At 41.1% G+C, this 52,867-nt stretch overlaps 2 protein-coding genes across 2 annotated transcripts; one reads left to right on the forward strand and one right to left on the reverse strand.

The window, feature by feature from the left end:
- Window positions 1-304: 304 nt before the first annotated feature.
- On the forward strand, window positions 305-5,102 carry LOC142533504 (uncharacterized). The gene is made up of 6 exons (XM_075640311.1): window positions 305-706; window positions 818-1,927; window positions 2,038-2,092; window positions 2,139-3,309; window positions 3,379-4,012; window positions 4,572-5,102. Exons 1-6 carry the CDS (start codon window positions 305-307, stop codon window positions 5,100-5,102), a joined length of 3,903 nt encoding a protein of 1,300 aa, XP_075496426.1.
- Window positions 5,103-23,063: 17,961 nt separating this feature from the next.
- Window positions 23,064-29,316, reverse strand: LOC142533140 (3-phosphoinositide-dependent protein kinase 2-like). The gene is made up of 11 exons (XM_075639788.1): window positions 28,828-29,316; window positions 27,253-27,433; window positions 27,098-27,150; window positions 26,375-26,476; window positions 26,200-26,308; window positions 26,022-26,100; window positions 25,719-25,884; window positions 25,348-25,482; window positions 25,047-25,207; window positions 24,580-24,802; window positions 23,064-23,409 (listed from the first exon to the last, which is right to left on the reverse strand). The coding sequence occupies exons 1-11, from the start codon at window positions 29,014-29,016 to the stop codon at window positions 23,326-23,328; spliced, it is 1,482 nt and encodes a 493-aa protein (XP_075495903.1). The 5' UTR covers window positions 29,017-29,316; the 3' UTR covers window positions 23,064-23,325.
- Window positions 29,317-52,867: the final 23,551 nt, after the last annotated feature.

Consider the following 52,867-nt stretch of genomic DNA (forward strand, 5'->3'; position numbering starts at 1 on the left):
GGCCTTGTACTTTGAATCACAGTAGTCATTCCATCCCCTCTGTTCCTTTGTCTCCTGATGATGCTTCCTCTACGGTAGAGGAATTGGTTGCTAGGCAGGGTCCTTCTGTCAGTGAGCTGGTCTTCCGGCTGGAATCTGCTGGAGATACTGATCAGGAATTCGATCGGCATTCTGAGTCGGGTGATGGCTGTAGGTCTGAAGGTCGTATTCTGGATGCTGATATGGGGGATATTAAGAAAAGGAAGGAGAATGCTTTTCATAGGTCGCGTAAAAAGCGACAGGGCGGTTCTGGTGCCCATTCTCCATGAATTTTCTCATATGGAATGTCAGGGGGCTCCGGAGCTCGAAGTCTCAACAAAGGCTACATGCCCATGTTAAAGAAAAGAGAGTCAAGATCTTGGCTATTTTGGAACCCATGATTGATCTGGATGTTCGTTTTATGACTCGTCGTTTTGGTTTTTCTCGAGTTATATCGAACTCCTCGGGTCATATCTGGGTTTTCTTTGCTGAGGATGTGATGGTTGAGTGTCTCCTTGATCACACTCAATTCCTTCACTTCCGGGTTTCTGCTACTTTTTTGCCGACCACTGTCTTTTGCTCCTTTGTTTATGCTAAGTGTGACTACATTGAGCGCAGACAGCTTTGGACTTCTTTGCTTCAGGTTAAGCCTGCTCAGGGTCCTTGGCTTGTTGGTGGCGACCTTAACGTAGTTAGAAATTTGTCGGAGTGTTTGGGTTCTTCTGGTGGGCGGTTGCTTCCCATGGAAGAATTTAATCACTTTATTTTGGATTCTGGGTTAGTGGATGCTGGTTTTGAGGGGTCTTCGTTCACGTGGACGAACAAGACCATTTGGAAGCGTCTTGATCGAGTTTTTGTGTCTGTTGATTGGGGTGACCATTTTCATTCTATTCGTGTGGAGCACCTCATTCGTACGGTCTCTGACCATTGTCCTCTTTTTGTGTCAGTCCCGGTCTTTGCTAGTGGGCCGAGTTCTTTTCGCTTTCAGAGCATGTGGTGGCTCAGGCACCATGGTTTTTTACAGACGGTGAGGCTTAATTGGAATTTTCCGTGTCATTTGAACGGCATGCACCGTCTTTTTGTGAAATTGAAGCGCCTCAAAAGCCATCTGAAGTGGTGGAATAAGAGTGTTTTTGGTGATCTTTTTGCCAAACTTGCTGAGGCGGAGCAGGCTGTCCGGATTGCTGAGGCTGATTGCGAGGCTGATCCTTCGGATTTGCATTGGACTAGTTTGTCCAATTGCAATGCGGATCTTGCTAGGGTTACCGCCATGGAGGCGGATTTTTGGCGGCAAAAAGCCGCTTGTAGGTGGTTAGAGGATGGTGAGAGGAACACCAAACTCTTCCACTATATGGTCAAGAAAAAAAGGGTGGCTAATAAAATCTTCCGTATTTGGGATAATGGCTCTTGCCTTACTTTCCCTGAGCTTATTCAGCAGTCTGGGGCTGCCTTTTTTCAAAACCTGCTTACTGGGGATCCTTTTGTGCTTTCTTGTCCAGATTTTTCTGATTTCCCCTTGGTGATCTCGGATTTGGAGAACGCAAATATTGCTGCCCCTCCTTCTTTGGAGGAGGTGCGGGCGACTGTTTTCTCCATTCATCGTGATAGTGTGGCGGGGCCTGATGGATTCTCTTCGACCTTCTTTCAGCATTGCTGGGAGATTTTCCATCAGGATGTTTTGGATGCGGTCCTGGATTTCTTTCGGGGTAGTCCCTTGCCACAGGGGTTTACTGTCACCACGATCACATTGATTCCCAAAGTCATGGGTGCTCAGGCTTGGTCGGACTTTCGTCCTATCAGCTTGTTTAATGTGACTAATAAGATAATTTCCAAACTTTTATATTCTCGGCTGAAGGAGGTGGCGGAGAGGCTGGTTTCGTGGAATCAGAGTGGCTTTGTTCCAGGGCGGGTGATTACGGATAATATCCTCCTTGCTCAAGAGCTCACTCATAGTCTTTCTCTCCCCACCCGTGGTGGCAATGTTATTTTGAAACTGGATATGGCTAAAGCCTATGATAGGGTCCAATGGTCTTTTCTGTTGGATGTTTTGAGGCATTATGGCTTTTCAGAGCAGGTAGTGTCGATGATATCTGCCTGCATTTCTCATTGCCAATTTTCAGTTAATATCAATGGTTCACTCACTGGATTCTTTGGATCCACTAGGGGTCTCCGGCAGGGCGACCCTTTGTCCCCACTTCTTTTCATTTTGGGGGCAGAGTACCTTTCGCGTGGTCTTGATCGTCTTTATCGTCAGTATCCTGCGATTAGGTACCGATCTGGTTGTGATCTCCTTCTTTCCCACCTGGCCTATGCTGATGATATCATTATTTTTGCCAATGGTGGGACTCGTGAGATGAACAGTCTCATGGATTTTTTGCATCACTATGAAAACTGCTCGAGGCAGTTGGTGAATGCAGTTAAGAGTGTCATTATTTTGCCTCCGAGGTGTTCTGGTCGTACTCGTTCCCGTCTCCTTCGTATCACTGGGTTTGGGGAGGGTTGTTTTCCTATCAAATACCTCGGAGTTCCTTTGTTTCGTGGGAATAGAGTTTGCTCTCTTTTTGATCCCCTTGTGCAGATGATGAGTAAGAAGTTGGAGGGTTGGGAGCTTAAAACTCTTTCCCCGGGGAGCCGTATGACTCTCCTTAGGAGTGTCCTCCTTTCAGTTCCCATTTACATGTTCCAGGTAGTCCAGCCACCTCTGGCAGTTATGGAGAGGCTTGAGAATGTTTTCAATTGTTTCCTGTGGGGATCCAGATCCTTGGATAAGAAATGGCATTGGGCGAGGTGGTCTCGTGCATGTCTTCCTGTCTCTGAAGGGGGTCTTGGATTTCACAGGCTCAAAGATATTGTGGAAAGCTTCTCCATTAAATTATGGTTTCGTTTTCGTCAAGGTTCATCCCTATGGGCCAAATTCATGATGAGAAAATATTGCCAGTTGGTGCATCCAGCTTATGTTTCATCTGCTGGGTTCATTTCTCCCACTTGGCGTCGTTTGCTTAAGATTAGGGCTCGTGCTGAATCTGGCATTCGATGGAGAATTGGGATGGGAGATGTTACCTTTTGGGATGACATCTGGTGTGGGGATGTTCCCTTGTCTAGTCAGGTTCTGCTTAGGGGGGATCGGGGTGTCCGTGTTTCTCACTTTCTTTCAGATGGGGCTTGGGATTTTGACCTCCTCTGCTCAGTTGTCCCACCCTCTGTTGCTGAGACTATTACTCTGATCCCTATTGCATCGGGGGAGCACGATTCGGCTATTTGGGTGCATAGTTCTGACGGTGTTTTTTCGCTGTAATCCGCATGGGAGCTTGTCCGCTTGAGAGACCAAGTTTCTGATATCTTCACTCCTTGCTGGGGCAGTTGGCTGAGGCCTACTATATCTTTATTTCTCTGGAGGTTTTGGCATCAATGGCTTCCAGTTGACGATGTGCTCCAGCGTCGTGGTTTCGAGCTGGCGTCTAAATGTCAGTGCTGTGAGATGCCTGAGACATTCACGCACATTTTCATTGATAGCCCTCTTGCCAGGTCTGTATGGCATTACTTTGGGGCTGTTTTTCATGTCCGTATTCCCCTTACCACCGATTTCAGACTCTTCCTCAGTGCTTGGAAGAGGCATCCGGGGTGGACTCTTAGGGGCCACGTGAAGGAGTTTTTGCCTTTTATTGTTTTATGGTTTCTCTGGACGGCTCGTAATGATGCGAAACACCGTCATTTGCACATTTCCGCGGAGACTGTTAAGTCTCAGATTTTGTCTTATTTGCGCCTCGCTCACGCTGCGTCTACTGTTAAGCCCATGCACTTGCGGGGTGTTTTGCAGGCTGCGAGGGCTATGGGGATTTTTGTTCAGTTGCGTAGGGCTCGTAAACTGACGATTGTTCGTTGGTTGCGGCGGCCGTTTGGGTGTTTTAAATTGAATGTAGATGGGAGTTCGAGAGGTAGTCCTGGGGCATCTACTGTTGGTGGTGTTGTTCGTGACTCTTCTGGGCATGTGGGGGTTTCTTTCAGTGAGTTCATTGGAGTTGGGACCAATGTCCGGGCAGAATTATGGGCTATTTGGAGGGGTCTTCTCATTTCTTCTGATCTTCATCTCTTCCCTCTTTGGATTGAGACTGACTCTTGGATTTCCATTCTTTTACTTCGTTCTCGTCGGTGCTGCTGGGATCTTGAACATTTTGTTACACGGATTCTTTTGTTGATGAGGGGGCGATCTGTTCATTTATCGCATATTTACCGGGAAGGGAATTCAGTGGCGAATGCCTTGGCGGCGAGGGCTCATACTTTTAGGCAGTATACCTTAGAGTTAGGTCCTTCCCTACCTCCAGACATCTCCATCCTTGCTAGATCTGATCATTCTGGGCTTCCATACCTCAGAAACAGATCCTCTTAGCCATTTGCAGCCCCTTCTTCTTTTTTGGATCTCTTTCTTTATGATATCTGGCTCTATATCTATTTATATCTATATACATATATATATATATATATATATTTTATTGCAGGTTAGTGTACTTGGAGGTTGTTTTTCACTTCCATATGGTATGTGCAAGTGGGTCCAGACACTTGCACATGATGTGTGTATTCTTGTTTGTTCTGAGTGGGTTTCTGCCCTATTTCTGTTGGTGCTTTCCTTTGGCACATTCATGGTTCCTGGCGGGCGTTTACTGCTGGTTCTCCTTGGCCGCCGTATCAGTTATTGTAGAGGTGTTTGCTGGATGTCATGGTGGATTCATGGGGTGCTTTCTAAAGGATCCTCTGCTTTTTATGACATGTTCGTCAGACTCCTACTTCATGGGATCGAGCTCTCTGCTCTTTTGATTCAGATGCTAGATATCTTTTGTTCTGGCGGGATTGCGATCTATATCTTGCTCTGTGATCGCCATTGTATAGTGACTTCGTGGCCATATTTTCTTTTGACTAGTGGGTTTGGTACAGTTGCCAGCTACCAGATTATATTTATATTGACAGATTGGACTCTCCAGGATGATAGCTCCGGGATGAGAGCTTTTGCATGGACTCTGCGATCATCTCGTCTTTATCATTTTGTCTTCCTCAGTATGTGGTTCATAGCGCTTCTCGTTTTTGATTAGTTGTTGCCGCTTATTTGGTAATCTTCTAGGGTTCGTTTTGCTTTTGTAATTCCTTCCCTAGGTTGCTTTGTATTTATGTTTCTACTGCTTTAGCCTTTTTGAGGAGGTTTTGGTTTTATCCACCTCCTCTTTTAGGTCTTTTTTCTGTATTCTGTGTTTTGTTACTGTTTATTTTGTGGATATATACAGGAAGGGGTCTGCCTAACCCCCCCGCATCCGGCGGTGTTTTCCGGAAAAAAAAAAACCCTAAACCCTAAACCCCAAACCCCAAAAAAATGCTCTCAAAAAACACACACTAAAAGCGTGAGAAAAACACACAAATTTCGTCACTATTCACGCCCAACTGCCACTATGCTACCGCCGCCGGATCCCGGCCGGACACCACCACCACTTGAACCTCCATCGTCCGGCGACACTACCTACAAAATTTCAGAACATTTGGAGTCCGGCAACCCCTTCAATTTCACGCCTGAACATGCGCAATTTCCGTCCATCTTTTCGCATGCGCCGTGTACTACTCCTCCCGGCGCCGGACAGCCATCACTTGAATCGCCTTTGCCAGAAGATTCGATTGGTACCACCCCCGCTCACAATAAGTCAGTCAATCCACCGGAATCGGCGTTCAAAGTGACGCCTTCACTGTTCATCCAATCGCCGGAAATGCTTACTTCGATTCCGGCCGTTTCTTCCAACCTTGGTTCAATTCCATCCCCGATCTGTAATGTCCACCCCCAGACGATCACAATGGCACCGGTTTCAACTCCAACGCCGTTCTCAGTCGCCGGCGATTTTAGATCTACGATTCCAGCGAAGGGCGCGATCTTCACGTCTTCTTCTTCTTCGATTTCCGGCATCTCCCGGGCGTATTTTTTCAATTCCTCTTCACGGATTGATCGTCCAGGCATGGGTAAGAGCCCTGTATCTTCAATTTCTGAAAAATCGATCGTGGCCGGAAACGCCCAAATTTCAATTTCATCTCATTTTTCGGCTACTGTTCCCTCTGATTTGACCCCTCCGCCGATCGATTCTACTCCGGCTGGTACCGGTTCTGTGCTCTGTTCGCCGTCGTCGTTCACCTGTGGTCCTTCGATCGAAAAGTCAACCATAAAGTCAACGGTCAACGGTCAAACCCGAGATCGCGGAAAATCACTTCGGTTAATCCAGGTACTTCTTCGGGTTTTTCTGGCCCTTTTGCTACTGTTACACCACCACTGTCTTTTCGAGATGTTTTGGCCCCGTCGTCCTCTCGGACGACAAAGAACAGTTTCGAGGATTTTCTTGGGTCGATGGATGAGATGCCTGCACCGTCCTTTAAGGACGGTAAGCCGGGCATTCACTTCTCGGATGAGACTATTTCATCTTTATCTGCTCCGTTCAAGTTTGCTTTGGTCGGTAAAATTTCTGGAAACCGATCAATTGTGCCCAATCATGCTATATTTGCGGCTTTTACCACTTTCGGTTTTGGGCGACCGTATAATTTGAAATTCTTGCCAAGGGGTTTTCTTGTGATTGTCCTCTCCTGTGAGGAGGATTATGCACGTCTTTGGACCAAGGGCAGTTTGTTTATCGGTCCACTTGGTATCAGACTCTCCAAGTGGACCCCGGAGTTCAATTTCCAGGCGGAGTCCCCACTTGCTCTGGTTTGGGTCCGACTTCCGGAGTTACCACTCCATCTTTATGACAAGAAGAGCCTTTGTGCTCTTGCGAAGCTTTTGGGCACTCCCATTAAGATTGATGAATACACAGCAGATGGTACTCGGGGAGCCTTTGCTCGCATTTGTGTTGAGATTAATGTCTTGGAGCCCCCTGTCCAGTCCATCTGGGTGTCTTGGGATGATCACGTTCAGGAGATTGAGGTAGTCTATGAGAAGATTTCAGCTTATTGTACTGATTGCAAAATGCTGGGGCATGCGACCACTGTTTGTTATTCGCATGGGAAGAATCCCCGTCCAGTCCGGATCAGGCCTACTGGTCCTGTTCCCCCGACTCAGGATGAGACTGTGGGAAAGTCACACCAGGAGGGTGCTGCCCCTGAGGTTGTTCCGGGACCACAGCCCCAGCTTCATGTCAATGGCCATGGTCCCCGACGTAGACAGAGACGGCGGCCTGTTCGTCAGGCTCTCCCGAGGGATGATCCTCTTGCTTCGAACTCTTTTGGAGTTCTTTCCTATTTACAGGAGACAGAGGTAGGCTCTGAGGAGCTTGGATTAGGTGTTCCTGATCCCTCTGTCGGTTTGAGTTCTCATCAGGAGGCCCCTATCTCTGACCGCCCTGAGGTCACGGTGGCAGACGACGATGAGAGTGCTCCTTATGTGGATTGCGTGGACGACCTTGGGTCTCCACGCCCGGATGTGGTGACTGTGTTTGCCCCCCCGGAGGTTTGTCTTGAAAATCATAGCAGTCACTCTGTCCCATCCTTTCCTGCATCCCCTGCTGATGCCACTTCTATGCTGGACGAGTTGATTGCTCAACAGGAACCCCCTATTCTTGAGATGATTCCCAGTCACATGTCGGCTGATGATCCTGGTTAGGATTTTGATCGACATTCTGTGTCTGGGATTAGCTGTGGGTCTGAGTGTAGTATTTTTGACACTGACATGTCCAATCCAAGAAAAAGACCTCAGGATGATGGTCGGCGATCGCGTAAAAAGCGATCGGATCCTTCTTCCACCCGTTCCCCATGAATTGTTTAATCTGGAATATCCGGGGACTTCGAGGTTCGGAGTCCCAGCAGAGGCTTCATGCCTTTGTGAAGGAGAAACAGATTAAGGTTTTGGCTGTTTTGGAGCCCATGATTGATCTGGATCCGAGATTCATGACTCGTCGTTTGGGGTTTTCTGGAGTCATCTCTAATCTCTCTGGTCATATCTGGGTATTTTTTGCTGCTGATATGAGGGCAGAGTGTGTTTTTGATCATGCTCAGTTCCTTCACATCAAAGTCTCTGCTTCTTTCTTGCCGACAGAGATATTTTGTTCTTTTGTCTATGCTATATGTGATTATGTTCAGCGTAGGGATCTTTGGGCTTTTTTGCTTTTGGTTAAGCCTGTTTTGGGTCCCTGGCTGGTTGGGGGCGACTTTAATGTCGTCAGGGATGCGTCTGAGTGCTTGGGCTCCCGTGGTGGTAGGTTTCTACCAATGGAGGAGTTCAACACTTTTATTCTTGATTCTGGCCTGATCGATGCTGGTTTTGAGGGGTCTTCGTTCACTTGGACGAATAAGACCATTTGGAAGCGGTTGGACAGGGTCTTGGTTTCTGTTGATTGGGGAGATCATTTCAGCTCGATTCGGGTTGAACATCTCGCTCGTACTGTCTCGGATCACTGTCCGACCCTTCTGACGCGAATTGGACTTCTCTGTCCGATCGCAATGAGGATCTGGCCCGTATCACCGCCATGGAGGCGGATTTTTGGAAACAGAAAGCGGCTTGCCATTGGCTTGAGGATGGTGAGCGGAACACCAGACTCTTCCATAATATGGTGAGGAAAAAGTGCGTGGCGAACAAAATTTTCCGCATATGGGAGAATGGGGTCTGTCTGACGTCTCAGTAATTGATTCAGCAGCCGGGAGCCTTGTTTTTCCAGGATCTTCTTACCGGGGAGCCCTCTGCGCTCGCTTGCCCTGATTTTTCTGGTTTTCCCTCGGTTATCTCTGCCGTGGAGATTGATGGTATTGCTGCGATTCCCTCTTTGGAGGAGGTCCGCGCAACTGTCTTCTCCATTCACCCTGATAGCGTTGTTGGCCCTGATGGCTTTTCTTCGGCGTTCTTTCAGCATTGTTGGGAGATTGTCCATCAGGATGTTTTTGGTGTTGTTCTTGATTTTTTCCAGGGTTCTCCTATGCCTCAGGGCTTTACCGCCACCACGATCACTCTGATTCCCAAAGTCGAGGGTGCACGCGCTTGGTCGGACTTCCGTTCGATCAGTCTGTGCAATGTCACAAACAAAATCATCTCGAAGTTGTTGTACTCTCGGTTGAGGGATGTGGTGGAGAGACTTGTTTCACCGAACCAGAGTGGCTTCGTTCCGGGCCGGATAATCTCTGATAATATTCTCCTTGCCCAGGAGCTCACTCACAATCTCACTCTCCCCACTCGTGGTGGTAATGTCATCTTGAAGTTGGATATGGCCAAGGCCTATGATAGGGTCGAGTGGCCTTTCCTAATTGACGTTTTGAGACATTTTGGTTTTTCAGAGAGTGTTGTGGCTTTGGTCTCGGCCTGTATTTCCCATTGTCATTTCTCCGTCAACATCAATGGCTCTCTATCGGGGTTTTTTGGTTCCACCAGAGGCCTCTGGCAGGGCGATCCATTGTCTCCCCTTCTCTTTGTTTTGGGGGCGGAGTATCTTTCTCGTGGCCTTGACCGCCTCTACCTGCAGCATCCTACGTTCAGGTACCGTTCTGATTGTGATATTTTGATTTCCCATCTGGCTTAAGCTGATGATGTCATTATTTTTGCCAGTGGTGGGTCTCGTGGTATGCAACGCCTTGTCGATTTTCTGCATCACTACGCGAACTGTTCGGGGCAGCGTGTGAATGCTGCCAAGAGTTCTTTGATTTTGCCTCCGAGGTGCTCTGGGAGCCTCCGCTCCCGGCTTTTACGCATCACCGGGTTTGCTGAGGGTCATCTGCCCCTCAAGTACCTAGGAGTTCCCCTTTATCGGGGTAATCGCACATGCTCCCTTTTTGAGCCCCTCCTACAGTCTGTGCGTAGGAAATTAGAGGGTTGGGAGATTCGGACCCTATCCCCGGGTAGCCGCATGACCCTGATACATAGCGTCCTCCTCTCCATGCCGATTTATCTGTTTCTGGTGGTTCAGCCACCTCTGGCTGTCATGGAGAAGCTTGAGCGGGTCTTCAATGCCTTCCTCTGGGGGTCGAGACCCTTGGATAGGAAGTGGCATTGGGCCCGGTGGTCCCGGGCTTTCCTTCCCGTGCTTGAGGGGGGCCTTGGATTCCGCAGATTGAAAGATCTTGTGGAATGTTTTTCTATAAAATTATGGTTCAGATTTCGGCAGGACTCCTCTCTATGGGCGAGATTCCTTTTCCGGAAGTATTGCCAGCTGGATGCTCCTGCCTGTGTCCCCGCCCGTGGTTCTATATCCCCCATTTGGCGTCGTCTCCTTAGGATCCGCCCTCGTGCGGAGCCTGGCATTCGCTGGCGCGTTGGTCTTGGAGATGTATCCTTTTGGGATGACATTTGGCTCGGGGACGCTCCCTTGTCCTCCCGGTGTGTGGTCCGCGGGGGCCGTGATGTCCGGATATCTCATTTTTTGTCTGAGGGGTCCTGGGATTTTGATCGCCTTTGTGCGGCAGTTTCTCCTTAGGTTGCCGAGGAGATCGTTTTGATTCCTGTTATTTCGGGAGAGCCCGATCTGGCACGCTGGATCCATAGCTCTGAAGGTGCTTTTACAGTGAGATCTGCTTGGGAACTGATCCGTCAGCGTGCTCCGTCTTCTGATATATTCCGCCCGTGTTGGGGGAGCTGGTTGAGGCCTACCATGTCGTTCTTCCTTTGGAGATTCTGGCATCAGTGGCTCCCAGTTGATGAGGTACTCCAGCGCCGGGGTTTTGCGTTAGCTTCGAGATGTCAGTGTTGTTATATGTCCGAGACATTCACACACATATTCCTTCGCAGCCCGGTAGCTGGGTCTGTTTGGCGTTTTTTTGGCGCCATTTTTCTGGTCCGTATTCCCGACACTGAGGATTTCAGTTTGTTCCTCAGTGCGTGGAAAAGAGATTTGGTCTGGTCCCAAGGGGGCCATGTGCGGGAGTTTCTCCCCTGCATCGTTATGTGGTTCCTCTGGACTGCGCGGAACGATGCTAAGCACCGTCATCTTTCCATCTCTTGGGAGACGGTGAAGTACCAGATTTTGTCTTACCTGCGTCTCGCCCACTCTGCGCATACTGTCAAGCCCAGATATTGGCTGGGTGTGTTTCATGTGGCGAGATCGATGCCTATTTCGGTTGCTCTCCCCAGATTACATAGGACGGCGATTGTCCACTGGCTGAGACCGCCGTCCGGGTGCTTCAAGCTTAATGTGGATGGGAGCTCGCGTGGTATATCTAGGGACTCTGCTGCTGGTGGCATTGTTCGGGATGATTTCGAGAGGGTTGTGCTCTCATTCAGCGAGTTCATTGGAGCTGGGTCTTCTCTCCGGGCTGAGCTTTGGGCGGTTTGGAGGGGTCTTCTCCTTTGTTTCGATCATTCTTTTTTCCCTCTTTGGATCGAGCTTGATTCTCTGACTTCTATTCAGCTCATTCGTTCCCGTCGATGTTGCTGGGGTCTTGATCACATTGTATCCAGGATTCTGGTCCTCTTGAGGGGGCGGTTTGTTCATATTTTGCATATATTCCGGGAGGGTAATTCGGTGGCGGATGCGTTGGCGGCGAGGGCCCATGACCTTAGGCACTTTACCTTAGAGTTAGGTCCTTCCCTCCCTAGGCACATTTCTATACTTGCTCGCTCGGATAGCTCCGGGCTTCATTATCTGAGATATAGATGTTCTTAGCTGTTTGCAGCCCTTCCCTTCTCTTGGATCCATTTCTTTTGTCTCTCTATATGTATATGTATATTTTTTCTTTGCAGGTACTGTTAGTTAGGGGGTTTCTCTTTTCCCCCGTTCTGCCAGACTGGTGTGAGTGGGCTCAGACACTCGCACACTACATGTTTTGTCTCCTCGGGATTGGGTGGGCTCTTGCACTCTACCTATTGGTGCTTTTCTTTGGCCCTCTCATATTCCCTGGAGCGCTATTTCTGTTTGTGCTTCTCTTTGGTCCATTCCTGGACCCCGGCGGGCTTTCTTTGCAGGCTTCTCCTTGCCCGACGACTTCTCTCTTTTACTTGCCGACTGTTGTGATGTCTCTGGATGATCTTTTTCATTGGTTTCTCTGGCCCGGGGTTACCTTCATGTCGGGGCTTCTATGTTATATATTTTTCTGCGACCATTGGTGGCTCTGGATGTTCTCTATTGGTTGTTTCTTATATCCGAGTCACAGTCATGCGATTCATGCTTTCATTTCTGATATTATGAGCTTAGGCCGTCGTCATTCTCTTATTGGGTCTGGGAGCTTCTATGGTTTGAGCTGGATTGCGGTCTTATTTTGGTGCTTCGACTGTTATTATATTGGGACTTTCCAGCTGATTACTCTCTTCACTGCGAGATCCTGCATAGTTGATCGATCTCGGATTAGGCTGTTCTTTTCAGTTTGGTATTACATTGACAGACAGCTCAGATATGGGTACCATCGGTGGTCTTTTGCACCTATTTTTGAGCTGGATCATAACTGTTTACATATGTTTCGATTTGTTTTCATGTTTCTAGCGCTGTTCTTAGGTGTTATGTTTTATTATGCATCTCACTTAGGGATTTGCTTTTAGCTCGTGTATTTGCCTCCCTAAGTCTTTGTTTTTAGGTTCTGTATGACTAGCCTTTAGAGAGCTTTGGTTTCATCCTCCTCTCTTAAGGTGTTATCTTGTATTGCTGTTTTGATGCTATATACAGGTAGGGGTTTGCCTAACCCCCGCTTCCGGCGGTGTTTTTAAAAAAAAACCGCAAACCCTTAACCCTAAACCCTAAACCATTCGTCCCCAAAAAAATTTTCTCAAAAAAACACACACTAAAAGCGTGAGAAAAAACACACTAATTTCGTTACTATTCACTGCCTACCGCCGCCATGCTCCCGCCGCGGGATCCCGGCCGGCCAACCACCCCACCTGAACCGCCTCCTCACGGCGACCTTACTGTCCAGGTTTCAGTCCAAATGGAGTCCGATTTCCCGTCAAACAAGCCAATAGAAATTCTGTCGTCTCCGATGATTTCTTCGCCGCCGGCGTACACGTCCTCTCCCGGTGCCGGATGTGTTTCATCTGAAGCGTCTTTGAGTGCCCTTTCTATTGCACCCCATGCGCGACCGTCTTTCCTCCCTCATCGGCCGCAATCAGCTGTTGAATCTCCGTCGTCACTGTTCATGCCGACTTTGTCTGGTTTTTTGCCGATTCCGGCCGTCTCCGGCCACCTTTTTTCAAGTGAAGCCACGATCTGGAACCCCCCTCCCAGACGAACATTTCGCCTCATGTTCTAGCCCCAATGACGTTCTCAGGCGACGGTAATTTCAGATCTACGTTTCCGAGCCACTGTTCACTCGCTGCGAGTTCGTCTTTGTCCAATTACTCCGCCGTGGTAGCACTGATTTTCAATTCCTCTTCAGCGTACACTCCCCATGTTATGGGTAAGATTGTGGCATCTTCAATTTCTCCAAATTCGCCGGCGATTGTAAACGCCCAAATTCCGATTTCTTCACCTTTTCCGGCGACTGTTTTTCCCGATTTCGCCCCTCCTCCGCCCGGTTCTGCTGGAATGGGTACCGGTTTCATGTTCTCCGCTGCTTCGCCGATCCATGGTGGTACTCCGGCAGGTAACTTGCCAGTCAACTCGGGCGAGTCACACATTCGAGTCACTGAAGTCAACTCAGCAGCCAATCCCAATGTTCCTGCGGCCAGTTCAGGTACGAACGTTGTTGGTTCTATTCCTGTGTCATTTCGTGATGTTTTAGCACCACCGTCCCCTCGAGCGGTGAAGAAAAGTTTTGATGATATGTTCAATTCGATGGAAGAGATACCCGCACCGTCTTTGATAGATGGTAAGCCGGGCATCAGATTCCCAGCTGAGGTCATTTCTTCATTGTCTGAGCCCTTCAAATATGCTTTGGTTGGAAAAATTTCAGGCAACCGGTCACTAGTTCCTAATTCTATGATTTCTATGGCTTTTGGTAAATTGGGACTGGTGCGTTCCTTTGATTTAAAATTCTTGCCCCGAGGTTTTCTTGTTATTTCCCTCTCCTGTGAAGAGGACTATGCTCGTATCTGGACGCGAGGGAACATGATGGTGGGACCACTGGGGATCAGGTTCTCTAAGTGGACCCCTGAATTTCAGTTACAAGAGGAATCCCCCATTGCTCCAATTTGGATTCGTTTTCCAGGTTTACCCCTGCACTTGTTTGACAAACGCATTCTTTTTGCTTTGGCTAAACTCGTGGGTAAACCGGTGAAAATGGACGACTACACTGCTAATGCTTCTCGTGGCTCTTTTGCTCGAGTTTGTGTGGAGATAAATGTCTTAGAGCCTCTCACTAAGCAGGTTTGGGTAGGTTGGGGAGACCATACCCAGGTCCTTGATGTTGTATATGAGAAAATCCCTGCGTATTGCACTGATTGCAAGATGCTGGGACATTCCTCTAGTGTATGTTATTCTCATGGGAAGAACCCTAGGCCTGTAAGGCCTAATCAGGCTTCTTCTAATCCTCAGCAGCCAGTTGCTCCTACAGTCCAGTCACCCCAGGAGGGTGTTACTCCTGCTTTTCCTACGGGACCACAGCCCCAGCTTCAAGAAATAGGCTTCGGTCCCAGATGGAGGAGGAGGAGGCGTACAGTGCGTCGGGGTCCCCCTGCTGGAGTTACCCCTCCCGGCACTGTTGTCCCGCAGCGAGTGGTTTCATCTAATGCTTTTGAAGTCCTGTCCCCCTGGCATAATGAAGCCCAGCATTTTGACGCTGATGATTTGGTTGGACAAAATTCTGGTTCTGGGCCCCATGCTGATGTTCTTGGTGCTGAGCATTTGGAACAGTCCCTTCTCCCAAGGGATGAACCTCTTGATCCCTCTGTCGGTTTGAGTTCTCATCAGGAGGCCCCTATCTCTGACCACCCTGAGGCCACGGTGGCAGAGGACGATGAGAGTGCTCCTTATGTGAATTGCGTGGACGACCTTGGGTCTTCACGCCCGGATGTGGTGACTGTGTTTGCCCCCCCGGAGGTTTGTCTTGAAAATCATAGCAGTCACTCTGTCCCATCCTTTCCTGCATCCCCTGCTGATGCCACTTCTATGCTGGACGAGTTGATTGCTCGACAGGAACCCCCTATTCTTGAGATGATTCCCAGTCACATGTCGGCTGATGATCCTGGTTAGGATTTTGATCGACATTCTGTGTCTGGAGTTAGCTGTGGGTCTTAGTGTAGTATTCTGGACACTGACATGTCCAATCCCAGAAAAAGACCTCAGGATGATGTTCGGCGATTGCGTAAAAAGCGATCAGATCCTTCTTCCACCCGTTCCCCATGAATTGCTTAATCTGGAATATCCGGGGACTTCGAGGTTCGGAGTCCCAGCAGAGGCTTCATGCCTTTGTGAAGGAGAAACATATTAAGGTTTTGGCTGTTTTGGAGCCCATGATTGATCTGGATCCGAGATTCATGACTCGCCATTTGGGGTTTTCTGGAGTCATCTCTAATCTCTCCGGTCATATCTGGGTTTTTTTTTTTGCTGCTGATGTGAGGGCGGAGTGTGTTTTTTATCATGCTCAGTTCCTTCACATCAGAGTCTCTGCCTCTTTCTTGTCGACAGAGATATTTTGTTCTTTTGTCTATGCTAGATGTGATTATGTTCAGCGTAGGGATATTTGGGCTTCTTTGCTTTTGGTTAAGCCTGTTTCGGGTCCCTGGCTGGTTGGGGGCGACTTTAATTTCGTCAGGGATGCGTCTGAGTGTTTTGGCTCCCGTGGTGGTAGGTTGCTACCCATGGAGGAATTCAACACTTTTATTCTTGATTCTGGCCTGATCGATGCTGGTTTTGAGGTGTCTTCGTTCACTTGGACGAATAAGACCATTTGGAAGCGGTTGGACAGGGTCTTGGTTTTTGTTGATTGGGGAGATCATTTCAGCTCGATTCGGGTTGAACATCTCGCTCGTACTGTCTCAGATCACTGTCCGCTTTTGGTTACCGCTCCTGTTTTTGCCCGTGGGCCGAGCTCGTTTTGATTCCAGCGTATGTGGGTTAGGCACCATGGTTTTTTGCAGACTGTGAGGCTTAATTGGAATCTGCCTTGCAGTCTGATCGGCATGCCTTGGCTTTTTGCCAAGATGAAGCGTCTCAAGCATCACCTCCGGTGGTGGAATCGGGATGTTTTTCGTAACATCTTTGATAGACTCACTGAGGCTGAGAGGGCTGTTCGTTCAGCTGAGGATGTCTGTGAGGCCGACCCTTCTGACGTGAATTGGACTTCCCTGTCCGATCGCAATGAGGATCTGGCCCGTATCACCGCCATGGAGGCGGATTTTTGGAAACAGAAAGCGGCTTGCCATTGGATTGAGGATGGTGAGCGGAACACCAGACTCTTCCATAATATGGTGAGGAAAAAACGCGTGGCGAACAAAATTTTCCGCATATGGGAGAATGGGGTCTGCCTGACGTCTCAGGAATTGATTCAGCAGTCGGGAGCCTTCTTTTTCAGGGATCTTCTTGCCGGGGAGCCCTCTGCGCTCGATTGCCCTGATTTTTCGGGTTTTCCCTCGGTTATCTCTGCCGTGGAGAATGATGGTATTGCTGCGATTCCCACTTTGGAGGAGGTCCGCGCGATCGTCTTCTCCATTCACCCTGATAGCGTTGCTGGCCCTGATGGCTTCTCTTCGGCGTTCTTTCAGCATTGCTGGGAGATTGTCCATCAGGATGTTTTCGGTGTTGTTCTTGATTTTTTCCAGGGTTCTCCTATGCCTCAGGGTTTTACCGCCACCACGATCACTCTGATTCCCAAAGTTGAGGGTGCACGTGCATGGTCAGACTTCCGTCCGATCAGTCTGTGCAATGTCACGAACAAAATCATCTCGAAGCTGTTGTACTCTCGGTTGAGGGATGTGGTGGAGAGACTTGTTTCCCCGAATCAGAGTGGCTTTGTTCCGGGTCAAATGATCTCTGATAATATTCTACTTGCCCTGGAGCTCATTCACAGCATTACTCTCTCCACTCGTGGTGGTAATGTCATCTTGAAGTTGGATATGGCCAAGGCCTATGATAGGGTCCAGTGGCATTTCCTATTTGACGTTTTGAGACATTTTGGTTTTTCAGAGCGTGTTGTGGCTATGGTCTCGGCCTGTATTTCCCATTGTCATTTCTCTGTGAACATCAATGGCTCTCTGTCGGGGTTTTTTGGTTCCACAAGAGGCCTCCGGCAGGGCGATCCATTGTCTCCCCTTCTTTTCATTTTGGGGGCGGAGTATCTTTCTCGTGGCCTCGACCGCCTCTACCTGCAGCATCCTGCGCTTAGGTATCGTTCTGATTGTGATATTTTGATTTCCCACCTGGCTTACGCTGATGATGTCATTATTTTTGCCAGTGGTGGGTCTCGTGGTATGCAGCGCCTTGTCGATTTTCTGCATCACTACGAGAACTGTTCGGGGCAGCGTGTGAATGCTGCCAAGAGTTCTTTGATTTTGCCTCCGAGGTGCTCTGGGCGCCTCCGCTCCTGGCTTTTGCGCATCTCCGGGTTCGCCGAGGGTCATCTGCCCCTCAACTATCTCGGAGTTCCCCTTTATCGGGGTGATCGCACATGCTCCCTTTTTGAGCCCCTCCTACAGTCTGTTCGGACCCTCTCCCCGGGTAGCCGCATGACCCTGATACGTAGCGTGCTCCTCTCCATGCCGATTTATCTGTTTCAGGTGGTTCAGCCACCTCTGGCTGTCATGGAGAAGCTTGAGCGGGCCTTCAATGCCTTCCTCTGGGGGTCGAGACCCTTGGAAAGGAAGTGGCACTGGGCCCGGTGGTCCCGGGCTTGCCTCCCCGTGCTTGAGGGGGGCCTTGGATTCCGCAGATTGAAAGATCTCGTGGAATGTTTTTCTATAAAATTATGGTTCAGATTTCGGCAGGGCTCCTCTCTATGGGCGAGATTCCTTTTCCGGAAGTATTGCCGGCTGGATGCTCCTGCCTGTGTCCCCGCCCGTGGTTTTATATCCCCCATTTGGCGTCGTCTCCTTAGGATCTGCCCTCGTGCGGAGCCTGGCATTCGCTGGCGCGTTGGTCTTGGAGATGTATCCTTTTGGGATGACACTTGGCTCGGGGACGCTCCCTTGTCCTCCCGGTGTGTTGTCCGCGGGGGCCGTGATGTCCGGATATCTCATTTTTTGTCTGAGGGGTCCTGGGATTTTGATCGTCTTTGTGCGGTAGTTGCTACTTCGGTTGCCGAGGAGATCGTTTTGATTCCTGTTCTTTCGGGAGAGCCCGATCTGGCCCGCTGGATCCATAGCTCTAATGGTGCTTTTTCAGCGAGATCTGCTTGGGAGCTGATCCGTCAGCATGCTCTGTCTTCTGATATCTTCCGCCCGTGTTGGGGGAGCTGGTTGAGGCCTACTATGTCGTTCTTCCTCTGGAGATTCTGGCATCAGTGGCTCCCAGTCGATGAGGTACTCCAGCGCCGGGGTTTTGCGTTAGCTTCGAGATGTCAGTGTTGTGATATGTACGAGACATTCACACACATATTCCTTCGCAGCCCGGTACCTCGGTCTGTTTGGCATTTCTTTGGCGCCGTTTTTCGGGTCCGTATTCCCGACACTGAGGATTTCAGTTTGTTCCTCAGTGCGTGGAAAAGAGACTTGGTCTGGTCCCAGGTGGGCCATGTGCGGGAGTTTCTCCCCTGCATCGTTCTGTGGTTCCTCTGGACTGCGCAGAACGATGCTAAGCACCGTCATCTTCCCATCTCTGTGGAGACGGTGAAGTACCAGATTTTGTCTTACCTGCGTCTCGCCCACTCTGCGCGTACTGTCAAGCCCAGACATTGGCTGGGTGTGTTTCATGTGGCGAGATCGACGGGTATTTCGGTTGCTCTCCACATTTTACATAGGACGGCGATTGTTCGCTGGCTTCAACCGCCGTCCGGGTGATTCAAGCTTAACGTGGATGGGAGCTCGCGTGGTATAGCTGGGGACTCTGCTGCTGGTGGCGTTGTTCGGGATGATTCCGGGAGGGTTGTGCTCTCATTCAGTGAGTTCATTGGAGCTGGGTCTTCTCTCCGGGCTGAGCTTCGTGATTCTAATTGCCTAACAACCTTCACTTCTCGCTCATGTTCTTTTCAGGATCAGGACTCGGGGATGATGATTGGATGTGCTGAGCTACGTGGTGGCATATATCTACTCAAAAGTAATCAAAAACCACCGGTTCCATGCATTACAGCCAGCCCAACTATGTCGTGCTTTGCTAGTTCTTTTCACTTTCCAGTTAATAAAGATAGTGAGATTATGTTTCATCATTATCGTCTAGGACACCCTAACTTTATGTATCTTGAGCACTTATATCCATCATTGTTCATTAATAAAAAGGCAAAGCATTATTCATGTGATATATGTCAATTTGCAAAGCATACACGAAGTTCATATTATCCTAGACCATACACCCCATCCCATCCTTTTTCTATGATCCATTGCGATGTATGGGGACCATCCCGGGTCTCTAATCTCAATAGAACTTGGTGGTTCCTACTGTTCGTCGATGATCATACTCGTCTTAGCTGGGTGTACCTTATGAACAAGTCTGAAGCCTGCCAATTGTTCAAAAACTTCCATGTTATGATACAAACCCAATTCCAGGCAAATATCAACATCTTTCATACAGATAATGCTGGTGAATTCTTTAATGATCAACTAGGCTGTTATTTTAAAACACATGGCATAGTCCACACTAGTTCATGTACCCAAACCCCTCAACAAAATGGTATTGCGGAACGGAAAAACAGACACCTACTCGAAGTTGCACGCTCACTCATGTTTACCACCAATGTTCCCAAACACTTCTGGGGTGATGCTGTTTTAACTGCCACTTTTCTTATAAATCGCATGCCATCACGAGTCTTAAAATTTCAGTCTTCGTGTCAAACCCTTCTCAAAACATACCCTTCAACTAGACTAATTAATCACCACCATCCCACTCAAGGTATTTGGGTGCGCTGCCTTTGTACATCAATATGGTCAGACTAAACTATACCCAAAATTCATCAAATGTGTCTTCCTACGCTACTCGGCAATTCAAAAAGGGTATAAATGTCTTTCACCCTCTCTCCGCAAATACTATACCACAATGGATGTGACGTTTGTGGAACACAACCCATATTTCACTTCCACTTCGATTCAGGGGGAGAACTCTAGTGAATCTCAGTCTCAGTCGTGGATGTATTTCAATCCAGATCCGACCACACTCAACACCATACACACTTCCTCTAGCTCCACTTCAACCCCACCTCACACTCATGTGCAGCCAACCTCAGATCATCATGCCAATATCCAGGAGAAACCACAGACACACATCCATGAGTCACAGGAACAAAGTCCTGATTCACAGGTGCAAGATGATTCACAAAGTAACTCATCTAATGTTGTCACTCCTGATAATGAGCAAACTGACTTGAATGTGCCTATAGCCCTGAGGAAACCAACCATGTCATGTGGCCCATACCAACTCAGTGACTATATCTATTATGGAAACCTATCATCCAACTTCAGAGCATTCCTATCACAGCTAGACAAGGTAACGATACCTCGCTCAGTTGAAGAAGCCCTAGAGATACCTGAGTGGAAGCAGGCTACACATGAGGATATTAGAGCTCTTGAAAGTAATGGCACCTGGGAGATCACATATTTGCCCCATGGAAAACGAGCCGTTGGTTGTAAGTGGCTGTTCACTATCAAACACCGTCCGGATGGATCAATCGATAAGCTCAAATCCAGACTTGTTGCAAAAGGATATACACAGGCATATGGGGAAGATTATAGTGAAACCTTTGCACCTGTAGCCAAATTCAACACGGTACGTGTACTTCTCTCACTGGCTGCTAACCTAGATTGGCCCCTATTTCAGTTTTACATAAAAAAAACGCCTTCCTCAATGGTGACCTCGAGGAAGAAGTTTATATGCAGATTCCACCAGGTTTTTGCGATGAATCGAACAGGAACAAAGTATGCAGGTTGAAGAAGTCATTGTATGGTCTCAAGCAAACTCCTAGAGCATGGTTTGATAAATTCTCTCGAGCTCTCAAACAGGATGGTTTCACTCAAAGCTATGCCGATCACACGTTATTCACAAAACATACAACAAATGGAAAGTGTACCATTCTCATCGTGTATGTGGATGATATTGTGATCACCGAAGATAACTTGGAAGGCATAAAAGAACTCAAAAACACTCTCAGCTCATTGTTTGAAATGAAGGACCTCAGCCAGATGAAGTACTTCCTTGGCATGGAACTGGGTCGATCAAGTAGAGGAATCACATTTTCACAGAGAAAGTATACTCTAGACCTACTCAAAGAGACAGGTATGACTAATTGTAAGCCGACTGCAACTCCTATGGATCCCAACATCAAATTACAGGTCAGAATTTCATAAGAGTCTGTAGACAGGGGGAGATATCAACATTTAGTTGGGAAGCTAATTTATCTAGCACACACTAGACCAGACATTGGATTCGCAGTTAACATGGTTAGTCGATTCATGAACATCCCTCAACTTCTCACATGGAAGCAGTCATGATGATCCTCAGGTACTTAAAGGGCACACCCGATATTGGTTTATTCTTCAAAAAGTCACAGATGCGAACAATTGATGTTTACACGGACGCAGATTGGGCTGGTTCAGTGAGTGACAGGAGATCAACTTCAGGAATGTGCACGTTTGTATGGGGGAATTTGGTGACTTGGCGGAGTAAGAAGCAAAGTGTCGTAGCACGAAGTAGTGCAGAAGCTGAACTCCGAGCTTTAGCTAGTGGTGTTTGTGAAAGAATTTGGTTAAGGAAACTCCTAGAAGATCTTAAAATTACAATGAATGGTCCGCTACGCTTGTTGCGTGATAACCAGGCATCAATTAGCATATCAATGGACACAGTTCAACATGATCGTACTAAGCACATAGAGATCGACCGTCATTTCATCAGTGAGAAGATTGAAGGAAAGGAAATCTCAATGAACTACGTCTCATCAAAGCTCCAAGTTGCTGACATTCTTACTAAGGCACTTCATCGAGCTAATTTTCAAGAAATGTGTAGCAAGCTTGATTTACTCAACATTTACAATCAACCTTGAGGGGGAGTGTGGATAACCCATTTCTGTTAGCTAGCTTTGTGAAGTTTATTGTAACTTATTTACTAGCCTTCCATGTTTATAGCTTGGTTGCTTAGGTCTGTAGTATTTTCCTTGAATAGTGGTTTATTTGTTATGTTCTCCAGTATATGTAATTGGCTTTCTCGGTGGAATAGAACAATTGTTTTTCTCCAATATCATTTCTTTCTACATTTATATATTTATTTTATTAAATCTCCAAGAATTGACCCATTGTCTACACACAAAGATGATGACAGACGTGGCTTCCTCCATAAACCTCCTCATTGGCATGCTAGAGTGTTTCGAGAGTAGTTTCGATTCCCGAATATCAACTGTTCTTTTTCCGGATTCCATTCTAAATATCATAATTGCATTAAGACTCATATCGTTTTACGCTTAAAATTGACAACACAAGTGGCTTGCAAAAATCTCCTCGTTGGTATGCTAGAGTTTTTTTTAGAGTCGTTTTGATTTCCAAATTCGATTTGTAAATATCACATGTACATTAAGATTCGTGTTGGACAAAACTGAAAACACACGTTTGTCCCTATGAATTGGCTATCTAATGAAATTATCATCACCTCATGTGGACTAATAAATAAGTAAGTAGTTATGCTAGATATAGTAATATCTTGTAGATCCGCTACACTGCAGTCCAACACACATCTCGAACACATTCAAGCCCGAGTCTGTAACTTCGCCAAAATTTTATCACAGCCATTCTCAACAATATGATCAATGTGAAATAATCATATGATTATCGATAATTCAAACATTATTTAAGACAATACAGTGCAAGGTCTTACACGTTTGTTAAAAAAAGCTACTCAAATAAATAATACCGATGAGAACCATTTGATTACAGTTAACATCTCACCCGGAAGATTTCCTCACAAGGTTTAACTTTGTGAAGCACAAATCGGCCAACAGCAAAAAATAAGCAAAAATGTGGAGACACAAGTTTACGACTTTTTTTAAAAATGGTTGAGGTCAGGCGCTCGAGGATGGACGAGAGGAGTATTGAGCGACAATTTCATTTCTAACTAGTCTAATCAAAACAATAAACTACAGATCACAAAGAAATTTAGTCACTAATAAATCAATACAATCACTTGCTTGTCAAAATAAAATATAACAATTAATTAATAAATCAATTGATTTGATTCTTTCTAGCCTTCCGCTCATGTAAATAAGATTGATTGGCGCCAATTCTGTAACTTCGATGACTTAACTTTCCTCAACCTGAGCTTTCCATCCGTTCATGAAATTACGGTGTGTATGTCTGTCATTTTCTTGTATCCAAATCAGACAGAATATTCATCGATTCTGAAGGGCCTCGATTGCCTTTTTCCACTGTAAGGCTCTTTGTTTTGCATCCTCGAATGTAATAACTTTTTTCGGCTATATCAAGACCATATTTATTTAAATAACACATAAGAATCAAAAAAATTGACACATCTACAACAAAACATTATATGTTGCTAAAGTATAATGAGCGATTCATGCCCCAGGTCAGGGAATTTAGTCATTTTTCATATGTTCGAGAGAGAGTTTTTAAACAGCAGTGATAGTGTTCCGTGTTGCCCATAAGAATGTGTCAGTCAACACCAGATAAACCAAAGGATCCTCAACGGTCAGGCATAATTTTTAGTTGGGTGTCACTTTAGAAATCAACCAACTAAATTTTAGCTTGAATGCATCAATGATGCCTTGACCCCTTCCCATGAACCACAGATCATCATAAACATCCCATTTTACATTTCAACAAAGAATCAGTTATAGCTCAACCATTACAAGTTCTCTGTCAACCTTGTTTTCTCGTCTTGGGCAATCTTGATTTATACTAAGATATCCACATTAATGATATGGAGTCCTTCCCACTTCAGCAAGTAATTTTTTTAGTCGACTCGGGCATTGTTTACAATGGTCCGCTACTTCCAATTTATTATTCAGCTCAACTACAATGTTCAAAATAGCCTCACTCCAAATTCATTGATATGTCATTTCAAATTTTAAACACTCGGGATTCAAACACTAAACTTCACTCCTTTATGATTGCTCAATCCAACAAATTAAATAGTGGACTATGTACTTTCACACTAAAACTCAGGCATCTACCCATAAATTTTAAAAAATTTTGTTCTCACTTCTCCATTTTGAAACGCTAAACTTTCTACATTAATAGATATCTATACTTTGTAATTTAACATCCGAAGTTCAGTTTTATTGATTGTCTTATTTCCCTGGTATAAGATACCTTTTTTATAAATCAAGATCTCCGTGTGATTTAGGTTATTTCTTACCTTTTTTTATCAGACTTCATATGATTTTTTCCTTTTTAATGTAGTTAAGGTAATTATTGTTTTTCAATTAGCATAGTCCTATTTGATGTATGAAAAATGCATTGCATATACTTGACATTGAAGTTTCCATCAAAACAAATATAAATGAGTGGTAAATTCCACACTCATTGTAACTTAATAGAAAAAGCTTGGCTCCACGATCAGTGGTGTTAAAAAAATTTATATATGAAGTGAAATAACAAGTTAGATGAGATGGAGCATGACTTACAGTGCATATCTTGAAATTAGAAGGGCTTGTAATCTGAATGCTAAGATCATTGGGATTGTCGGACCATATTATATTTCCTTTAACCACCAATTTTGTAGGGTCTACATAAATTAACTTCGGCTTATTCGTGAGAATAAGCTGGACTTTCTTGTTTGTCAGTTTCTGCAATTTCTTGACCATGGAGATCATAAGAACAGATTCTCCCGGCTCCAAGAATTGCTGCCTGCTCAGAAGTTCAGAAGAAAAGTAAAAAAACAGAGAAAACCGAGGATGCCAGCAGAAAGTCAAACAGGGGACAAAATGATGATGAAAAACTTATTTTGCGAGATGAAAATTTCCCAAACCGTTAATTATATCAACAATATCCATCCAATGTTCCTCAGAAAGCACAAACAAATTTTAAAAGAAAGAAAGCAAAAAGGATAGGAAAACAAAAAGAAAACAAAGAAAAGACTATAGGCAGTTACCATTTCGAATCAAATGAATCAATCGAAGCAAGCCTATTTATGCTACCAGCTTCAGAAACTGACGTGGTGCCAATGTTAACATCATTTATTTTGGCTGAACTATCTCCAACATGTGATGGATTCCATGAAGAATCTTGGTCTTCACCTCCAGTAGTTTGACCCTGCAAGAAGTGAGATGAAGACATTAAATTAGACTCTCTTCACATTGGCTTAAGGATGTGAATTCGATATTTATCATATTTTTTGCATTTCCTAATTCGACGAAAAAATTCAAGGAAAATACAGAAGAAAAATCTCATACCCTCGGCTCCAAAGCAAGTTTAGGAGGAATTCCTGTCCTCAAATTATTCCAATCGATCCCTTTGAAAAAAGGATGCTTTTTCAGTGAAGCATAACCACTGGGTCCTGCACCAGGCCGCTTACTGGGATCTATGTCCTATATGAGATCATACAGAAGAGGCAAAATTAGGCCAATAGTTTATGCACCTGTTACGTGAAATTTAATATTTACAGCTAAAACTCAACCTTCTGAAGTTTCTAGATCAAAACATCGAGAACCACAGTCCAAATTGGAAACAATAAAGCGTATACCCACAAGCAACTCATAAACTTGTAGAAAAGAAAGAAAAAAAACTAAACTTAACTTATATGAAGTAAGCGCAAAGGGCTTACCAACAACTGATCGATGAGATCTCGCGCTTCTGCTGAAATATAATTTGGAAATTTTATATCTCTAGCAATAATTCTTTGGAAAATGAGCCATTCACTAGCATCTTTAAAAGGAGAAGTTCCGGAAAGCATTTGGTACAGCGTACATCCAAGTGCCCAAAGGTCATTCCTGGTTAAATTTGGGTTTTAAGAGATAGATGTCACTTTGAAGCAGAAAATTATATCAGTCAAAAAATATAAAAGAGTATTGCCGAGAGACTTTGAAAAATGGGTAAATTAATGAGTAACAAGTATTAAGTTCATCACCCAAAAGTAGCTGGAGAGGAGTTCAAAACTTCTGGAGGTACATAAGCAGCTGTTCCCACGAATGTACAGGCCTTATCATCTAAGCACATTTATGGACAAAATTAGTTATTTTTAAATATTTTCATAATATTATGGCAACTTAATTTCTATGAAGCATAAAGAATTTGTCAAAGGTTACCTGATGCAGCATTTGGAAGGACTGTGATCCGGCTATCTTGCATCGGCTTTACACTACCAAAATCAGCAATCTTTATATGTCCATCTTCAGTGAGTAGCAGGTTCTCCGGCTGACATTCAAGAAACTATAAGCATATATAATGTGCCCGAGGAAAGGTTTCAAAGTCACAAAATACCTTAATATCTCGATGTATCAATCCCATACTATGTATGTATTCAAGAGCATCAACAACTTCAGCTGCATAGAAACGAGCCTCCTCCTCGGACAAACGGCCTTTCTGCAAAAGCAGAATCAACTACATTAACATTGTACAGAGGTTGGCCAAGTTGGCCAGATATATACTTAACTTTGAACAAGACAGCAAATGAATAAAACACAGCACATAAACCAAGAGTAATAAGCATATTATTCGGGTTCTTTTTTTGTAAGTATGAAATCAGATTTTGGAATTTCCGGAGCAACTGGAACACAAAGCCAGCTACATCTGACAATTTCGAAGGTCTCAAAGATTCATAGAAATAAAAAGTATCAATGGAGAAGTAACACAAAACAATTTCAAGTTCCGTATCAACATAAATGGGCAGCAAACCAAACATATGTTAACTAATGATGCTGAATGTTCAAGGGTCAGTAAAATATATAATTATTGTCTTCTGAGTTTCTTCATTATTGGATCAGAAAACAACACAAGACAGTTAAACACCTACAAATCTCCATGTTCTTGCCTTTGTCATAAACTCTTTCCCATCTCTTATATATTCTCATTACCATATATTTATTAGCAGTTTATTGAAAAAGATCCATTGTAGAATATTATGCTTGCTAATTTTTTATTAAAATTCTGAAAATAACCTGATTTCAAAACACCACAAGCTCATGCTTTTGAAATTTTACTTACCCTCAATATCTGATCAAAAAGCTCTCCACCTTCACATGATTCGAGCGCCATATCTTCAGAATAGAATTGAGCATGAGATCATTAAATTACGCACCAGCCAAGATCAATGATATTGATCAAAGAAAATAATACGAAATGACGAAAATAATACTCACAGAGAGAGAAAGTGTCTTGAAATGTAAAAAACAATCGCACTACACCAGGATGATCTAACTGATCTAATACTATGCGCTCCAATTTTACATAAGCTGTTTTATTTTCTTTCGTAATGAACTTTTTGTCCATGATTTTCATCGCATAAACATTTCCTGTGTCTTTCTTCTTCGCTCTGACAACCTGTTGGCAAAACAGATTAAATAAATAAGTAGAAGCATTGATAGCCTTGATTATGTACAAAATAATAAGTCTAACATCACCGATCGGGAAAATTCTCAGCTGTTGAATACCCTGAAAATTTTGTTAATACGACACACCAATACCACAGCATACTATTAAGAAATTTTGAAGAACAAAATTAAGTACGAAATTAAGTACAAGGTCAAAATAATGAAGCAGGCAAAATTGTTAGGAACTTACTAGAAGAACCTAAGCTAGATGACAGAGGAAAACTTTTGCTGTCATAACAAAAAAAATTCCCTTATACATGGGATACAAAAGTTATGATAAGAAAGGCAAAAGGTAAAACTTGTCGTAGAACGTCACAAGTAAATATATTGAATAATCGTAATTTGCAAGCCCTCTTTACCAGAAGCTAAGTCTCGATTCTATCCTAATACCAAGAATCGCTGAAGTTAGCATGTCCAATGCTTCTAGTGAAGTATAGCTCCAGAGGTAACAACAAACCATGCCGATGGAAAAGATTCGATTCAATATCCATGGGCATGGGTTCAAGTTTCAGTTGATACTTTCAAAGAGTGATTCTTAAAAAGAATTCACCGCTCACTTCATACTTTGTTCGACAATTATGGCACACCTTAGGGGTTTGCCTCACCACCAATTCATACAACTGACTGTTTGATTTATTTGTTAAGCCAACTTCAAATCCTCGAAGTTCAAGTTACGTTATCAGTCAGTAGTGAAATTCATTTTTAAAAAACTCAGCCAACATTCCCTGCTTCCCACAAAAAAGAAGAAGAAGAAAGAACAACAGCAAAAACGATAACACACACACATACTACGTGTCTTACACGGTTATAAGTTCATATATAGAGACATACATATTCAGTACTTGCATGATCCGTCAAGTTCCTCAAAAAGTAAATGCAAACAAAAATATTCTAGAAATGATAAAATCTTGAAGCTAGGTTTTGTCTTTAAATTAAGAAGTTGCTCAAAATTGTATCGAGTCATGGACATGGTATCCCTTATTTGTGGCCACGCATACTTAGCACCAAATAGGAAGTAGAACTTTTCAAAAAGTAATGGCTACAAAAAACTACATGTTTACGTGAGAAGGCTTACACCCCTAATTTGAGTGTCAAGGATATAAACACGGATCCTCTTCTTCTGTTCCACCACATGCCAAAATTCATAAATGGTAAAGAAAATTACGAAAATTAAATCAATTTCATGTTTCTTTCTTTTCGAATCATAATACAAATTGGGGGCATTTTTAACCAGAGTCAGAGGAGGAAAACAATAGAAATTCAGTTAAATTTGTCGGACTAAATAATATAGAGAAATAACGAGATTCCAAATAAATATGGAGGAAATCATAAAAAAGATTGGACCTTGGAATAAGAACCAACACCATAAATCTTGCCCAATTCAAAATCTTGGATGCTGAAATTCTCCTGCGGTGCTCTAAAGGTAAAGCTCTTAGATCTCTGAGGATTGTTGTTGTTGTTAGAAGATGAACTGCTATTCTGAATCCTCATCTTCGCATCGAATTCCTTCTCCATTTTATTCATTGCCAACATTATTTTCCCCGAAAATCTGAAAATCCCACCACCACCACCACCACACCCTCCCTACATGCAAAAAAACGTATGGCCGGGTTTCAGCTTTCTCCAGAAAAATGTTTGATGAATATTTCACACCTCCCAATGAAACGAAGACCGTTGAAACAAGAAACCCAAAATGACACTCAGATCAGATTCTCTTTAAATATTATTCCTTCCCTTTCTCTTTGGACACCCATCTATCTATCTGATAAAGCCTACCACCCATTTCCTTTAAAAGAGACCCAGAAAAACCTAATGATTATTTCTTTCATGAGCTTATTAATTTTTTATTTATTATGTTTTCGTTTTTCAAACAATAATAATAATAATAATAATGTATATATGAACTTCATAACAACCATCAAGAGGCCAGGGAATTAGGAATTATATCGAGAGCAATGTTGTACTCCTCTAATAATTATTAAATATATTTATTGTTTTGTTAACTCAAAAATATATACAAACCAAATTCCAAATAATAATTTAAAAATTATATCAACAGACTATATTTAAATAAAATTATATTATATGTTAAGATTTAATATGTATGCAAGAGTTATGTGCTAAGATATACCCGTAAATATATTTTTAAAAAAAAACAAAATTTTATGAAAAAATTTCCATAGAAAAAAGTACCGAGTTCATGATTTTTGATTCATATATAATATTAATTTAAATCAAAAGCACCAGAAAGGAAGGGAAATGATGCTTTGATTGAGAATTTGTGCCTTTGACCATTTCAAACTTACTAAATCTGTATTTGTTGTCGTTAGTAATTGTTATATGTTAATTCTTAGGGATGGCAATAGGTAGGGTATAGATCGAATTTAATATATTCATCCCCATATCCATTTATTAAATTCATCCCCATACCCATCCCCATACCCATCAGGTATTGAATTTCATCAACATCTCCATACCCATCGGATTATCGGATACGCCATACCCTACCCAAATACCATATTATCGTATACAATTGAATTTTTTCAAATTTAAATTGTTTCAATGAAGTTATGAATATTTAAAAAATTATTTAAATGAACAATAAGAAAAATTATTAATTATAAAAATTTGCAAAATAAACTTTATAAAAAAATAACAAAATATTAAAAATAGTTTTTATTAGTTGAACAAAAGTACGGAATTCAACAAAAATAAAGTATTTTTTAATTTTTAAACTCAAACATGGAATAAACTTTCCAATTGAGAAGATGAGAAATTGAATGAAAAATAAAAGAGTGGTAAAACCTTGAAAAGTGAAAGTGAAAGGGAAGAGAAAAGAAAAAGTATCGATTTACTTAGATTTGAGAAGATGGATTTTTAATATAAATAAATATAATTACTATATATACATATATATACATACATATATATATTTATATATATTAATTTAAACGGGTATTCGGGTCGGGTGTGGGTCGGATTATATCAAACCCGCCTCCATACCCGAATCCGAAAATCCCCATACCCAATTAACCAATTATTTAATCGGGTCTAAAAATCCCTCCATACCCTCTTCTATTTGGGTCGGATGTCGGATCCTCCAATGGGTTCGGAGGAAATTGTCATCCCTACTTCAACCCATACAAAGATATTTGAGTTTTGTGAAATATATATTATATATTATGCGTGTATGACAGCATCTTTGTAATGCCCGAGATTTAATTGCTGTAATCAAACGTTGATTAATTGACAGAATTGAGGTTATAGGAACTCAAATGAAGAAGCAGGGCATCGTTACATATAAGCCAAGATGTTGGACTGAACATCTCGCGCCCGAGCGGTAGAAAAGAACCGCCCGAGCGCCAATGCACCATGAGTTTGGACAGAATGTTTGGCGTCCGAGCGGTAGAATATTACCGCCCGAGCGCCAGGAGATGTTCAGCCGAGTATCTCGACAGAAACTTCCGCGTCGAGCGGTAAAGATTAACCGCCCGAGCGCCGAGCAAGCGCCCGGGCGGGAATTTATAACCGCCCGAGCGCCAACCAGAATTGAGGAAAAGCTAACACGTTGCTTGGACATGCAACGTGTGAATATATATATGTATACAAACCTTCAGAATTCAGTAGAAAAGGAGGAGAGAAATCGAGAAGCCTCCAGAAATTTTGACGCCTTTATATTTCGATCCGTCCGTCTGATTTTGAATCCGACTTCGGTACTGTGTTCCTATCGACGTAGGCTACAACTGGACGTAAGTTTTGCTACGTTTTGATATGACGTGGAATTATGGTATTGTCAGAATCTGATAGGATTCATATATGATGTTCTTGACATGTTAGACATCGTATAATCGAAACCGGACTGAAGAATAGATACCATATGGAATTGTTATGATTTTCAGAGTTGAGATGATTGAGATTTGATATCAAAATTAAATTGTTATCAAATATGAGATGTTAGAATTGATATCTGACTGATATGGTAGCGCTGGATATATTGAAATTATGACATCATATTGTTGAAACAGAATTTGATTGAATTCTGATTATATCCAGTATTGATTGAGTGGTGTATTGATGTCGTACCCTCAATATTGTTATTGTCAGATTGAGTATTGACAGGTTTTGAGTTCGAGACTTCGACAGAGTCAGAGTATCAGAAAGAAAGGTATAAATTAATGTTGAGTTGGGATTGCACAACTCGAGTGAGGTTTGACTCGAGTTTCCCTAAATCACATACTTAGTTTATTGCATTGATATTTGTAATTGATGAGATTGATGTTTGTAGTCTATTGATTTATAGCCACTGCATGTATTGACTACTGATTGTTTAGTCATTGGCTGATTCGCCTAGTCACCGGCTGATTCGTCTGGTTATTGGCTGCTTCGTCTAGTTATCGACTGATTCGTCTAAACTTTGGCTGATTCGCTTAATTACTGGCTGATTCGTCTAGTTATTGGCTGATTCGCTTAATTCTTGACTGATTCATCAATTTTGCGGCTGTTTCGCCCAGACACTGGATATATGAATTATATCGATGTCGTTTAGGTTTGATTCATTCCTATCGACTGAGATTCGATATAATTATCAATATCCAGACATTGGGATCCCTAGGTTAGAGTTGAGTCGAGTCTGAGACGACGCGTTGTTTGAGTCGAGTCTGTGATGACTAGTTGATTTACAGTTTTATATCATTCATGTTTGTTGATTTGCTATATGTTAATGATAACTGTTATATGCTTTTGTATATGTTTCTATATGATTGCATGTTTACATTGTTTATACTGGGATTTATTCTCACCGGAGTTATCCGGCTGTTGTCTTATTTTGTATGCGTGCATGACAACAGGTGGGGCTGGATCAGGGTCAAGAAGAAGATGAGAGAAGACAGTTAGCGTGGAGATCCGGACTTAGGAGTACATCTGTTATATCACCTGAGATGTAGTGAAGAAACAGTAGTTATTATGATTTATGATTGTACAGGACTTGTACTTAGATCTGAATAGTGATCTTGCAAATGAGATAGGACTTATTTCATATGCTGCGTACTCTCGTATTTTAAAAAAAAAATTTAGATCTTGTTTATTTTAATTGATTAATTATTCCCAGAAAGTGATTAAGAACTGAATTAAGTTCGGGTCCCCACAACAGGTGGTATCAGAGCCATAGATCCTTTAGACTGAGATAGAAGCTAGTGAGCGGGGTAGATTGAGTTTTCCTTCCTTGCTTGTGATTGCTAGCATGATTTACTGCTTTATATAATACATGTTACTTGACTTATCTGATTTGATTGTGTAATATGTATTATTGGGAACGAATTTGAACCGATTCTCGATCAGCAGTAAGATGATCGGAGGAGGGAACTGAAGTGAAATAGGTTTATTGGATTGGGGTAATAATCCATTTGATTATCAGATATGCCTCCTCGAAGAATACCAGAACAGGGTAGCACATCGAAACCTCCAATGGATGTGACAGCAACTCCGATGGAAACGTTATTGAAAAGACTTCAGTCGTTCAAACCACCGACTCTGAAGGGTACTTAGACATCAGTTGAATGTGAGAGTTGGTTAGATAACATTGAGATGCTGTTTGATTCACTGGATTACAGTGATGAGCGCCAAATTAAATTGATTGGGCACCAGTTGCTTGATGTTGCAAAGAACTGGTGGATTACGATGAAGAGGGCCTTGGAGCATCGAGGTACGACTATTACTTGGGATGTATTTAAAACTGAGTTTTATCAAAGATTTTTCCCAGTGTCGTACAGGAAAGACAAGGGGGCGGAGTTTGCCAATTTGAGACAGGGTCAGCTGAACATTGAAGAATATGTGACCAAATTCTCTACCTTGTTGAAGTTTGCTCCCCATGTGGCTGGAAATGACGAAGCCGTTGCTGATCAGTTCATCAATGGCTTGAATCCCGATATCTTTACATTGGTGAACACAGGGCGACCGAATAACTTTGCTGATGCCATGAATAGAGCAAAGGGCGCTGAAGCGGGCCTGATAAGGCAGAGAGGAGCTGCATTTGTTCCTCCAGTATCGAGACCACAGCAACCACCTCCCTGATTCGAGAGTGACAGTAGCAATGGTGGAAAGAAAGATTTTCTGAAGGCTAGAGGAAAGCAGTTTAAGAAGTCTGGCGGCAGTTCTTCTAGCTCCAGTAGTTCCAAACAGAGTTATACCGGAGCTTACTGCGGAAATTGTGGAGGAAGACATTCCACTGAGCAATGCCAAGGAGTACTTGGTAGTTGCCACTTCTGCAAACAACAGGGACATTTTGCCAGAGTGTGTCCACAGAAGGGTTCTCAAAGATCCCAGGGAGCCGAATCATCTGGATCAGCGGCACAGTGGAGTAGACGATCAGCTGCTGTTCATTCATTTCAGCCAGCACCATCTCAGTCACAGCAGAGGCCAGAAGGAAGCCAGACAGTTGTCCAGCCTCCTAGACAGCAGGCCAGAGTATTTGCTTTGACTGAGGAGCAGGCTCAGGAAGCACCAGATGATGATGTTGCAGGTAACTGTTCTTGATGTAGTTATCCTGCTTTTATATTGATGAATACGGATGCTTCCCATATGTTTATTTCTGAACGATTTGCATTGAGTCATCCATTGCCTGTTGGGTCTTTATTCTACTGTAGTGTATCTCTTGACTAGTTGGGGAGAGTTTTTATAGCAGTGAATTCTGTAAAATATCGTATACTACAGTAGGATGAGAATGAGATTGAGTTAGATCGTCTGATAGCTGGTATTGTACTAATGTTGTCTGATTTTGGGACTGCATTACTGATATTGATATGCTGATCAAGTACAGAGCTACCCTAGATTAGTTCCAGAAGATGGTGAGAATCGGACCTGAGATGGCCAAAGGATGAATATTGTACGATAAGGATTCTAGACTGAGAATTCCTTTGATAATCCGTACTATCTATGATTTGATTATTACAGAAAGGAGCATAGAGACTCCTTATGTATTCAGTTGATTTACTGAAGTTGAGTCTATCATTGGCTGATTTACCAATGATAAGAAAGTTATTGATGTTTTTCCCCAATAAGACTTCAGATCTGATTTCAGTCAGAGAGATTGATTTTAACCTTGATTTGATATAAGAAACTGTTGAATTGGTGAATCCTGATTGAGACAGATTGCATTCAGGGTGTGTTATATCTGAAAATGATGTATCTGTTGATATTAACATAATTAAACCGTAATTAGTTGGCCGAGGTGGATATCAGTGTCAGATATTTGCGGTTTTATGAGTTTAGCAGATCAGTACCGATGAGTGATGTTTTGAATCTGATTGAATATTGCGGTTGTTCTAATTCCGTGTTTGAATCAGATAGTAGACAGTAGAGAATTTATATTGTACAGTCCGAACCAGAGCTGATTTGGAAATATAAGCAGTTCAAAAGTGGATCAGAATGTCCAGAATTTGGTATCGATAGTCAGAACAGGCTGTCGATCAGAATATCAGGTAAGTAATACTGCATTGTATATGAATAACCGATCTATTATGCCAGATGTTCCAAAATTGAAATGATAAATATTGCCAGAAGTGTGCAATAATTTATTCAGTATGCATTTTGATAGCAGAAAAGTTGTTGATAGAAACCAGGAGATTTGTTATACAGATTATTGATTCTTAAATAGAAATGGAAGTACATTTCTATGGATTGGTGACAAAACTATCGAAATGAAACGACCTCGATTTTTTTTTTATAATCTTAAATCATAAATTCTAAATTACTGAATAAAATAATTTAACATAATCATGAATCCTAATAATTTATCAATTTAAATCTCAAGAGCATGAATTAAAATCCTAAATCGATCTTTGAAAAGATCGGCTAACAATAAAATAAAGCATAAAAATATCTCTAATAAAAATCATTAGCAAAATCTTTAAATCATAATTCTATCTAGTTAGTGCGGAAACATAAAGGCCCTCGGGTGTGTACTGCTGCACTCGATCGACTCAATCGTCACCGCCTCCAAAATCATCAAATCCTGCATCATACAAATCTAGTGAGTCTAAAGACTCAACACGTTCTAAACATGGTTAACAAATAATACATATACATCCACATGCATTTAAAAATCATATTTTTATTTAAAATAATCTTTTGAATATAAATAAACCATTAAAAATAAATCATAAATAGTAAAATCATTTTAAAAATAACTTTGAGCATAAATAAATCTTTTAAAAATAGCTTTAATCATCATCATAAATCATATATCATAAAAATCATTTTTATCATAAAATTTTAATTATATATCATTTTGGGTGAAGTTTGATCCTTGAAAGTAACTAGCTTTTATCCTTTGGTCGACTGCAGTCTTAGCTCCACATGGCCCATGGGGGTGTGCACTAGGCTCAACCATGGAAATACGATCGTCAGGGCTCCCTCGGGGGCCTTCTCTCATAGATAGGCTCCCTCTGGGGCCTTGTCCCATAAATGGGCTTCCTCTGGGGCCTTTTCCCGTAGATGAGCTCTCTTTGGGGCATTTTCCCCTCACGGCATCCCCAAAAAATTGTAAGTTCACCGTCCTCAACATAAACGGATCCCCCACAAATCATATATCATATATCATATCTTTTGTCACAGTCAATTCACATCCCTCAAAACCAGGCCCTAGCTCGCCCAAACAATGCTGCAACTTGACCCCATAATCTGCACATGTGTGTGTGTGAGTTCCTTGGTGCAATAGGACTCCTAACTAGTTTAGGACTCTCCCAACCGAGCCACCACCGAGCCCACACGACCCTCACCATCCCTGGACCACGCCCATACCATACCCATACAAGCCCAATGCCTAGAACCCACCAGCGAGCCACCTGAATCCAACAGACCCAAGCTGCGCGCATGCTGCCTCCTCGCCCAAGGACTCCTAGTTTGCTTAGGACTCCTCCAGCCCTCAAACCCCTGATCACCCACGACCCCTAAGGACCCTAGACCATGCCAAGACCTAGCCTGGACCAACCCAAGCTCTGAACCCAAGAGCCGAAGCACAAAAATCAGAAGACACCTGCTGCGCGCGTTCCTTGCTGCCTGCGCTTCCTCACGTTTCGTTCAACCAGCATCGAGCCTACTACTCCAGCACCTATCCCGACCCTTGCCCATCATCCTAGGGCCCTGATGAACCACCTAGCCCAGCCCCAACCGAGCCCCAGCCCCTGGAATCCCTCGGCCACCAGAAAACTACATCGAGAAGAGCCCCACCCTGCGTAAACTCCTTCCCCAGCCACAAACTCGAACCCTAGCCACCCTAGGACCCAACCCAGACCTAGACCATGAACCTTAGGACCCAACCCCCAGCCCTGGTCGAGCCCCAAGCCCCCATGCAAAGAAACAAGCCCCTTGAATCAATAACATGCACACAAGACTCCAACAAACTCACGGTTCCTATTTCTAAATTTTCCTACGGTTCCAGCATGATTTTCTTGTTAAAATTGACATGTTTTGCTAATATTTTAATCATATTTTAACATGTTTTGGCAGCGTACTCGTTGGAATCAAAATTGTTTTTCAAATAATTGTAAAATCATTAAAACTTTAAAAATACGCAACTTATCGTAAAATAATCGAACCCACATATTTTTCATGCATAAACAATTAAATCAAGCATATTATGATTTGTATGATGTTAAAAGAGTTTAGAAAACGTGCCTTTGCGTTTATAACGCTCGATTATTCGATCTTCGGCGAGGGTGCGACGTTGGACGACCGGACGACGAAGAACACAAGCTTTTCTTTCTTCCTAAATTTTAAAAATCTGAATTGTGTGTGCAATGTGATCCACGGCTGATGGTGCAAGGAATTGTGGTGTTTTCAAAACCTAAATCACTTATTTATAATTAATTTAACATGTTAATGAGCTTTGGTTTGGGTTTGCATGATTAAGGGTAATTGGACCTACTTAAATTAATAAAATTGGGTCCAATAACACTTAATTAATTAAATAATAAAAGTTTATAAAATAAGTTTCCCAAAAATAATATTTTTGATCTTTTAAAACTCTTTGTTTGCCCAAAACCGGCTTCCCGGGAAAAATCGAGCTTGATTCGTAAAATAATAACTCTAATATTTTTAGGAAAAATTAAATCATTTTTAAATCATAATAGGATGCCTTGCCATTATTTAAATAAGAATACGTATCCTTGTCTTGGTCGTCCCCGGTCTCCTTTTCCCTGCCTATTATCGAATATTCGGAAAAATCCTTAATTTAATGCAATCATGTCATATTATCATTTAATCATGCAATTATACATTTAATCGTATAATAAATATCATGCAAGCATTTTTAAAAAAAAATTAAATAAAACAATTAAGCAATTAAAATATTTTTGCATGCATGTGGTTTACGTGGACTGATTTTTCGGACGTTACACGAAATCTTCCTAAGACTGTGCTTCGATGTGATTATGATTGTAATTGACCGAATGCTCGAATCTGCATGTATTATGTTGTACAGGATGATGTACAGATAAGATCAGACGATCAAGAGTTATGTCAGAAAGGTGATTGGACTACACTGAATGCCAAAGTTGATTATATATATCATACCATGATTTTCGGTTGATTTTGTATTTTTGGCAGAATATACCATAAACTCTGGCACTTATCGTCTATAGATTGACGGATAGTCGAAGTGAACTATCCGGATACTGGAGAATATCCAGGAATTGTAGTGCCGAATTTTAGCACTAGTTGACATGATTTATTGTCATTTGTGAATTATCGTACAACAACAGCTATCAGACGAGTATCAAGATGGCTCCTTTAGAAGCGTTGTACGGTAAGAAATACAGATCCCCTCTGTATTGGGATGATATCTCTAAGGTCCCTGAAGTTGGACATGATAGGACCAGAGATATGACTGAAAAAGTGAAGCTGATTCAGAAGAAAACGAAGGCAGCCCATGATAGACAAGCCAAATATGCCAATGTTCGACGTAGACCGTTGGTATTTGAGACATGAGACCGAGTATTCTTGAAGATTTCACCTTTCAGAGGAGTGGTCAGATTTGGCAAGAAAGAGAAATTGTCTCCACGATATATTGGTCCATATGAGATTCTTGAGAAGATAGGAGATCGTGCCTATCGATTCGCATTACCGCATTCTTTATCTGGAATACATGATGTCTTTCATGTATCGTTATTGAGGAAATATCTCTCTGATGCGTTACATGTTATTCAGCCAGACGAAGCCGAACTGGACGAGACACTGAGTTATATCGAGAAGCCGATTCAGATTCTTGATCGGAAGGAAGAACACCTCAGAATGAAGACTATTCCGTTTGTGAAATTTCAATGGAATCGTAATGATACTGCAGAAACTATTTGTAAAACAAAATCCAAGATGAGATAAAGATTCTAGAATTGTTTTATTGAGGTAAGTTTTCTGTTAGCCTTTGTATACATTTCTTCCTGGTTTGATATGATTCCCTATGATATGATCTGATTGCTTGGGATTTCGAGGACGAAATCATATCTAAGGGGGGAGAAATGTAATGCCCGAGATTTAATTGTTGTAATCAAACGTTGATTAATTGACAGAATTGAGGTTATAGGAACTCAAATGAAGAAGCAGTGCATCGTTACATATAAGCCAAGATGTTGGACCGAACATCTCGCGCCCGAGCGGTAGAAAAGAACCGCCCGAGCGCCAATGCACCATGAGTTTGGACAGAATGTTTGGCGCCCGAGCGGTAGAATATTACCGCCCGAGCGCCAGGAGATGTTCAGCCGAGTATCTCGACAGAAACTTCCGCGCCGAGCGGTAAAGATTAACCGCCCGAGCGCCGAGCAAGCGCCCGGGCGGGAATTTATAACCGCCCGAGCGCCAACCAGAATTGAGGAAAAGCTAACACATTGCTTGGACATGCAATGTGTGAATATATATAAGTATACAAACCTTCAGAATTCAGTAGAAAAGGAGGAGAGAAATCGAGAAGCCTCCAGAAATTCTTACGCCTTTATATTTCGATCCGTCCGTCTGATTTTGAATCCGACTTCGATACTGTGTTCCTATCGACGTAGGCTACAACTGGACGTAAGTTTTGCTACGTTTTGATATGACGTGGAATTATGGTATTGTCAGAATCTGATAGGATTCATATATGATATTTTTGACATGTTAGACATCGTATAATCGAAACCGGACTGAAGAATAGATACCATATGGAATTGTTATGATTTTCAGAGTTGAGTTGATTGAGATTTGATATCAGAATTGAATTGTTATCAAATATGAGATGTTAGAATTGATATCTGACTGATATGGTATTGCTGGATATATTGAAATTATGACATCATATTGTTGAAACAGAATTTGATTGAATTCTGATTATATCCAGTATTGATTGAGTGGTGTATTGATGTCATACCCTCAATATTGTTATTGTCAGATTGAGTATTGACAGGCTTTGAGTTCGAGACTTCGACAGAGTCAGAGTATCAGAAAGAAAGGTATAAATTAATGTGGAGTTGGGATTGCACAACTCGAGTGAGGTTTGACTCGAGTTTCCCTAAATCACATACTTAGTTTATTGCATTGATATTTGTAATTGATGAGATTGATGTTTGTAGTCTATTGATTTATAGCCACTGCATGTATTGACTACTGATTGTTTAGTCATTGGCTGATTCGCCTAGTCACCGGCTGATTCGTCTGGTTATTGGCTGATTCGTCTAGTTATCGACTGATTCGTCTAAACTTTGGCTGATTCGCTTAATTACTGGCTGATTCGTCTAGTTATTGGCTGATTCGCTTAATTCTTGACTGATTCGTCAATTCTGCGGCTGTTTCGCCCAAACACTGGATATATGAATTATATCGATGCCGTTTAGGGTTGATTCATTCCTATTGACTGAGATTCGATATAATTATCAATATCCAGACATTGGGATCCCTAGGTTAGAGTTGAGTCGAGTCTGAGACGACGCGTTGTTTGAGTCGAGTCTGTGATGACTAGTTGATTTACAGTTTTATATCATTCATGTTTGTTGATTTGCTATATGTTAATGATAACTGTTATATGCTTTTGTATATGTTTCTATATGATTGCATGTTTACATTGTTTATACTGAGATTTATTCTCACCGGAGTTATCCGGCTGTTGTCTTATTTTGTATGTGTGCATGACAACAGGTGGGGCTAGATCAGGGTCAAGAAGAAGATGAGAGAAGACAGTTAGCGTGGAGATCCGGACTTAGGAGTACATCTGTTATATCACCTGAGATGTAGTGAAGAAACAGTAGTTATTATGATTTATGATTGTACAGGACTTGTACTTAGATCTGAATAGTGATCTTGCAAATGAGATAGGACTTATTTCATATGCTGCGTACTCTCGTATTTTAAAAAAAAAAATTTAGACCCTGTTTATTTTAATTGATTAATTATTCCCAAAAAGTGATTAAGAACTGAATTAAGTTCGGGTCCCCACAATCTTTGTTTCTTAGGCCGCTAAGGATGGAGATCCATGTTTCAATCCTCAATTTTCTCCCGCTTTGAGACCATTAGACCATCTCCAATCATGGCACCACATTGGTGCCACACCGTTGTGGTGCCATGATTTTTCACTCCAATCCAGCACCAAAACTGGCGCTGGATTGGAGCAGCTCACTGCTCCACATGTGGCGCATCAATTTTGCTGCGCCACAATTTTTTTTTTTATTTTTTTTTAGTTTTTAATTTGATTAATTTAATATAAGTGTTTAATATTTAATTAATTAATTTTTTTTTGAAATTTTAATTATAAAATTTTTAATATTCTGATTAGAAATTAATTAAGTGTAAAAATAAAAAATAAAAAAACACAGATTAAATTAATAATGCATTAAAATGGTACAAATTACGAACAAAAAACAACAAAAATTACGAAACAATAAACAAACTACGACAACTAACAAACCATAAAATTACGAAACATAAAAAAAATTACGTCAAAAAAAAATTTTTAGTAATGCGATAAACCAGACCCCGATCCTCCAATTATATTAATATTGATTATCATTATATTATCAAATTATAAATAATTAACATAAAACAGAGATATTAATATTGAAAAAAAAGAATATTCTTGGAATATTCTATTGCAGTGTAAAATGTAGTGCAATGTGGTTGGAGATAATTTTAGTGTAACACCAATGTAGTGCAGAATGTAGTGCAGTGGATTGGAGATGGCCTTAGTATTTATATACATAAATATTTTTTTTAAAATCCTACGCTACCACTCAACCCCATTTTATATTGTGCGAGGAAGAAAAAAAATTCTAACATCTAAATATGACATCCAATGTTATATTTATAGATTTGAAAGATTGACTTAGAATCATAGCAAGACTCTTGTATTAAAATCCTATTAGGACTTTAAGTTGTTATTTTTCTTATCAAAAACTCTACTAGATACTAGAATCTGACCAAGACTCCTACTAGTTAGAGCTCTATCGGGATTCTCCAATCCTTTCATTTAATCCATGTATGATTCATGATCTCATGTAGTATTTTTTCATCATTTGACATTACATAATATAATAAATATTATTTAATTAATTAATTCTAGATACTTTTATAATATTTCTTTGGATTCTTACACAGTAGTAAAATTATTTGATAAATATAGTAAATTTATTTGATAAATATTTAATTAGCAAATTCAGAAAGCACTAATTAAATTGTTACTTCATTACAATCCGATTGATGATCAGACAACGTCAATGTCACGAAAGTAAAAATCTCATTATTATAATGAAAATAAAAATTTCAAAGGGAAATTCTTTTCACTAACCCATTTTTGATAGCTTTCTATTTTGAAACTTCTTAACTAAAATAGGCAGTTGCAGTCTTCTCACAAAATCTGCAGTTATGCTAACTTCCACAACTTTCAAATATGGAAACTTCTTACAAACTCTTTGTTAGGATCGGTTGGGTGAGTGAAAGTGTTTAGAAAAAGAGTTAAATAAACACTTGACAATTTTCACAACTGTTCGATGGGTTGAATCAGTTTAGTGATAAACTGAATTCGCAAATATTGTTGTCAATGTCAATAAGTTAACTAATGAAAGTGCGAAAATAAATTGAATGACAGATAGAATAAAACTGAGAATATAAAACACAAGATTTGTCGATGTTCGAAGACTTCAAATGCTACTATGTCACCCCTTCTATCTCGATGATAGGATATTCACTAAAAGACTTTTACAAACCCACTTCAATTTGGACTTAACACTGCTAAACTGAAACTCTTAGTATCGATACAACTTTATCAGTACTCAACTGATGTAAATTATGAGCACAACTGATCTTACAAAGATCAAATATTACAGCAATAATGTTTGTGCTAAAGCTCAAAGTATAGCCTGATAGCTATGAATATATATGATAAGCGTGAGCTTTTGTAACTGATTTACTGAGAAAGAATAGCTTGCGAGAAACTTGTTGTAGATTAGTAATGGTAACTTTTGTAACTTGGGTTGTCACTTGGGTAACTCTTTCTCAGCTGATCTTCTCGACTATTTATAGGCTTTGCTCCTCAACGGTAACAATGAATGCGTTCAAATAATTATATCCGTTGATTTGTCTTGTCTAGACACGTCATCATTGAAAGAGGATCGGTTACGGTGCCCGAATACGCAACGGAAGTTTCAAAAATATTTTTTATGAAGAAAACCGAGCACCACACTAGATGGTGTGTAGCAAAGATGAAAAGAAACACAAAAAGTGTCATACATAGTGTGTTTAAAAATTTTTACCTATCAATCACAAGAATTGATGTTTTAGCTCCAACTAAATTGTAAACAGCTTAGCTCTTGAGGGTAAACAATCTACAAGCTATCCAAGATCACTCCTTGCTCAAATTCTTTCAAATTAGGTCAACCACCAACAAGGAAGATCCCCTCTAATTTTGCTATATATGTGTAGGATCGAGCGTTTGTTATTTAACCAAAAATTATAACCGACAAAGTGACATACTACAACAATACTAAAAATAAATCATCTAAGTATTTCCCACATACATACAGGGACCATATGTAGTTGTTACTACTAAAAAAAAACAAATCAACTCAAATATTATATAATTTTAAAACTTTTTAAATCTTAAAATATATATCGTCGATTACGAGTAGTGACAGACTCCTCAATTTAATTAATTAGTATCGATCGCTCATACAAGAAAAAGAAAATTGGAATATGTGTTGGAATAAAGCAAGAAACGAGAGCATACATATGCCCATAATTTCCATGAGTTTATTAATAAAAATGTCGATACAAATCACCAAAAACAGGGAATCATTTGGAAATTATGAGGACAAGACATCCTCAATAAAAGTGTTTGGTATTCATAAAATGTTTTCCAAACCCACTTCAATTTGAACTTAACACTGCTAAACTGAAACTCTTAGTATCGATACAACTTTATCAGTACTCAACTGATGTAAATTATGAGCACAACTGATCTTACATGAGCTTTTGTAACTGATTTACTGAGAAAGAATAGCTTGCGAGAAACTTGTTGTAGATTAGTAATGGTAACTTTTGTAACTTGGGTTGTCACTTGGGTAACTCTTTCTCAGCTGATCTTCTCGACTATTTATAGGCTTTGCTCCTCAACGGTAACAATGAATGCGTTCAAATAATTATATCCGTTGATTTGTCTTGTCTAGACACGTCATCATTGAAAGAGGATCGGTTACGGTGCCCGAATAAGCAACGGAAGTTTCAAAAATATTTTTATGAAGAAAACCGAGCACCACACTAGATGGTGTGTAGCAAAGATGAAAAGAAACACAAAAAATGTCATACATAGTGTGTTTAGAAATTTTTACCTATCAATCACAAGAATTGATGTTTTAGCTCCAACTAAGTTGTAAACAACTTAGCTCTTGAAGATAGACAATCTACAAGCTATCCAAGATCACTCCTTGCTCAAATTCTTTCAAATTAGGTCAACCACCAACAAGGAAGATCCCCTCTAATTTTGCACTAGAAAAATTAGAAGATTTTTCTTTGAGAATAGTATACTTTCATCAACCAATGAAGAAGCAAAAATGAGAGGATAGTGAGGAGACAATTTCGGCCAAGGTAAGCTTGAGGAGAGAAGGGAAAATTTCTTGGTGCTTGAAAAAAGGTCAAAGTGCATGTGCATGACATGCCTTGTTTATTGAAAAAGTTGTCTTCAACCCTTCACCTCCCAAGCATGAAATTTTATTTGGGCTTGTAACAATTATAAAGCTCATGGACTTTAATTTAAATATCTCAAACAAATTTGAGACCAATTAAACTTTACTTGAATTCACTCAAGCCCACTAGTTGAATAATTATTTCTAATTGGGCTCTACAAGACTCAATATTATTTAATTAATTCAACACTTGAATTAATTTAATTATTTGGACTCTACTAGGTCTACTAGTGTTTAGTTAATTCAACACTTGAATTAATTTAATTTAGTCCATAATAATGTTAATGAAAATCACAATTTTCAAATACATTATTTATTTGAGCCATCATTTAATTTAGGAACACTTCCATAAATTAAAAGTTACATTTCTCATAATACTCTTATAGAAGTCATACTTCTATTTTTCTTTGCGCTTATAAACTCCTTTATAAACCGTTCAATAGATTCAACTGTTTTTCTTCTCAACGGGATCTAGAAATTTAGCACTTGTGTGACCTTCAATGGTTCAATGATACAACTAGCCGTGGGTTCACATCTCAATATGATTCGGGACTAAACATGTCCTTATATGAGCACACCCCAGTTGCTCATTCTTACTTATCAATTCATTGATCATAAGAACATCAGAACTCAATTCTGATAGTACCCAACCAATCATGTTAAACTCCTAGCAGCATCGCTAACATGATTCCCTAGGTATCAAATGATAGTGCCCGCAAGAACCATTACATTATGGTTAACATACAGTACGGTCCCTTCATCTCATATATCCCGAACGATTCGACAACTATTGGTATATCGAGAGTTGACAAAGAATCGATGCTATGTGTCATGTCGTAGTTGCAATGATGATGTAATATAAGAAACCCCTTTCTTAATTACCACCAACAATCTGATCAGAGTTTTCAAACTACATACACATGAGATCACAAAGGATATCTATACCCGAAGGTAAGCGGTGAATCCCCGACTACAATGCATCGACTCCTATATGTTTCGATAAAACACTCAACCTTGCCACCTAATGACCCCATAAGAGTCGGTAAACAAGTAAAAGTGCAATGCTAGCATATAGAGTCTCAATTTTGTCCCGGGTCATAAGGACTAATAATGTACAACCATAAACTGAGACGTTTCCACTCAATAGGTGAGAACCACTTGGAAAGTTCTTTATGGAGGGTTTTTCAGTCCACTCTACAAGGAGCACCTATGTGCATGTTCAGACATCTCAATGTTCCCTACCAATGAAACATGGTACTCACATCGCCGATACTAGTTTCAAACTCGAGCGGCCTTTATCCTTCTTAGCGACGGCTGAATCGACTAGGAACTGTTTAGAATATACAGTATTCCAAATACGAGTTTCATGAAGCATCTCATATTCTTTCTATTATTTGTATATTCAATGACTTTATCTATGGTTGTGGAGGTCCTCTGCCTCCTCCGGTAATCTCATCCTGCCTATCTATACAAGGAGCACGTCTGGGAGGCATATTTGAATACAGTCCAATTTATACATGTAACCCGTCATGCAATTAATCTAGTTTTTGAAACAGTAAATCCTTAAATCGTAAAACAAGTTAAACATGTACAGTAAATGATCGTAAAGCATAAATCATGTTAACATGCAGGTGATAATAGTAAATCATTTAAAACGTTTAAAACATAAAAGCTTACAGACTTGAGGCTTAAAGACTGAGCGGTAGAAACTGGTGGTGACACAACCATATATAGGACCCTTGCTCTGATACCAACTGTAATGTCTACTATTTTAAAAGTGCGGAAATATATATTTTTTTAAAAAAGCTCCCATTTTTGAAATAGTACTTAAATAAGTTGTATGCATGCGCTCTATTAAAAAATATAACATTAAAAAATGATTTTAAATATTTGACAGAAAAAATAGTGCAGTTTAAGATAACCAAACTCATCCAAAATCATACGTAAATATAAACGAATAAAAAACCTAAAATCATCCACGTATAAAAATATTCATATCCTCTCAAATCTCATAAATAATAATGCGGAAAACATGCGGTCCTTGGGTAGTGTCACCGCACCAGGTCTGCCTACTCAGAGTTCGGCACCTCCAGTCCCTCATCATCAAGCTCACCTGCATCACACACGCCTCGTGAGTCTAAAGACTCAACACACCTGTACCAGGAATAACAAGTACATATATGTAGCACACAGCAGTGAAAAGTACCATAACCAACATATATATCATGAACTTAAAAGCATGAACATAAACGTATCGTAGAAAATCGTAACGTGCCAAAGCATGTCTCATCATGTCATCATATACGTATACATTTTCTTTTAAATTGAATTTAGTTCATTAGTTATGACTTTCGTATCAGCTCTATTCGATGGATCCATCTGCGCATAACCACGGTATCGGGCGGTGGGGACATCAGCGACAACATTACTCGTACACTGAGCTTTGGCGTCAGCTCATCATATCTCATTTCATCGTATACATATACATCGTCAGTCACAAGCAACTCCCATTCTTAAAAAATATCATCATATTCACTACTTAATAAAAACATGCATATACATAACTTTTTTTCTTGAAACCAAGCATGCACCATATTTTTCATAATTACATAAAAATCATAAACATGATGCATAAATATTTAAAATATGATAAAATGTGCTCAGTGGGCTGCCAGGACAAAAATCTCACCCCGGGGTGAAAAATGACCATTTTGCCCCTGGAAACCCAAAATGCCCGTTTTACCCCTGCACCTCTAAAAATTGATCCAAAGCTTACCAAACTCCTTAAAACATTCCAAAACATGTTTATAAGAATTTATTAGATGTAAACTCGAGCCCAATATAAAACTTAATCGATTCGTTTTAAAACTTGGACCGGAGTCCCGGTTTTAATCCAATTCAACCCGAAACATCACCAAAATTTTCCCAACTCAAACCATGTCTTAAATTCACTAGACTAGCTCCTAAACCATCAAATCCAGACCACCTAAGCTCGCGAAAACCAGCCTCAAAGCTGCTGGAAAAATTTAGCTATTCCCCTATGTAATGCCCGAGAATTTTGGTTATTGTAATCTGAAATGATTAGTTGATAAATTGATGTGATTATAGACAGAACGGATCAGACAGGGAAAGACGAAATAAAAACTGAATTATGTGCGAGGATTGAGCCCCTCGCATATGCGCGACCCATCCGGGCGCATATGCGCGAGGTAGGCAGAGAACCTCGCGCATATGTACGACAAGACCCGCGCATATGCGCGGGTATGGCAGAGGACCTCGCGCATGTACGCGACTATGATGCGCGCATATGCGCGAGCTACTGTGATGGATACGCGCCGAGACATAGTGTCTCGCGCATATGCGCCGGCGGAAGTCGCGCATATGCGCGAGACGTGCAGCGTGAAGATTAAGCCACATGGCTTGGACATGCATGATATATATGTCAAAAGTTGTATTTTCTTCAGAATTCAGCAAGAAGAAAGAAAGAAACGAGCCAAAATCCTCCCAGCTTCCTCAGAGTTTAGAAATTGATTTGTTCAGAATCCGTCCGTCCAATTTTCAATCCGACTTCAGTACCGTGTTTCTATCGACGAGAGCTTCAACTGGACGTAAGTTTTACTACGTTTTGTTATTATTCGAAAATCTGATATTGAAGGAATCGTATATGATTCATATATGGTGTTCTTGATTTAGTAGACATCGTATAACCAAAACCGGATTGAATAACAGATATCATATGAATTTGTTATGATTTTCAGAATTGATTTGATTGAGATTATACCGATTTGATATCAGAATTGTGTTGTTATCGATTATGAGTTGTGATAATTGATATCTGTTGATTTGTATTGCTGGGTATATTGAGATTGTGCCGTTATGCCGTTGAAACAGAATTTGATTGAGTTCTGATTATATCCAGTATTGATTTGAGTGATGTATTGATATTATACTCCTCGATATCGTAATTTCCAGATTGAGTATTGACAGGCTTCGGATTCGAGACTTTGACTTTGTCAGACCAACATAAAGAAAGGTATAAATCAATGTTGATCTGGGATTGCACAAATCGAGTTAGATTTAACTTGAGTTTCCCCAAAATCACATATTGAATTGTCATTGCCTCGATATGTTGCAATGTCTGAGATTGATATGATTATTCTATTGATTTATAGTTAAGCATATGTTATGTGAAGAGTCATGGGCGGATGTGCCTAGTCTTTGGGCTGAGGTGCCTGATATTTGGCGGAGATGCCAAGTCTTTGGCAGAGGTGCCAAGACACCGGATGTTTGGTCATATCGATGTTGCCTAGGAGTGGAGTGACTTCTATCGCGGAGATTCGATATAGAGAGGACTAAAGTCCGTAAATAAGAACGTACCGCCACCACAATCGAGAGAGTAGGTGGGAGATTGTTACGTTCTTATTCAGATCGGGATCCCTAGATTAGGACAGAGTCGAGTCAGAGATTGTGAGTAAGAGTTTGATTTACAGTTTTATTTCGCTTCAGGTCTTTCAGATTTGATACATGTTGTTGATATTTGTTTCATGTTTTTATATATGTTTATATGATTTCCTGTATACATGATTTATACTGGGAATGTATTTCTCACCGGAGTTATCCGGCTGTTGTTGTGTTTGTATGTGTGCATGACAATAGGTGTGACAGGATCAAGGTCAAGACGAGGATGAGAGATTATACTTTAGCGTGGAGATTCGGACCCAGAAGTAGAATATGTTTCAGCACTTGATATTTAATGGTTGAACTCTAGTTGATTTTAATGTAATTTTACCAGACTTGTACTTTTATTTCGATGTTTATATTAGATGGATAATCATGTGTTGCTCACTTAATTAATACATGTTCCGCATTTAAAAAAAAAATTTAGCCCCAGTTTATTTAATTGATCAAATTATTCCCGAAGACGATTATTAATGAATTAGCGTCCGGGTCCTCACACCCTATCAAACCCTCAATGCACCAACTCGAAAACTAGCACCCCTAGGCTCCACCAGCTCGCACCAGCCACAAACCAAGCCACCTAAGACCTAGACTAGAACCTACTGGTCCCAAATAACCGAGGCTTGCAGCCCCACACATGCCCAAACCCTCAAACAAACGATGAACACCCCACGCACCTAGTTGTGGCCAAAAACATGATCAACCAATCAAGCCACTTCTCACCCTACTCACTTCGAGACATAGTGTCTCGCGCATATGCGCGAGACGTGCAGCGTGAAGATTAAGCCACATGGCTTGGACATGCATGATATATATGTCAAAAGTGTATTTTCTTCAGAATTCAGCAAGAAGAAAGAAAGAAACGAGCCAAAATCCTCCCAGCTTCCTCAGAGTTTAGAAATTGATTTGTTCATAATCCATCCGTCCAATTTTCAATCCGACTTCAGTACCGTGTTCCTATCGACGAGAGCTTCAACTGGACGTAAGTTTTACTACGTTTTGTTATGATTCGAAAATATGATATTGAAGGAATAAGATATGATTCATATACGGTGTTCTTGATTTAGTAGACATCGTATAATCGAATCCGGATTGAAGAACGGATATCATATGAATTTGTTATGATTTTTTGAATTGATTTGATTGAGATTATACCGATTTGATATCAGAATTGTGTTGTTATCGATTATGCGTTGTGTGAATTGATATTTGTTGGTTTGTATTGCTTGGTATATTGAGATTGTGCCGTTATGCCGTTGAAACAGAATTTGATTGAGTTCTGATTATATCCAGTATTGATTTGAGTGATGTATTTATATTATACTCCTCGATATCGTAATTTCCAGATTGAGTATTGACAGGCTTCGGATTTAAGACTTCGACTTTGTCAGACCGACAGAAAGAAAGGTATAAATCAATGTTGATCTGGGACTGCACAACTCGAGTTAGATTTAACTTGAGTTTCTCAAAAATCACATACTGAATTGTCATTGCCTCGATATGTTGCAATGTCTGAGATTGATATGCTTATTCTATTGATTTATAGTTAAGCATATGTTATGTGAAGAGTCATGGGCGGATGTGCCTAGTCTTTGGGCTGAGGTGCCTGATATTTGGCGGAGATGCCAAGTCTTTGGCAGAGGTGCCAAGACTCCGGACGTTTGGTCATATCGATGTTGCCTAGGAGTGGAGTGACTTCTATCGCGGAGATTCGATATAGAGAGGACTAAAGTCCGTAAATAAGAACGTACCGCCACCACAATCGGGAGAGTAGGTGGGAGATTGTTACGTTCTTATTCAGATCGGGATCCCTAGATTAGGATAGAGTCGAGTCAGAGATTGTGAGTAAGAGTTTGATTTACAGTTTTATTTCGCTTCAGGTCTTTCAGATTTGATACATGTTGTTGATATTTGTTTCATGTTTTTATATCTGTTTATATGATTGCATGTATACATGATTTATACTGGGAATGTATTTCTCACCGGAGTTATCCGGCTGTTGTTGTGTTGGTATGTGTGCATGACAACAGGTGGGACAGGATCAGGGTCAAGACGAGTATGAGAGATTATACTTTAGCGTGGAGATTCGGACCCAGAAGTAGAATATGTTTCAGCACTTGATATTTAGTGGTTGAACTCTAGTTGATTTTAATGTAATTGTACCGGACTTGTACTTTTATTTCGCTGTTCATATTAGATGGATTATCATGTGTTGCTCACTTAATTAATACATGTTCCGCATTTAAAAAAAAAATTTAGACCCAGTTTATTTAATTGATCCAATTATTCCCGAAGATGATTAAGAGATGAATTAGCGTCCGGGTCCTCACAGCAGGTGGTATCAGAGCAGTAGGTTCCTTAGATTGAGATAGAATCTAGTGAGCGGGGTAGATTGAGTTTTCTTTCTTGCTTCTATGTGCTATCATGATTTACTGCTTTAATACATGTTTACCTGATTATCTGATTTGATTGGAAATATGTATTATTTGAGAATGAATCAGAACCGATTCTTGATCAGCAGTAAGATGATCAGAGGAAGACTGAAACAGGTTTGTTGTATTTCGTTACTAATTCTTTTGGTAATCAGATATTCCTCCTCGAAGAATTCCAGAACACACTACAAGAAATTTCCGAATCAACAACACACATACGACAACGGTTTTAACTAAAACCATTGTTTTTTATAAAACCGTTGTCTTTTGGGGGTCAAAGACAACGGTTTTTAGGGTCAATGACAACGGTTCTGTAAAACCGTTGTCTTTGAACGTTTATGACAACGGTTTCATGAATCGTTGTCTATTAGCGTGTTTTTTTGGACAATCGACAACGGTTTTCTAAAACCGTTGTCGATTAGCGTGAGTTTAGAATAAAACACAACGGAAAACCGTCGCTAATGTTAGCGACCGTTATAGCTAAATCGTCGCTAATTTCAAATTTGCGACGGTTTAATTTCAATCGTCGTTAACGTTAGCAACAGAATCAAGTAAAATCGTTGCTAATTTGAAATTAGCGACGATTTTGCTATAACCATCGCTAGCTTTAGCGACGGTTGTAGGAAAACCGTCGCTAATTTCAAAAATTCAATACCGCCTAAAATTCCCTCCATTTTCTTCCACCACTCTCTATAAATACCTGCAAATTCTCTCTATTTTCTTACACTTCACTTCACAAAATTTAAATTTTTCTCACTTACACGATTTTACAACTTCAAAACACTTAAAATTTTTATCTCTTACACGATTTTACCACTTCACAACACTTAAAATTTTTATCTCTTACACGATTTTACCACTTCAAAACAATTAAAATTTTTATCTTTTACACGATTTTATCACTTCACGACACTTAAATTTTTTTATCTCTTACACGATTGTACCAAGTCACAACACAGATTTATTAAATTATTAAATTTTTTTTATTTTACCTAAAATATTAGCGACGGAATTTATGTATAAACTGTCGCTAAGTAGCGACGGTTTTTCACATGAATTTCGTCGCTACATTTACGACGGTTATTAATAAACCGTCGCTAAGTTTAGCGACGGTGTAACAAACAATCGCTAATTAGCAACGGTTTATATATGCATTCCGTTGCAAATGATATTTGCGACGGTTTTGAACAACCGTCGCAAATTGTAGCTACGACAACGGTGAAAAACCGTTGTCTTTGAGCGAATCATTTAACAACAGTGGCTTTAACAACCGTTGTCGTATGACATTTTTCTTGTAGTGACAAG

Source organism: Primulina tabacum, chromosome 18 (assembly GCF_025594145.1).
Source record: "Primulina tabacum isolate GXHZ01 chromosome 18, ASM2559414v2, whole genome shotgun sequence".
NCBI lineage: Eukaryota > Viridiplantae > Streptophyta > Magnoliopsida > Lamiales > Gesneriaceae > Primulina > Primulina tabacum.

Bases quoted from the DNA above. Each gene is read 5' to 3' on its own strand.
- LOC142533140 (XM_075639788.1), bottom strand. From the start codon at position 29,016: ATGTTGGCAATGAATAAAATGGAGAAGGAATTCGATGCGAAGATGAGG. The intron at 25,208-25,347 runs GTATGAGATTTT...CACTTCTTGCAG, and splicing joins AACTTGCTTTGGAGCCGAGG to GGTCAAACTACTGGAGGTGA. The intron at 23,410-24,579 runs GTAAGTCATGCT...GTCTTGATATAG, and splicing joins CTAATTTCAAGATATGCACT to CCGAAAAAAGTTATTACATT.
- LOC142533504 (XM_075640311.1), top strand. From the start codon at position 305: ATGAATTTTCTCATATGGAATGTCAGGGGGCTCCGGAGCTCGAAGTCT. The intron at 1,928-2,037 runs GTGATTACGGAT...AGCCTATGATAG, and splicing joins GTGGCTTTGTTCCAGGGCGG to GGTCCAATGGTCTTTTCTGT. The intron at 2,093-2,138 runs GTAGTGTCGATG...GCCAATTTTCAG, and splicing joins ATTATGGCTTTTCAGAGCAG to TTAATATCAATGGTTCACTC.